The sequence below is a fragment of the Schistocerca gregaria genome, chromosome 6 (genome assembly GCF_023897955.1).
Source record: "Schistocerca gregaria isolate iqSchGreg1 chromosome 6, iqSchGreg1.2, whole genome shotgun sequence".
NCBI classification, from domain to species: Eukaryota; Metazoa; Arthropoda; class Insecta; order Orthoptera; family Acrididae; genus Schistocerca; species Schistocerca gregaria.
In genome coordinates, this window is record NC_064925.1 from 31,185,593 (window position 1) to 31,257,681 (window position 72,089).

A 72,089-nucleotide genomic window follows, 5' to 3' on the forward strand; every position below is an offset into this window, starting at 1 on the left:
GCACCGTTTATTGGTTATGAAGTGTAGATTAAAACTACAGAAATTGCAACAAGGCAGGAAATTAAGCAACCAGGACGGTGAAAATTGAAGGAACCAGAGGTTGTTTAGAGTTTCAGAGGGAGTATGAGGCAGCGATTGACTAGAACTGGGGAAAAATTATACTAGAAGACTAACGGGTAGCTGTGGGAAATGAAATAGTGAAGGCAGCAGAGGATCAAATAGGAAAAAGACAAGGCCTAGTAGAAACACTTGGATAGTTCAGGATACGTATACTGAATTTAACTTATGAAGGGAGAAAATGCAAAAATTTAATAAATGAAGGAGGCGTAAAGAAATACAAACATTTAAAAAATGAGACTGACAGGAAGTACAAAATGGCTAAGCAGGAATCGCTAGAGGACATATGTAAGGATTTAGAAGCATATATCACTAGAGGAAAGATAGAAATCACTATAGAAAAATTACAGAGGCCTTTAGAAAAAGAGAAGCAGCTGTATGAATATCAAGAGATGGGATGAAAAACCAGTCATAAGGAAAGAAGGTAAAGCCAAAAGCTGGGAGGAATAAGTATAGAGGGTCGAACCCTCTGAGAGGCACTTAAATGTGATTTGTAGAGTACCCATGTAGAGGTCTATAGAAGGCAGATGAAGACAATGTTATAGAAGGGTAGAGAAAATAGATGAAGATCAGATGGGAGATACGATAGTGTGAGAAGAACTTGACGCACTCAAAATGTTAAGTCGAAACAAGGCCCTGGGAGTAGATGACGCTCTGTCAGAACTACTAACAGCTTTTGAAGAGCCAGCCATCAAAAAACTCTTGCTATGCAAAGATGTATGACAGAGGCAAAATACCCTCAGACTGCCAGAAGAATGTAATAATACCAATTCCAAAGAAATGAGGTGCAGGCAAGTGTGAATATTATTGAATATCAATTTAATAAGGCATGGCTGCATAATGATAACACAATTTCTTTATAGAATAATGGAAAAACTGGCAGAAGCCGACCTCACAGAAGATCAGTTGGTATTAACGAGAAATATAGGAACTTGCGAGGCAATACTGACTTATTTTAGAAGACAGGTTGTAGTCTTCAAAAAATGCTTTTGATAATGTTGATTGTAACAGTTCTTCTAAAATTCAGAAGGTAGCAGGGATAAAATGCAGGGACAAAAAGGCTATTTATAACTTGTACAGAAACAGGAAGCCAGTTATAAGAGTCGACGAGCAGAAAGGGAAGCAGCGGTTGAGAAGGGAGTGAGACAAGGTAATAGCCTATCCTCGATGTTGTTCAATATGTACATTGAACAAGCAGTAAAGGAAAGCAAAGAAAAATTTGGAGTGGGTATTGAATTCAGGGAGAAGAAATAAAAACTTTTAAGTTTGACAAAGACATTTCAATTCTGTCAGAGACAGGAAAGGACTTGGAAGAGCAGCTGAACGGAATGAACAGTGTCTTTAAAGAGGTTATAAGAAGAGCAAAAGCAAGATAAGTTTAATAGAGTGCATTCGAATTCCATCAGGTGATGTTAGGGGAACTAGATCAGGAAATTAGACACGTAATGTAGCAGATTGGGACAGCAAAATAACTAATTTCTGAAAGTATTTGTATGGAGAGTAGCCATGTATGGAAGTGAAACATGGACGACAAAAATTTTAGACCAGAAGAGAATAGGGGCTTTTAACTTGAGGTCTTACGGAAGAATGCTGAACATTAGATGGGTTGATCGTGTAAATAGTGAGAAGGTACTGAACAGAATTGGGGAGAAAAGAAATTTGTTCCATAACGTGACTAGAAAGGACACATTATGGAACATAAATGGATCACCAATTTAGTACTGGAGGGAATGGTGGGGAGTGAAAAACGTAGAGGAAACCAAGAGCTGAATACAATAAGCAGATTCAGTAGGATGTAGGTTTCAGGAGTTTTTCGAAGATGGAAATGAAATGAACGCTTGGTGTCACTGACCGGGAGGCCCCTTGCGTGGCAGGTCTGGCTGCCTTGGTGCAGGTTTTATTACATTCGACGCCACATTGGGAGACTTGCGCGCCGGTTGGGGATGAAATGATGATGAAGACAACACAACACCCAGTCCCTGAGCGGAGAAAACCTCCGACCCAACCGGGAATCGAACCCGGGCCCGTAGGACGGCAATCCGTCAAGCTGACCACTCAGCTATTGGGGCAGACATTCGAAGATGAAGAGGCTCAAATGGGATGGAGTAGCATAGAGAGCTGCATCAAACCAGTCTTCTCACTGAGTAACACAACAACAACAACAACAAAATAAGACGGAAAATGCGAATGTTTCAAGTCTTTTCATTGTGGCGCTCGTTGTTGGTCTGTTCTGGCAGACTTCATGGGCTTTTCATGGACGCTTCTTATCTCATCTTCATAGCTTCCCCTAATAGCAGATGGTTGGCCCGAGATAGATGAAAGAATGCACGACTTCACTTCCTTTAATCGACCTCTGAGTTGAACGTGTGGCCTTAGATGAACTATCCCATGGCTTTGTTCACTTCTAAATTCTTGTGCGCTTCAGTCGTGGGTTTGCTGAGCTGTAAACATAATGCAGGCTGTGAAATACGGATTTTCAACGGCTCTTGCCTGAACAGATATTGGTCACTGGTCTTGTAGTTTTGGCAAATAGTGCTTCGTGTAAGAATATGTGGCACATTTCTTATGAACCCCGAATAACTGCTACACTTAGTGATTATTGAGTTGAAGGCGATTCTATGAAGTGAGGATAATACAGTATAACCTCGTTAGTGAGAACTCGCATAAGACGAACTCGCGGTTACCGCGAAAAAAAAATATTGGTCCCTCCAGGGAGATCGGTGTAGTATGTTAGTGGCGGTAGTGACGTCATTTTCGGTTCTTTATCGAAATATCCTATGCATGAGGGCTTAATTAAAAAGAAAAGATTAATATTAATGAATAAATGCAATAGTTTTAGTAGCTGTGTGATCGGTTACGAAGTCTCGTAACCGGAAGGCCCTGACTAGTATTAGCACGCAATCTGACTGCACAAAATAAAAATATAGAATGACAAGGAATTTCCATTAACACAATTGATTAATTAAGTCCCCTGCAACTATAAAAGCTACGAAATAACAAAGCACAAGTGTAACTGTTCTGTGTGTGGTAGTATGACTCAACGTACATGTATCTGGGCTCGGTTCTTTCTCAATACGACAAAATATTTTAAACACCATTTACAATGAACTAATTGAAAAACCAGAAATACTATAAACATTATAATTGCACATAGAAACCAGAATTACAAGTCTAATAAATGAACACGATCCAGATGCTTTGCTGACTGTACCTGTGAGCAAGAGGGATTGTCATTAAAGAAAACTGTAATACCTTTTTACCTCATTATATATTGACGAAAATATTCCATTACACCAGCATCATAAATCAAAAGCTCATCTCCTTTCTCAAATATATTCTAACAATTGCAACTTCTTCCATCTATACATTACACCAACCGAACACGTCTACTCTCTCGCCCAACAGAACAACAACTGCCCTCGACATCCGCTGAACTACTACTGCCCAGTTGAGGCGGCGGAATAATAATCTCTGGCGCAATCTCTGGCGCTGTGACTCAGTGCAGCCACATTTCACCTATTCAGTAAGCTTCTGAGACTTGTTGCCGAACGATCCTCCCATCGATTTTACGACAATTCTACCGAGAGGTTCTGGATTTCGGTCTGTCCCTATCGATCGGTGAGCTGTGGTTTATGTACACCTATAATTTTTTATGTTAAACATATTTAGCGGTTTTAGCTTTGGATTTAGTGATTGTGTTACTTAAGCAACACCAGAGGACGCATCTGGTTGGAAAGTGAGTTCGTAATAGATTATTTTCCTTTGTTAGAAATATGGGTAGGTTAGGTTGTTACTGTGAATGGTTACATCCAAAAAAACGTTTTCGGTCAATATTCTCTCAAAATACGTGTTATTTTCATGCAAATAAGAGTTTAAACATCAATAAATATCAAGACATCGGCTCTGCTTACGTATATTACATGAGTGTGAACTGACGTTACTAGTGCCTTTGTATACTTTTACCCACAAATGGTTTAGTCAGGAATTATCGAAACGTGTTTACAACTTTCAAGTAACAATGGAAAGCAATTATGTGAAGCCTGATATTGGAAACCTTCCAAACTATCACGCATTTATGATTCACGCAGTGCCGTTTGGCAATGAAGTCAGCCTACGTTGCTCTCCACTATACTACAAGAATTGAGTAGTCCACATCTGTTGTTTGGCGTGGCCATGTGGTTAGTGCGCGGGAATGCGATATGATAGGTCATGGGTTCGTGCAAGGGTGGATGCAAAAAAAAAATTCTGCAATATTCGTTATTACTTACATGTAAGAGCGCACTACCTCAGTAATGATTTCGTGATTTCTGTGTGTTTAAAATACGAAATTGCTGTGAGTGAAACAACCTTTATATTTTTTCTTGTCAGAAATAATTCACCAATTTTTCCGAATATGTAGCGATTTCCGAGTATGCGGTGAGACAGGAATCTAAGAGCACAACTTAAATTACTGGGAATGTAACTGGTAGCAGTAATCATCATAATCCTGCTTGTCAAAGTATTTATCTGCGATCGAAGTCTCAACCACAAGACAGAGATGAAAAGAAAAGTGTGTGTGAAATCCTATGGTACTTAACTGCTAAGGTCATCAGTCACTAAGCTTACATACTACTTAACCTAAATTATCCTAAGGACAAACACACACGCCCATGCCCAAAGGAGGACTTGAACCTCCGCCGGGACCAGCCGCACAGTCCATGACTGCAGCGCCTTGGACCGCTCGGCTAATCCCTCGCGGCTCACAGATGAAAGATCTCTGCCGTAATATTTTTAGACTGTAACACCGTACACGAAACATTTTCATTCATGAGATGTATGTTATAAACTTCGACGAACTGCGGGAGCTGTCGAAAATGCGTTTTTTTTTTTTTCAATTTTGTTTTTAAGACCCTAATCGTTGACGCATCATATAGGGAAGTGAGCTACTTAATCATTTGGATGTCCAGGAGCGTGTTATAACCACATTCTGTTTATCTTCTTATTCTTTGAAGCTCTCAGAATCAATTTTTTGAGTGTTTTCCTAGATGTATTAGTACAATGTGGTACTACACACTATTCCTAAACCATTTTCCGAAACGTAAAATCCAAAACATGATGTAAATGTGAATGAGAACAAGATGACATAATGCAGCATTTACGACAATCCGCAGAATAGAGTCAAATATGATATCGTTATTATGCATGCATGCAAACATGTGGTCAGAGACACTGTAAAAATTTTTATGCGTTTCAGCTGAGAATGATGGAAACGGATATAATGCGCCTGATACTGTTAAGGAGGAGGCAAGGGCAACAAAGGCGGGCACGTCAGCTCGATGTAATGCGACCCCATGCGTTACGGCAACGTAAACGCAATTATCGGTACTTGGAAAAAATAGCGTGCCTGTGTCGTCTGCTGGCCGCTTTGTGTTGGTGGCGCTGTGCGCGCTGCAGTGCGCATGCGCAGATCCTCGGCCGTTTGCTTTAGATGGACTTGCGTGATACAAACCGACAACAGCGCTTCGGTTCTCTAGACCCGAACGGTATCGCTACCGAAATGCGTACTGAATAACACACGGACACTAGTTCGAGTACTACACCGTTCGGTGCTATTGAGTACCGAAACGATCGGCACAATGGCGGAAAGATACAGAAATGGCGGAAAGATACAGAATAGGCACCCAGGAATAGATTATTTTGCGTGGTATGTTTTATCAGTTAACACGAATTTCGGTTAAGGCGAATTACGAACTCTTCTTCAGTTCTAGCGTAATTAAATTTCACTGTAACACAAACTTCCGACCTCAGAGTATTCTAAAGCGTATTTTTTTTCCGAAATGAATGTAGGAAATGTAGCTACAAAACTAATTATACTTACTGTTGACTCGTTCTTAACGTATTGTAGGTCGGTAGTCGCGACTATCACCTCAACAATCAGCATGTTCTGTACACTGTAAGACATTCAATAATGTATGCAGCAGCAAGCAGCATTTAGGAATGTAATCAGTGCTAGATTTGACAGGTTTGTTAGTCGTAGCCGTATCGAGTTGGAATACTGAATAAAAACTACAGTTACAACCGGTACTGTAGCACGCGAAAATGGCAAAGAGGAAACAGACAGGTCAAAATGTACAGTTAAAGCTTAAGATTCTAGATTAAGTCGACCGCAGTACCAAGAAAACAGCAATTACAGAGCAGTTTGGAATACTTAAATCTACTTTATCTACGATTATTAAGAATCGAGAAAAAATGATTAATGTTGCGGCATCAGGTTCTGGAAACAAAACTAAATGACTTTGTACTGTCAAGTATGAAGACGTCCAGACGTTACTGCTAGAATGGGTCAGTCATATGGGTGCATCTAACATACCTTTATCTGGCCCTGTGATTCAGCCCAAAGAAAATGATATTGCTAAAGTTATGGACATCGAAGACTTCCATTGTCCTGCTGGTTGGTTTTATTGGTTCCAAAAGAAACATTCAAGTTCATCTGTACAAATTTGTGGTGAAGCAAATAAATTTGACGAGTGAGGGGAAAGTATGCCCCATGAGATGTGTTCAACATGGATGAAACTGGATTTTTCTACAATCTTTGTTCAAATCACACCCTGGGGATAAAAAGTGATAAGTGTTACGGTGGAGCACGAAGCAAATAACGTGTGACTGTAATGCTGACGGCAGTGAGAAGTTTCGTCCCTGGGTTATCGGGAATATCCGAGAAACCATATTGTTTTAAAATCATGAATATGGACACTTTGCCTTGTATCAACTCTCATCACGAGACAGCTTGGATCGATGGCACATCATTTCGCAGGGCACATCGTTTCAACAGTCGAATGGTTGCTCAAAATAGAAATGCTCTTCTTACATTGGACAGATGTACTGCCCATAACGTTCATGATCTGAACCTATGCAACGTAAAGTTTCAGTTTTTCCCACCCAACGCCACAAGCCGCCTCCAACCTTTGGACCAAGGCATAATCTCTCTCATAAAGAGAGCTCATCGTAAGCGACTTGTAAGAGCTGCAATTCGTGCTGCTGAAAACAATAGTGCAACCCCAAATTGGAATCTGCTTGACGCAGTAAAAGCCATCGCAGCAGCCTGGAACTCAGTATCGCCACATCATATAGGGAAGCGCTTTAACAGAGCTTGGAGACAAAGCAACACTGAAGATGTCCACGAGTTAGAAGATGCCACTTCACCTGATGCAGGGGCAGTTCTGCAGGACGTTGCGAACCCTGGGATTGGTTTCGAAGAATTCATTAGTGTAGACAGCGGTGTTGCCGTATGTGCTTCTGTGGAATCAGATGTGCCAAAAGCTGTGAACGAGGTGCAAGAAGGTCCATGAGAAGAAAGTGAAGAGAAAGAGAATAGAGATACCATTCCACTTACCAGTCAGAAGATGTTTGCCGTCTTGAACTTTTTAGAACGGTTCGCTTCAACATCCGAAATCACTGCTGGGTTTACGGACACATATCATTACAATTGGTTGTGAAATTACAAAATATTATCGTTCCCTTGAACGTCAGCAGACCATGACCGAATTTTTTCCTAGAAAGTAACGTACATAATTTGTGAGTACTTGGATTTTACAATCATTTTATAGTGTTATAAGTCAACAATAACGTGATTGATAGTGTAGTGTATTACACATTAGTGTACTGCTCTACATGTATACTTAACACAATCTGTGTTTTTCACTTGACACGAATTTTTTTAACATGAACTCCTGATTTTTCGGTCCCTTCGGATTCGTGTTAACCAAGTTTTACTGCACTATCTTTCTCTCTCTCTCTCTCTCTCTCTCTGCTGTGCCACTTGCCCCTCTCCATCCCCCACTTCCACTGTCAGTTCCAGCAAACGCGGGGGGGGGGGGGGGGGGGAGGAGCCTGTGGTTAGCCGCGGCCCCGTTCACAGGGGCAGCCCAGCTGGAGGGGATCGGAGGGGAGAAGCCTCTCCTCCGCCGCTATAAAAACGTCACCCCGCACGGGTGGGACACACCACATCGACTCGACGTGTTGTGCGGGCCGCAGCTCACACCAACACACCCACACACTCGCAATGGTTCGCCGTAGCATGCGAGTAGCCTCAGGTAAGTTAGAACGACTTCACGCGACGAGGTAGTCTGGTCTCCGCAACAAGAGAGGCATTGTGCATTGTAGAAATTTTAACTGTTGAAATTCCGAGAGAGTCCGTTCCACGAATCGTCAAGCACTGTAATCCTTCTACATCCACAAGTACAGGGCAATCGAGCTAAGCAGTTATTCCAGAGCTATTTAAATAAACGTAATTCTGTTTTCACAAGAATGAATTCCGAATTGCCCTCACTAGATATTACGCGAAAATGCATATTAGCGGCAGTAGCATCGTTCTGCAGTGTGATGCCAATTCCCTAAATCTTCACAGTAGTTACGAATTCGCCCGTACCAGGCCTTCGACTCTCAATAAACGCTTCCTTAATGGACGGGGAAATACGTAACGCACGAGCGCAGGTTGTGAGCCAAAGAACTACTCGATATGGTAGTTTGGGTCTGGCCGTGGTTCGTGCACGGAGCGCCGAAGCACTCACGGCAACCGCTCCCGTAAACCGGGAACTCTGGCTCCGACTCCCAGTCCGGCACAACTTTTCTTTGCCGTCATTTTAATCTGTAGCCGAAGGTGGTTCACATTCGCAGCTCGAAATACATTTCCTGTGTTTCTCAGCAATGTTTCGCGAAAAGAACTTGGACGTCCATCCACGGATTCCCTTTTGAGTTCACAAAGCATCTGCGTAACACTCGAGCGTCGTTCCAACACGCTGGCAGCAAAGGCCGCGTTGCTTCCGTGTGTATGTTTTATCTGGCGTGCTGGAGACCCGAAACACTCCAGTAGCACTCAGGGTGAGTTTTATTCGAGGTCTCCTATACATGTGGATCACACATTCCTAGAATTCTGCGAATAAACTCAAGTCTTCCGTACTGTCGAATTTCGTGCTCGTACCATTTCCTACAGAGATACTGGTATCTACTTCGTTTTCTCAAATGGAACTATAGTTATTTATGGTGCCAGTACCGTAGTTACAAAAGAGACTAATTCAACGGCTTTTCACTGTTCAACATACTACTTCTACTTCTGGGGTAATTAAGTAATTAGAACTTAGCGTGTACATGGTTTGAGTATGAAACGAAGTGCTGTCTTATGCAGAAGTTGTTGTTATTGTACGAAAGTGTCGCGTCGGACCGATGCTGTTCTCCAACAGGGACTCAACTCAGTCAAGTGAAAGGGAAAAAATGTGGTTAAATGCAAAGATGATACTGCCCACACTATCTCATGTGGTTGGACCGACACACCAACTGGAAGGCAAAGCGCGTGACATACAAAGGGGGATTCACCAACGAAGTACTCTAACAGTTCAGCCACGAGACTTGAAAGCAAAATGATTGTGGAATATTGAATGGATTACGAAATGTGGACGTCAAACATTAAACGGAATTGTAAAACAGAGTATTGTCATGTAATCAGTGCTAAATAATAACTTCGCGTCACCAGTTTAATGTCAAAATAGGGACTGACACTGCAAAACTATGTCAGCAACAGCAGTACAAATAAAATCACAAAGCAACGTTCTCGTAAACATTTCCTTAAAAGTCCGTTTATGTCTTCTAGTGTTCGAAATTTGTAATTATTCTGAAACTAGTAATCGAATTTTACCGAGTCGAACGCCGCTGAATTCGTCTTTTTAGAAGTACAACACTATCACCACAAATTACGGTAATTTCATCTGAAAAAGAGATGCTGATTGCAATATCTGTGTAATTAAGAATATCTGTAAAAATTTGCTTAGGTTGATTAGTGTGGAGTTCCTCACGATTCGTTTGGGTAAAACAGAGTTACATCGTAAACGCTTTAGGAAAAAACGAATCCGCCAGTGCGGTAGTTGGCGAAGTGTATAGTAAACTTGTGCAAGATGGCGCACTTAAGGTTTAATTGGCGATTTACTGAAGCAAACTTAACAAATTAAAGTAATATTTCAAGATATTTCGTCTGAATTTTGGGTATTGTTTAACAGAGTCCCAAAGGGTTATTTAAAATGTAAACGGTAATGCAGACGTAGTGACAGGAGTGTCGCCAATCCTCAGACTCCAGCGACTGCCGGTGTAGCAGTACTGACAGGGGCACTCTGCAGAACATCTCCACTTGGGGGGAGACTGCTGCTTTCAAACATCTCCGTCCGTAGGCTCCAAAAGTCGGGACACACAAACTAAAGACCCAAGTTTTCCATCATTCGATAACTACCAGTTAACTTCCGCCAACCGCCAATTTTTAAACAACGGTGATTTCTGAGTCTCCTACGCGTCTCACTGTGTCGCACAGGATTATACCTCTTAATGAGTAGATTACTACAGTATTTCAGTTTCATAAATACTGTCGATAACTATGGAAAATGTTGATAAGCGGAATTCTTGTCCCCCCTACACTGCAATTCGTACCGGGCTCCGGGATAGCGTTTTACCGCATATGCTAACAAAGATAGCACCTGTCGTACTAGTGATTTATTAGTTTTTAATTATTTATCCAATGTTTGGCCACATTACCCAGCTGCAACACATGAAACAGCAAGCGTCTGCACGAGAACGAACAGGTCGAGAACGGAACGGGTTTTGTGCACGCCGCGTCAGTCAGGCAGTGACTGTGCGAAGACCTTGGCGCCGCTTCGCCAACGTTGACAGCATTTCGATAGTAGCCTGTGCTCTTGAAATGTACTTGTTCAACGATTCGTAATACTTATTTCTCTTTTGTATTGTCGTCTAAAGCAGTTTGTTGTTGTTGTTGTGGTCTTCAGTCCTGAGACTGGTTTGATGCAGCTCTCCATCCAACTCTATCCTGTGCAAGCTTCTTCATCTCCCAGTACCAACTGCAACCTACATCCTTCTGAATCTACTTAGTGTATACATCTCTTGGTCTCCCTCTACGATTTTTACCCTCCTCGCTGCCCTCCAATACTAAATTGGTGATCCCTCCATGTCTCAGAATATGTCCTACCAACCGATCCCGTCTTCTAGTCAAGTTGTGCCACAAGCTCCTCTTCTCCCCAATTCTGTTCAATACCTCCTCATTAGTTATGTGATCAACCCATCTAATCTTCAGCATTCTTCTGTAGCACCACATTTCGAAAGCTTCTATTCTCTTCTTCTCTAAGTTATTTATCGTCCACGTCTCACTTCCATGCATGGCTACACTCCATACAAATACTTTCAGAAATGACTTCCTGACACTTAAATCAATACTCGATGTTAACAAATTTCTCTTCTTAAGAAACGCTTCCCTTGCCATTGCCAGTCTAGATTTTATATCCTCTCTACTTCGACCATCATCATTTTGCTCCCCAAATAGCAAAACTCCTTTACTACTTTAAGTGTGTCATTTCCTAATCTAATTCCCTCAGGACCACTCGACTAAATTCGACTACATCCCATTATCCTCGTTTGGCTTTTCTGATGTTCATCTTATACCCTCCTTTCAAGACACTGTCCATTCCGTACAACTGCTCATCCATGTCCTTTGCTGTCTCTGACAGAATTACAGTGTCACCGCGAACCTCAAAGTCTTTATTTCTTCTCCATGGATTTTAATACCTACTTCGAACTTTTCTTTTGTTTCCTTTATTGCTTGCTCAATATACAGATTGAATAACATCGGGGATAGGCTGCAACCCTGTCTCACTCCCTTCCCAACCGCTGCTTCCCTTTCATGTCCCTCGGCTCTTATAACTGCCATCTGCTTTCTGTACAAACTGTAAATAGCTTTTTGCTCTCTGTATTTTACCACTGCCACATTCAGAATTTGAAAGAGAGTATTCCAATCAACATTGTCATTTCTCTAAGTCTACAAATGCTAGAAACGTACGTTTGCTTTTCCTTAATCTTTCTTCTACGATAACTCGTAGGGTCAGTATTGCCTCACGTGTTCCAACATTTCTACGGAATCCAAACTGATCTTCCCCGAGGTCGGCTTCTATCAGTTTTTCCATTCGTCTGTAAAGAATTCGCGTTAGTATTTTGTAGCCGTGGCTTATTAAACTGATAGTTCGGTAATTTTCAAATCTGTCAACACCTGCTTTCTTTGGCATTGAAATTATTATATTCTTCTGGAAGTCTGAGGGTATTTCGCCTGTCTCATACATCCTGCTCACCAGATGGTAGAGTTTTGTCAGGACTGGCTCTCCCAAGGCCGTCAGTAGTTCTAATGGAATGCTGTCTACACCCGGGGCCTTGTTTCTACTCAGGTGTTTCAGTGCTCTGTCAAACTCTTCACGCAGTATCGTCCTTGTATAGACCCTCTATATGCTCCTTCCACCTTTCAGCTTTCCCTTCTTTGTTTAGAACTGGGGTTCCATCTGAGCTCTCCAAAGGTCTCTTTAATTTTCCTGTAGGGAGTATCTATCTTGCCCCCTAGTGAGATAAGCCTCTACATCCTTACATTTGTCCTCTGGCCATCCCTGCTTAGCCATTTTGCACTTCCTGTCGATCTCCTTTTTGAGAGTTTGTATTCCTTTTTGCCTGCTTCATTTACTGCGTTTTTATATTTTGTCCTTTCATGGATTAAAATCAATATTTCTTCTGCTACCCAAGGGGTTCTACTAGCCCTCGTCTTTTTACCTATTTGATCCACTACTGCCTTCACTATTTCATCCCTCAAAGCTACCCATTCTTCTTCTACTCTATTTCTTTCCCCCATTCTTGTCAATCGTTCGCTAATACTCTCCTTAAGCTCTCTACAACCTATGGTTCTTTCAGTTTATCCAGATCCTATCTTCTCAAATTCCTATCCTATTTGCAGTTTCTTCAGTTTTAATCTACAGTTCATAACCAATAGATTGTGGTCAGAGTCCACATCTGCCCCTGGAAATGTCTTACAATTTAAAACCTGGTTCCTAAATCTCTGTCTTACCATTATATAATCTATCTGATACCTTTTAGTATCTCCAGGCTTCTTCCATGTATACAACCTTCTTGCATGATTCTTAAACCAGGTATTAGCTATGATTAAGTAATGTTCTGCGCAAAATCCTACCAGGCGGCTTCCTCTTTCATTTCTTAGCCCCAATCAATATTCACCTACTATGTTTCCTTCTCTTCCTTTTCCTACTGACGAATTCCAGTCACCCATGACTATTAAATTTTCATCTCCCTTCACTACCTGAATTATTTCTTTTATTTCGTCATACATTTCATCAATTTCTTTGTCACCTGCCAAGCTAGTTGGCATATAAACTTGTACTACTGTAGTAGGCGTGGGCTTCGTATCTATCTTGGCCACAATAATGCGTTCACTATGCTGTGTGTAGTAGCTTACCCGTACACGTATTTTTTTATTCATTATTAAACCCTTTTTAAATTTTCTAACCTACCTGCCCGACTAAGGGATCTGACATTCAACGCTCCGATCCGTAGAACGCCAGTTTTCTTTCTTCTGATAACAACATCCTCTTGAGTAGTCCCTGCCCGGAGATCCGAATGGGGGACTATTTTACCTCCGGAATATTTTACCCAAGAGGACGCCATCATCATTTAACCATACGGTAAAGCTGCATGCCCTCGGGAAAAATTACGGCTGTAGTTTCCCCTTGCTTTCAGCCGTTCGCAGTACCAGAACGGCAAGGCCATTTTGGTTAGTGTTCCAAGGCCAGATCAGTCAATCATCCAGACTGTTGCCCGCGCAACTACTGAAAAGGCTGCTGCCCCTCTTCAGGAACCACACGTTTGTCGCCTCTCAACAGATACACCTCGGTTGTGGTTGCACCTACGGTACGGCCATCTGTATCGCTGTGGCACGCAAGCCTCCCCACCAACGGCAAGGTCCATGGTTCACGGGGCGGGGGGGGGGGGGGGGGGGTAAAGCAGTTTATGCGAAAGAATAATTTAATTAGCGCAGAGAAAGGAGGCTACCGAAAAGATAAACTTGGCTGCTATTCAGTTGTCTCCCTGGTGCTGTATTGTCGTGGTATCAGATTTTAATTTCGTACAGGTTGTAGTCAGTGCGCGGGTACGTAGACGTGATAGGTCCGAGCCGAACGCTGCAACCCCTCAAGCCCTCCCTCCGCCACGGCACCCGTGGAGAAGGTTTCGGTTGCAGGGGCTGAGTTCGAAGACATCGCCGTGAAAAGGGAGCGTCGCGCCAGTGAGCGTCACACGGGGAGTCGGCGGAGCGGCTGGAAATCGTGAGTCGAGGTGGCCGAGCGTGGGCAGCATGTTCTAGAGTGTTCCAAAATGTTGGAGAATGTTCCATAGTGTTACAGAATCTTTCAGAAGGTTCGTGATGTTATTCAATATAGCAAACTGTTCTAGACCCTTCCACAAAGTTCTTAAATGTTCCATAATGTTCTAGAATTTGTCGAGTATGTTCCGGAACGTCAGTATTATTTTGGAAATCGATTACAGCGGATCAAGGAAGGGAGAAAATGTTCTCGAATATTTTTGAATCATTGAATCTCCTAGAGTGATTTGGAATGTTCCGATTTTATAGACAGAAATCACAATCAATCACAATAGTTTATTTCACAGTAGAGTGCTGTTGAATACGTCAGTGGGCTCGAGAGTATTACGATTTTTTCGAAGTTTGGTTTTTAGATATCAAGCGATCAAGAATGTTCTCAGAAAACAAAGAGCAAGCGAAGTGTGTTTTTTTCAGCTTGTCTCTATGAAAAATAAACACACTGCTTTAAGTAACACTTGTATTATCCTGTTTAAAATGTGTGAAAATCGACTCTCTCTCTCTCCCTCTCTCTCCCTCTCTTCTCCCCTCTCTCCCATTCTATTAGATTTTAAATACAGACATGGAGAGATTGTAGCCTATCCGATTATCTAATCATTCGTCAAAGATAAATGTCGATATTTTCAGGTATCGATACTTTTGTGATTACGGTGGACTAAAGTATAGACAGTTTTCGTTCGACAGCGTGTGCCTAGTCGTGGCAAGTAGCGTACCGTAGCTCGGGGGTTCGGGTCCTGCGTCTGATCACGTTAACCCCCAAGTCAACTCGAAGCGAACATTCTGTGGATATTTAGAAACGGATACAACTCTTCAGAATCTTCCATGATGAACGAAAGTACAACACTTTTCTTATGCTATTAGGTTTTAAGAGATTATTAATGTTGCTACATCGCTGTGCACACGCAGCTACCCGATCGTGCCTTTGCTTTGCTGTGGCGCGTCGCCGGCGCTCTGCGCAGCACACCTCGGTCCTCTTGAGGGAGGACGGCTCGCGACCGCCGCAAACTGAGCTGCTCCGCCGGCCGCTTCCTGCGCGTCGCCGTTTCCAGAAGAGTGTTTGAAGTTGCACTACCGAGAATCACTTGCAGTCCCACGTACATACGTAGAAATTGTGCGTTAAATTTCCTCTGGCACGACAGTGCGGGCTGGATTTCTCCCCCACAAATTTGGCCTCGGACGGACACGGCGGTGAGCCCGCGCCGCCACAGCTTTTTGTGTGATACATCTGTTAGTGGGGAAGGTCTGGTGCACATCAGCTTTGTTGTGTGCAGTTATAACATAAAATCAGGTTCGTCGCCTGTCAGAGGGCTCACATTTGAGTGGCCGTTCACCAGCTGTTGCGTCTTTCACTTGTCAACTGCCGGAGAGCTGTATGGAGAGCTCTACCAAACTGAGAGAAAAAGCGTTACGTACGTTCTGAAATTTAGAATGTCTCCTGCCACGTTTTTTTGGGCTTGCCCAGACAGAAAGAGGGGACAGGAGAATCTGGGGCACTGTTAGTAGACGTGGTAGTCCCCTCAGAAAAAGTTACACACCCCTCATCCAAAATTAGGTCTGGGCACGGATGTGACGGGCGCGGTCAGCGGCGCGCAGAGGATGGCAGCTGTCACCGCCAACATGTCGGCATGAGAACTGCAAAACCGTAGTAAACTGCCCCTCTGGCAAGGGGAGAGAACAGTTTCAAAGGCTTTCACAAAAGATAAACCAGTCTGCAGCATGTATTTGTACTAGAAAAGTCACAAAACCTTTGCAGTTATCACATTTCTATGCAAAAAAAATAACATGTTTGCTGACATATCTACCGGATAAAAATGAAATGAGAAGAAGCGTTTATTCATTGCTGTTCCTCACAATGTCAAACATGTTAAAGTAACTCAGAGAAAAGGATAACTGAAATAACATCTTACCCTCACAGTTGTGCTTTTGCATTTATCTTTAAATTTTTTGTGAATGATCACTTTTACTGCTGCTTTTTTCGTCGTCTAATATGCCAATATATTCAGATAATTCAACTTAATACACATCTCCCTCTTTTTTTTGTAAGTCTTCCTCTTGGAAAGTCACAAACATAACAACATTAATCATTGTTAACAACACCAAGTTTCTTATACATTCGCTAAATATTACACTGAAAAGCCGAAGAAACAGGTACGCCTGCATAATATCGTGTATTCCTCCCCCCCCCCCCCCCCCAAAAAAAAAATCACACACAAGTGCCACAACGTGACGTGGCATGGATGCGACTAATGTCTGAAGTAATTATGGAGGGAATTGGCACTACGAATCCTGCAGGGCTGTCCCTAAATCCGTAAGTGTAGGAGGCCATGGAGATCTCTGATGAACAGCACGTTGCAACGCATCGCAGATACGCTCAATAATAATCATCTCTGTGGAGTTTGGTGGCCAGCGGAAGTGCTTAAACACAGTACAGTGTTTCTGGAGTCATTCTCTGGCAATTATGGACATGTGGGGTGTCGCAGTGTCCTGCTGGAATTTCCCAAGTCCGTCGGAATGCACAATGGACATTAATGGACGCAACTGATCAGACAGTATGCTTATGTACGTGCCACCTGTAAGAATCGTATGTAGGCATATGAAGGGTCCCGTATCACTCCAACTCCACACGCCCCACAGATTACAGAGTCAACACCAGCTTGAACAGTCTCCTCTTGCTGACACGCAGGGTCCATGGATTCATGACTTCGTCTCAATACACCTTTACCTCCAAAAATAATTTGAAACGAGACTCGTCCGCCCAGGCAATACGTTTTCAGTCATCAACAGTCCAATGTCGGTGTTGACGGGCCCAGGCAAGGTGTAAAGTTTTGTGTCGTGCTATCATCAAGATTACACAAGTATGCCTTCGGCTCCCAAAGCCCGTATCGATTATGTTCCGTGGAATGGTTCGCAGGCTGACACCTGTTTATCATCCAGCACTGAAATCTGCAGCTATTTTTGGAAGGGTTGCACTTTTGTCGTCGTTGGTCCCGTTCTTGCGGGATCTTTTTCCAGCCGTAGCGATGTCGGAGATTTGATGTTTTACCGGATTCCTGATATTCACGGTACACTCGTGAAGTGGTCGTAAGGGAAAATCCCCACTTCATCGCCACGTTCAAACTCAAAAGTTGATAACATGCCATTGTAGCAGTAATAATCGATCTAACAACTGCCCCAGACACCGTTTTCTTATACAGGCGTTGCCGACCGCAGACCCTTATTGTGCCTGTTTACATATCTACATTTCAACATGCATGCCTATAGCAGTTTCTTTGGCGCCCCAGTGTATATTCAACTTGTCTAACAACAATCCACGCACGATATCCAGTTTGTTGGGTGACAGTGATTACAGAGAACTACCTGAAATTTGCGGACAAATTCAATGGTGAAGCTAGCATAATCGTGCTGCAAACATGTAATTTCGAATGTGTAAGCTTCGACAGTAGTTTTAATTGTAAAGCATATTAAAGATACAGGGCATTTATAAATGTTGGAGGAATCGATAGTTTTTATAACTTTATTTAATTTTATAGCCCTTCCTGATTATAGGGTTTCAAATGAAATATGACATATATACCAAAGTTTCAAGTTACAGTCATGTATGCCGCCAAGGCCCCTTTATTTCTGTTACAGAAAGCAGTATTATTTCGAAAAGAAATATGACCTTTCTGTTTACAGCGATTATACGTATGATACATTGTATATGTTGGTAACAGTGCAGATTTCTAGTGCCTGTAAATGATTATATTTGCTAGTATTTACTTTTGTTTTTATATAACAGTTTGTTCATGTGTTACTGAAAGTTTGTTGCCCAAGTGCTACATATATTTGTGGAAGTACATATCCTTTAGTGTGCAATAAATGCGAACTATGCCACGCATCAAGAAATTCAATAAAAGGAAATTCCGTGGTAACCAGTTCACAAACAAAGTAAGCCACGCTGTTGAAAGTAACCTATGCATCAGTTCTTCAGGGAAGAAACTCCCGCATGGCTCGCCTCCTGTTGATTGAAATTTTTGCGTTAACAATGATGCTGTTTGTAGTGGATTTATTGTTATTGATGTGAGCATCTTACCTTCTTTGATTAAGGAAGTGACGAAATGTAAACAGTGTGATGGTGGAGGCAGTCTGGAAGTAACTGATCAGCAAAGTAATAGGAAATTAGTTGTTTTGTGTAGATTCTGCAATAAATCTACCTCGAAAATGACTTCGAAATTGTGCATAATTCATATGATGTGAATTTGAAGTTAGTGTATGCAATCTGTGCAGTAGGAAAATGAGAAAAGTCTGCTCAAACGTTTTGTGTTTTGATGGATCTTCTTCCTCCTCCTCCCAGTAGGTTCAGCAAGCACATAAAAATACTTTTAGGTGCCTTGATGGTTGTGTCTAAAGCATCTATGAAACGTACAGCAGAAGAAACTGTAAATATTAGTGGAACCAGGGGCATGGCTGTTGCACTTGATGGGGCATGGCAACGTCGAGGACATCGTTCCCTGAATGGAAAAGTCGTTCATGTTGAGTGCTTATCTAAGCGCTGCCTCACCTGCCATGGTAACACTGAAGGACATATTGAACATTAGTGTTCTAACAATTATGATGGTTACAGTGGAGGTATGGAGTGTGATGGAGAACTAAAAATATTTCAGAGGTCAGTGCCCGTTTATAACGCTAGATATGCGAAGTACCTAGGCGATTGGGACTGTAAGGCTTTCAATAAAATTAATGAGTTCAATATTTATGGTGATATCTTTGTAACAAAACTGAAGTGTTGTTGACATGTGCAAAATAGGATGGACTGAGGAAGCTACGAAGAGAAATGAAAGGAAAGTTGCTGTCTGATGGAAAATCTCTGTCTGGCCGAGGCAGATTGACAGAAACTGAAATGGGCCTTCTTCAGAGTTATTATGGACTGGCCATTAGACGAACTGCACCTCTGAATGATGTTACAGCAATAAGAAGAGCTTTATTGGGCACCTACTTTCATAAATTGTCCACAGATGTCCACCCTGTTCATGGACTTTGCTCTAAAGCAGCAGATGAACTTAGAACTACTTAAACCTAACTAACCTAAGGACATCACACACATCCATGCCCGAGGCAGGATTCGAACCTGCGACCGTAGTAGTCGCGCGGTTCCGGACTGAACCACTAGACCACCACGGCCGGCAGCAGCAGATTCTTGGTGTGGTTACCAAAGAGCAAACGAAAGTGGTCAAATATACCGTCATAAGCATTCTCTTCCTGAGCCTCTTATGAATGAAATAAAACCAATTTTTAGAGACATGAGTGTCCCTGTTTTGCTTAGTAAATGTCTTCATGGGGGCGCTCAGATGAAAGTTTCAACCGTTGCATATGGGAAAGATTATCTAAGAATGTTTTTGTAGGACTAAACACATTAAAAGTTGGTGAACTAGATGCAGTGATATGTTTCAATGATGGATTGATAGGAAGATTGAAAGTCCTGAGAAATTTAGGCATAAAATGTGGCTCTAATATGGAATATCAATTGCTTTCATGTGACAGACAACATTTGCATGAAGCTGAAAAATTCGCTTTTGAAGGTACCAAAGAAGCAAGAAGTGTTAAAGGGAATTCCAAGAGGACGTTTGAAGATGAAGAAATGCTGCAGGGAGAAGATATGCTTTAGTAACGGTCGGAGGCACAGTTTAATTGGACTCATATCTTCATCTGCAATTCCCGCAAGTTGTATTTTTCAGAATTCAGGCGTAAATATTTTCTAATACTTGCAATAGTCCATACTTATGTAGTATACCTAAGCTTTATTGCTGAATCATCTAAATTATAGAAAAAATTACGTTTTTATTAGGAAAAATTATAAAAATTAAAATGTAAGATCTGATATTTTTATCCTTGTAATATACATAATTGGTGGAATGAAACAGGTCTAATACCTGAACCATCATGTCATGCTCATCTGGTAAAAATTTGGTCTCCTTCAAACGTATAACATTGGATTAAATGGTACCTCAATCTGAGTAAGCATTTTGGAAAAAAATTGCATCAATTTCTTTGTAATTTTTTTAATAATCATAAGCAGATTCAAAAATACTTAAACACTTCTAATTTGTTCAGAAAGTGTGCTGCATTACCTGATATCAACAACAAAATCTGTAAAACATATGCATTATAAAGAGTGCCTGAAAGAAATAGGTGTTGAGTTTTACATAATACTAAGCCTGAAAAGTACTCTGTATCCTTAAGAGATAATTTGTGTTCTGGGGCGTGTAATAGGATGGAGAGGTGGGGATGTAGACTAGAAGCATGAGGGAACGCAGGTCGCCAGATTGTGGTCATGCGCTTTCGTCCTTTGTTGGTCTGCAAAATTAGCAAGGGGGAGGGCATATGTTCATTTTCCACAAGTGGATCAACACTACATTGTATATGAGTTACTAATAATACAAACGTTAGAAAAGCACATGGACAGATTCTACATAAATCTCTGCTGTTCTACACTGCTGCAGGGGAAACTGATCCTCATGTCAGTGATCATGTGTGGCAGTTGTGACTTCCTTCTCCTGGGGGCAAGGCGCTGCTCGGTTTTCAGTTTAGAGACACACTATACCTGTCCAGCATTTCCTGTCCAGTTCTCTCATATGATTAGACACAGTAACTCAACTGAACTCATGTTCAACTAGTTCAGTTATTTTTTTTTTATTAAGTGAGTACTTATTTCCAGCTGTTAAGTGAGCTTTCCTCTCCTCGCCGCCTCTCCCCACCGCGTGAACCACGCCCCTTCCCATTGGTGGAGAAGCTTAGGTTAGTGATACAGATAGCCATACTGCAGGCGCAATCATTATGGAAGGGTTTCTGTTGGGAGGCCAGACAAACCTGTGGTTCCTGAAGACGGGCAGCAGCCTTTTCAGTAGTTGCAGGGGCAAGAGTCTGGATGACTGACTGATCTGGTCTTGTGACATCATCCAAAATGGCCTTACTATGCTTGTACTGCAAGCTGCTGAAAGCAAGGGGAAATTATAGTCGTAATATTTCCCGAGGGCATGCAGCTCTACCGAAAGGTTAAATGATGATGGCATCCTCTTGGGTAAAATAGCCCCATATTCGGATCTCCAGACGTGGACAAATCAGGAGGACGTCGTTATCAGGATAAAGAAAACTGGCGTTCTACAGATCGGAGTGTGGAATGTCAGACCCCTTAATCGGGCAGGTAGGTTAGAAAATTTGAAAAGAGAAATGGATAGGTTAAAGTTAGATATAGATATAGTGGGAATTAGTGAAGTTCGGTGGCAGGATAAACAGGACTTCTGGTCATGTGAATGTTGTTGTTGTTGTTGTCTTCAGTCCTGAGACTGGTTTGATGCAGCTCTCCATGCTACTCTATCCTGTGCAAGCTGCTTCATCTCCCAGTACCTACTGCAACCTACATCCTTCTGAATCTGCTTAGTGTACTCATCTCTCGGTCTCCCTCTACGATTTTTACCCTCCACGCTGCCCTCCAATGCTAAATTTGTGATCCCTTGATGCCTCAAAACATGTCCTACCAACCGATCCCTTCTTCTAGTCAAGTTGTGCCACAAACTTCTCTTCTCCCCAATCCTATTCAATACCTCCTCATTAGTTACGTGATCTATCCACCTTATCTTCAGTATTCTTCTGTAGCACCACATTTCGAAAGCTTCTATTCTCTTCTTGTCCAAACTAGTTATCGTCCATGTTTCACTTCCATACATGGCTACACTCCAAACAAATACTTTCAGAAACGACTTCCTGATACATAAATCTATATTCGATGTTAACAAATTTCTCTTCTTCAGAAACACTTTCCTTGCCATTGACAGTCTACATTTTATATCCTCTCTACTTCGACCATCATCAGTTACTTTGCTCCCCAAATAGCAAAACTCCTTTACTACTTTAAGTGTCTCATTTCCTAATCTAATTCCCTCAGCATCACCCGATTTAATTTGACTACATTCCATTATCCTCGTTTTGATTTTGTTAATGTTCATCTTATATCCTCCTTTCAAGACACTGTCCATTCCGTTCAACTGCTCTTCCAAGTCCTTTGCCGTCTCTGACAGAATTACAATGTCATCGGCGAACCTCAAAGTTTTTACTTCGTCTCCATGAATTTTAATACCTACTCCAAATTTTTCTTTTGTTTCCTTTACTGCTTGCTCAATATACAGATTGAATAACATCGGGGAGAGGCTACAACCCTGTCTCACTCCTTTCCCAACCACTGCTTCCCTTTCATGCCCCTCGACTCTTATTACTGCCATCTGGTTTCTGTACAAATTATAAATAGCCTTTCGCTCCCTGTATTTTACCCCTGCCACCTTTAGAATTTGAAAAAGAGTATTCCAATCAACATTGTCAAAAGCTTTCTCTAAGTCTACAAATGCTAGAAACGTAGGTTTGCCTTTTCTTAATCTTTCTTCTAAGATAAGTCGTAAGGTCAGTATTGCCTCACGTGTTCCAACATTTCGACGGAATCCAAACTGATCTTCCCCGAGGTCTGCATCTACCAGTTTTTCCATTCGTCTGTAAAGAATTCGCGTTAGTATTTTGCAGCCGTGGCTTATTAAACTAATAGTTCGGTAATTTTCACATCTGTCAGCACCTGCTTTCTTTGGGATTGGAATTATTATATTCTTCTTGAAGTCTGAGGGTATTTCGCCTGTCTCATACATCTTGCTCACCAGCTGGTAGAGTTTTGTCAGGACTGGCTCTCCCAAGGCCGTCAGTAGTTCTAATGGAATGTTGTCTACTCCGGGGGCCTTGTTTCGACTCAGGTCTTTCAGTGCTCTGTCAAACTCTTCACGCAGTATCGTATCTCCCATTTCGTCTTCATCTACATCCTCTTCTATTTCCATAATATTGTCCTCAAGTACATCGCCGTCATGTGAATACAGGGTTATAAATGCAAAATCAAATAGGGATAATGCAGGAGTATATTTAATAATGAATTAAAAAACAGGAACACAGATAAGATACTACGAACAACATAGTGAACACATTATTGTAGCCAAGATAGACATGAACCCCACACTCAACACAGTAACATAAGTATATATGCAACCAGCTCCGCAGATGATAAAGACATTGAAGAAATGTGCGATGCGATAATAGGAATTATACAGATAGTTAAGGGAGACGAAAATTTAATAGTCACTGGAACCCGATAGCAGAAAAATAAAGAGAATGGAAAGTAATAGGTGAATATGGAATGGTGGGAAAGGAATGAAAGAAGAAGCTGCCAGTTAGAATTTTGCGCAGAGCATAATTTAGTCTTACGTAACACTTGGCTTAAGAATCATGAAAGATGGTTGTATACTTGGAAGAGACACCGGAACATTTCAGATGGATTATGTAGTGGTAAGACAGAGATTTCGGAACTAGGTTTCAAATTGTAAGACACTTCCAGGTGTCAATGTGGACACTGATCACAGTTTATTGGTTATGAACTGTGGGTTAAAACTGAAAAAAATGCTAGAGGGCATAGTATAATGAAATAGGACCTGGATAGACTGAAAGAACCAGAGGGTGTAAGAGAGTTTCAGATGAAGCATTAGGGAACGATTGACAAATACAGGGGAAAGTAATACAGTAGAAGAAGAATGAGTTGCTTTGAGAGATGAAACAGTAAAAGCAGCAGAGGATCAAGTAGGTAAAAAGACGAGAGCTAGTAGAAATCCTTGGGTAAAACAAGAAATACTGATCTTAATAGATGAAAGTAGAAAATGTAAAAATGCAAAACAATAGGTAGGTGAAGGGGAATACAAATGTTTAAAGCATGAGATAGTCAGAAAGTGCAAAATGGCTAAGCAGGAATGGCTAGAGGACAAATATAAGGATGTAAAAGCATATATCACTATGGGTAAGATAGATGCGGCGTACACGAAAATTAAAGAGACATTTGGAGAAAAGAGAACCACCTGTATGTATGAATATCAAGAGCTCAAATGGAAAACCAGTCCTAAACAAAGAAGTTAAAGCAGAAAGTTGGAAGGAGTGTATACGGGATCTATACAGGGGACGTATACTTGAGAGCAGTATTATGAAAATGGAAGAGGACGTAGATGTAGATGAGGCGATATGATACTGGGTGAAGAATTCGACAGAGCACTGAAAGACCTAAATCGAAACATGGATTCAGAAGTAGACAACATTCCATTAGAGCTACTGATAGCCTTGGCAGAGCCAGCTGTGACAATTCTTTCACCTGATGAGTACGATGTATGGCACAGGAGAAATTCCCTTAGAGTTCAAGAAGAATACAACAATATCAAAGAAAGCAGGTGTCGCAGGTGTGAAAATTACTGAACTACCAGTTTAATGAGTCACGGCTGCAAAATAATAACACAAATTCTTTACAGATGAAAGGAAAAAGTGGTAGAAGCCGACCTCGGGGAAGATCAGTTTGGATTCCGTAGAAATGTTGGAACACGTGAGGCAATACTGACCCTACGACTTATCTTAGAAAATAGATTAAGGAAAGGCAAACCTACGTTTATAGCATTCGTAGACTTAGAGAAAGCGCTTCACAATGTTAACTGGAATAGTCTCTTTCAAATCCAGGGTCAAATATAGGGAGCGAAAAGCTGTTTACAATTTGTACTGAAACCAGATGGCAGTTATAAGAGTTGACGGACACGAAAGCCTTCCCCTCATGTTATTCAATCTGTACATTGAGCAAGCAGTAAAGGAAACAAAAGAAAAATTTGGAGTAGGAATTAAGATCCATGGAGAAGAAGTAAAAGCTTTGAGGTTTGTCGATGACTCTGTAATTCTGTAAGAGACAGCAAAGCACCGGGAAGAGCAGTTGAACGGAATGGACATTGTCTTGAAAGGAGGATCTAAATGAACATCAACAAAAGCGAAACGAGGACAATGGAATCTAGTCGAATGAAATCAGGTGATGCTCAGGGAATTAGGAAATGAGACACTTAAAGTAGTACGTGAGTTTTGCTATTTGGGGAGCAAAATAACTGATGATGGTTAAAGTAGAAAGGATATAAAATGTAGTCTGGCAATGGCAAGGAAAGCGTTCCTGAAGAAGAAAAATTAGTTAACATGGAATACAGATTTAAATCTCAGGAAGTCCTTTCTGAAAGTGTTTGTGTGGAGTGTAGCCACGTTAGTGACGTTTGTAGTGCTCGTGTGAGAGGGGTTGGACTACTATCTGTCATTGCCATTGTATTGTAAAGCCATGTAACCATGTTGTGGTCACTTGCTGGTGATGCAATGAATAACCACAAAGTTACTACACTTCTCACAAGATTAATGCTGTATAAATAAATCTCTTCCATTCACGAATTGCTCGTAGAGTAGACTGAACTGATTGGAGCCACTTACTGCACGTCCACAGTATATCTTGCAATGTGGGAGTAATATGTCTGACGGAATGAGACTTAAAACTTTGGTTTCAGATAAAGTACAGTTTAAACAGAGCTAGAAAGACTTTTTGATAGGCTAATCCTTCTACTCTGTAAATGAATATCTTAATAAGGACTGGGTTATGCAAAAAGTCTGTTAGATTTCAGTTTTCACAGCACTTGGTCGTAACAGTCGAGGCAAGTATTTTGTGTACGATAAATTTATTAAAAGTGCGTAACTATGTTTCATTATGACAGTGTATTAAATCTGTAAATATTACCAGTTCCAGTGTCTATTCACATATGTTGACCGTCTATCCAGATATTCTACATTTTTCATGTTACTCATTCTGACATGTTCCACACCCACGAGAATCATCTCATTTTTTTGGATCTGCAGTTCGAACACTGAATCTAATCTAATCTAAACTGATCACGTTCAGGTGTAGAGCAGTAGTCTATTATACACTGAGGTAACAAAAGTCATGGAGCACCGATATGCACACTTATAGATGGCGGCAATATTGCGCACACAAGGTGTAAACGGGCGTGGTAGCAGATGGCCTACGGCAGTGCCTTTGGTAACAGCACCGTATCGCCTGCAGCGCCCCTCCTGGTTTGGTGGCAGTGTCGACACCGTTCTGCAGTCAATGCGGATGCAGAGCTGTACCCCACAACAGTTCTGAAACAGTGACACCGATCTTTCTCCTGTATCTTCCTCGTACATCTTTCTATGAGATGCAGGAAGGGACTGCAGAAACGGACCCTGAAGTGCTGACTCCTGCGCTACAGTACACGTATCTGTCATTCTTCCCCAATATCTTGTAAAATGCGTCCTCACCATGCTGCACAACGGCATATCATTAGAGGTTTACCGTTTGTCTGTGTACAAACAAGACACACGACGGCTCGCAAATTCCCCATCCAGTATTACATGACAGTGCTATTGCAGTAGACTCTAGAAAACACAACCAAGTCGGAAAGTGTCCTTTTCTCATTTTTTGTTATACCAGTCAGTATAAAAAAATAAAAAGCATGAAAGTCACAAAATACAGCCATTAACGTGATGTGTTTTCAAACAAAGAAAGTTTTATAGATGGTATCAGATCTAACAAACTTTTTTTCAAAGTTAACAGCATGTTCCTCCGCTTTGAGGAGTATTACTGCTCGTTGCTTTTGTTGATGATTAACAGGATTTTCTCAATCACCCTCAGTTTTTCTGTTTCAGATCTTTAATTTTCGTTCCATGCCGCATTATGGAGCTACATGTACATTTTTTCATGAGCATGAAATTTTAGATCGTCGAACGAAAAAAGTGGTATACATATTCACATTAATAACATAAAAAGCTCTTTATATATACAACCGATTATGCTTATTGTTGAGATATGAAAGCAATCTGCCTCGAGACACTAATTTGATATCTATCAACCGTTTAAAGTATAATAAATTTTGTGTATGTCAGTTCAAATTTAATTCCTGGCAAACAACGCATTTACTGAATCACCGCATTAGCTAGTTAAAAAAAATGCGTATTTCGGAATGTTGCCCCCTCTCGAAGAATTCCAGCGGACGCCAACGGTCAGAGAAATTGTAACTGTGTCCATGTTGTATCGCGTTACACGTTTTGGTGAGTTCAATTGCAGCTATTTTCTCTCTTAAATCTGCACAAGGTGGAACAATGAATTTTCTAATGCTGCTCGAAACATTTTTTGATCACACCGATGAAAGGCGTTTCTTGCCGTCACACAGTCTTCAACCCACCATTGTTTACACTAAAAGAGTGCGAGAAACTCTCTCACCCGGCCTGGTGTGTCGCCTGCTTGCTTGACCCAACTGCAGGATCTTTGATCTTATAGACACTACTTTCCAAAAGCCCAAGAACCATCAGGACATTTTCTTTTTCTGAGCAGTGAATCCATTTTTTCTCTTAAGTACATAATACTCTTTGCAACACTCCTGTAACAATCAAAATAATAATGGATAAAGAACAATACAACATGTTGTAAAGGAAATAGGTTTACCTACAGGAATTGTTGGCTATAAAGCAACGATGCGATTAAAATGATCTAGCAATATGATACCGTAATACTAGCTTACGAAATCAGTAGGAATCTACGTTTGCCTTTTTTTAATTTTTTTTCCAACGGCCTTGCCGCAGTGGATACAACGGTTCCCGTGCGATCACCAAAGTTAAGCGCTGTTGGGAATGGCCAGCACTTGGATGGGTGACCATCCAGCCACCATGCGCTGTTGCCATTTTTCGTGGTGCACTCAGTCTCGTGATGCCAATTGAGGAGCTATAGGAGCGGCTTCGGTCAAGAATACCATCTTACGACCGAGAGAGCGGTGTGCTGACCCCACGCCTATCCGCATCCTCCTCGGAGGATGACACGGCGGCCGGATGGTCCCGGTAGGCCAATCGTGGCCTGAAGACGGAGTGCTTTTTTATGGTTTTTTACTTCACGAACAGGTTAGATACATGTAAAAAATATCGCAAACAATGCAGATGTAGACGGACAACCATCAATCTAGGCCTACGACACTGAACAGTTCGGTGAAAAACTGAACACCTCTACAGGGTAGACGAGGCTTCCTAAGAACGACAGTGTATCGCAGTACGTGGCAGTATAAGGTTCAACTTCCTGAGCTTATTATTGCCTTACAAAATTTCACACGAAAATAACGCAAGGCCGTTGGTAGGGCACTGCTCAGCAATGACACCGCAGCGCAGATTCGCCCGCAGCACCTGTTCCGTGCCCCGCAGAGTAGCCAACTGCTGGGTTATTGAAACTGACACTGACCATCAGTCCTGCTGGCCACACGGACTCTTACTCTGCCCTGGCCTACTACGTAACGAATTTATTTATTCTCTGTACCATTCGATTCTCGTAATGAACGAGGGAAAAATAACTATTCAATTGCTTGTGCCCTAGTCTCTGTTACATCTTCGACGACGACTAGATCCACACTCTGCAAACGAGCGTGTAGTGCGTGGCAGAGAGTACACTCCACTGCACCAGTTGTTAGGGCTCCCTTTTGTTCCATTCATGTCTGAAGCGCAGTGAAAGACTGTTTAAACGTTTCTGTCCACACTATATTTAGTTCAATCTTGTCATCACGCAGGCCCGGATCTTGCAGTTGTGGCAGGAGGGGGGAGGGGGTAGGCAAACCGTGGTATCTGCCGCGGGCGGCAGTTTCAGTGGGCGCCAAATTCATATTATTCAAGAAAAAAACCTTGTTTTACGTAGGCCTAGCATCCAGCAAACGTTGTCTACCGATTATTCATATGGTTCTGAACAGCATCCCAGTTTGTGTTTGGATATTTTTGAACAAATTCTTAGCTGATTTCTGAAAGAATAATAAATTGAAACTGGACCATAAGTCCATAAGAATCAACTGTGAAACTATTTACTAACATAATGCTTTTTCTTGTAGTAGGCCTAATACACATTTCATATTGGTACTTCATGCATTATATTCTGTCGTGTTATTTATGTAAATGAGGTTCAAATAAATGACCATTTGTGCAAAAACACACTCGCTTATTTGCCATGTGTTACAACTGCTGTAACATTAGAAAGGCCTATTTCATTTTACCTAGCAGACACTGACAAAATAGACATGATCGAATCAAGAAACCGCACCAATGTTCCGTACTAATCGTACTAAAAGCATTTCCAGTATTAGACAACGATATTTTGATATTTCATGTAGCAAAACGTTTGACGAACTTTGATGAGGTAATCGATTCTTTCATAGAAAGGAAAGCAGGCCAGTGGTAGAACAATCTGCGGTTTACCCCACTCTCCATTGTTGCCAAATTTATCCAAGATGGCGGCGAGAGATATGGCAACATCGCAATGACATCATGGTACGGAGTTCAAATTTTGGCGGGAAGATAGGACAACTGAGCTACCTCTACTAACATAATCCCGACCGCTCCGCTCTTCCCACCCATCCCCAAGAAAATAGCAGGAAGCTCAAATACCAGCAGGACAATGCAACTCACCACAGCTACCTCCACTGACGTAAGAAAATGGCTGGATAATAGGTCACTTGGGATACCTCCACTAACCTAAGTCATCCGACCGCCACCTCTTCTTAGGATTTGGCAGGAAAAGGACTCAGCCTGTGCTGAATAGGATGGCCATAAGTCTTTATTTAAGCAGTCTTTATTTAAACAATTTGAGGCAGTACATCCATCCAGTGTGATCACCATGGTGTCCAGAGACCAACTGACCTAATACTAAAAATGACAGAAAAAGGACTCAGCCTGCGATGGGCTACTGGAGAGAGAAAGGAGTGTACTTTATTTATTTTTGGAACAATTTATTTAGTGACGGATTTGACATACTATATTTATTACACTGATACAAAACACTCACACTGACGTGCTTGAGGTCGCAGTAAATAGTCTACAGACAAACAAACTACTGGCAAATAATGAAGTACACTGATGGACAGACAAGTAAACAACTCATAAATTGTCAAAAAATGCGTGTAAAACGCTGAGCAGACACACTTGCTGTCTATAAACTGTCGAAATAATGCACTGCACAAACACTCAGTGCACGTAAAAAAGTCGATGATCAGCGAAGTGTTGCAACGTGCGCACGCACTTTGCAGGGCCAGCCGGACGTAAGCCAACGCCGTCGAGCGAGCCATCGCTGTCACGCCACTGCCAATGGCATCTCTTTTTGGGTACACAGAGTTCTTCGAGTATTCTACTGACGTCACATGCCTATGTAAATAAGTGCCAAGTCACACTTTGGCTATGTCACGCAACTGATGCATCCTGACAGAAGTGCGCAAAAACTGGTCATATGGCCTGCGCCAACATCTCCCTCCCTCTCTAGAATGCATCCTCAGTCTGCCATTAAATCGTACCTCGTCACAGCTCCCTCTCAATCGATCACCCCATCCACTCTCTGTTATCCTTTACCACAAATGCATGTAAGTTTAGAGGTAGGTTGCCTCGACGAGAAAAAGCAACTGTTTCACTGATTCTCTTCGCTTCCATGTCTACGTTTTCCCGGATTCCTCTTGCTGTCGCAAACTTGTTCCCACGTACAAGGACTGTTCTGCGCCAACCAGAAGACCTGTGCTGAGGGGAGCCGCCCCTGAATTTCTGGAACAGTTGATGTCCGCCCGACCTCGCGACAAATATCTAGTGCAGCGAAGGGTATACTTCCTCAATTTCTCCGCGTTTCAGCGTATTTTCCCCCAATTTATACGTATTTTCCATCATTTTTCGCAATTCTATCGATTTTTTATGCCACTTCTACCCGTAAGATCGTCACACAACCTCTCGTTCCGTGTTCTAAAACTGCTTTTAAATGTAGTACAGCTGCCAACACCTTGCGTAAATCACTCCTTTTCTGATCGGTGTTCGTAGTATACGATGTAATCGATTGCATCCACTCGCCTCCACCCGCGTATTCCACATTCGCAGTGCGTTTGCTCTGTTTCCTGTATGCCTGTATATGTGTCGCTGGACTATTATTCCCTCCCATGTAAATTGTGCGATGGACTGTTTCTTCACTTTTCCCGTCTTCATTTGGATGAGAGAACATCGATAGTGGTGTGTGTTGTGTGCATCTAGCAGGTGACAGACGGGTGGGAGACACGTTTGCTGGTTCTCTAGACATGAGAAACACCATAGTTGAGTTTATAAATTGTAAGAATGATTTGGAATCTCATATCACTGACATCAATATTCGCGAGTGAAAATGTTGCTTGCCTCTATTTTTTTCGAGTTTTCACAGAAAGGTCTTCGGAGATGGGATAAGTTTCTAGTTACTCAATGGTTTACAGCATACTCCGCATCGCTAAAGTTTCGGGTTTGTAGAGAAATAATTTCCAGTCTATGCCTTAGAATTATGGTGTGCGAGTGATACTGCTATGCAAGTGATATTGCTATGTGCTTGATATCGAGAAGGATCGTGAAAATGGTACGATATTCTGGCAAACCATGAGGAATTACATATGTTCTTGTACTCCCAGAGTCTGGAGATGGGCGTAGCAAAGCAAGCAAGCAACAAGGTCGGAACCAGAAACGGTAACGCGTTTGTGCCGAGGAGAGACGACGCTGAATTTGTAGAACAGTTCTGAGAGTGACTTCGGTTCACTGAGGGCGCTCTGGTCACGCGTCAGAGGTGGATGACCCTCCGACCTCGCGGAAAATATCTAGTGTAGCGAAGGGTGTACCTACGGTGCATGTGCTTATGCTGTATGTCTTCACAGTGTATGTACGACAGTATGGCGGTCGATAGCTATACGAATGATGTAAAAGGAGCGATTTTGTATGGGTCGGGATGCGAATTGTATGTTCACTACATCGACATGGTACGCGGTGATATATTGCCCAGTTGGAGATCGGTTTCACGCTGTAATATTTAAGCTACCGCCCTCAGTGGCAGAGCAGTGTTATTGAGTAAGAGACTTTTAGTATTTGTCGATCTGTAGGCCACTTTGTAGGGTGTAGTTGTCGGTGCAATATGGTGATCTGTAAAAAATAGATTTTTGCCGCTGAAAGTGCCGTCTGCAGAAAAAAAGAAAAGGCGGACAATGCTTCCACACTGGCAGCATCAGTAATTCGGAGGATAAATTCAATAAGAGCCAGTTATAACGCTCCATTCACTCACGAGACATCCTTTCTGCCAGGACTTAGGAGCCTCTACATAGCGGTTAGATCGTTTGCGTTTCGGAGATGTTTGTTGAAAGCCTGTCTTAACGATTTCCAGGAAGGGTCACACGTGGTGGACAGGGTGCCACCTTAGGACCATCAGGAGCAGTCTGCGGTTCTGTTAGGGCAAGAATTTCCATGCAGACAAGCTGAGACATCACGAAAGCTCCTACAAAAGTGACAGTTAACTACACTCCTGGAAATGGAAAAAAGAACACATTGACACCGGTGTGTCAGACCCACCATACTTGCTCCGGACAGTGCGAGAGGGCTGTACAAGCAATGATCATACACACGGCACAGCGGACACACCAGGAACCGCGGTGTTGGTCGTCGAATGGCGCTAGCTGCGCAGCATTTGTGCACCGCCGCCGTCAGTGTCAGCCAGTTTGCCGTGGCATACGGAGCTCCATCGCAGTCTTTAACACTGGTAGCATGCCGCGACAGCGTGGACGTGAACCGTATGTGCAGTTGACGGACTTTGAGCGAGGGCGTATAGTGGGCATGCGGGAGGCCGGGTGGACGTACCGCCGAATTGCTCAACACGTGGGGCGTGAGGTCTCCACAGTACATCGATGTTGTCGCCAGTGGTCGGCGGAAGGTGCACGTGCCCGTCGACCTGGGACCGGACCGCAGCGACGCACGGATGCACGCCAAGACCGTAGGATCCTACGCAGTGCCGTAGGGGACCGCACCGCCACTTCCCAGCAAATTAGGGACACTGTTGCTCCTGGGGTATCGGCGAGGACCATTCGCAACCGTCTCCATGAAGCTGGGCTACGGTCCCGCACACCGTTAGGCCGTCTTCCGCTCACGCCCCAACATCGTGCAGCCCGCCTCCAGTGGTGTCGCGACAGGCGTGAATGGAGGGACGAATGGAGACGTGTCGTCTTCAGCGATGAGAGTCGCTTCTGCCTTGGTGCCAATGATGGTCGTATGCGTGTTTGGCGCCGTGCAGGTGAGCGCCACAATCAGGACTGCATACGACCGAGGCACACAGGGCCAACACCCGGCATCATGGTGTGCGGAGCGATCTCCTACACTGGCCGTACACCTCTGGTGATCGTCGAGGGGACATTGAATAGTGCACGGTACATCCAAACCGTCATCGAATCCATCGTTCTACCATTCCTAGACCGGCAAGGGAACTTGCTGTTCCAACAGGACAATGCACGTCCGCATGTATCCCGTGCCACCCAACGTGCTCTAGAAGGTGTAAGTCAACTACCCTGACCAGCAAGATCTCCGGATCTGTCCCCCATTGAGCATGTTTGGGACTGGATGAAGCGTCATCTCACGCGGTCTGCACGTCCAGCACGAACGCTGGTCCAACTGAGGCGCCAGGTGGAAATGGCATGGCAAGCCGTTCCACAGGACTACATCCAGCATCTCTACGATCGTCTCCATGGGAGAATAGCAGCCTGCATTGCTGCGAAAGGTGGATATACACTGTACTAGTGCCGACATTGTGCATGCTCTGTTGCCTGTGTCTATGTGCCTGTGGTTCTGTCAGTGTAATCATGTGATGCATCTGACACCAGAAATGTGTGAATAAAGTTTCCCCTTCCTTGGACAATGAATTCACGGTGTTCTTATTTCAATTTCCAGGAGTGTATTACTGGAACACTATACAATTTATGAGAGGTCGATGCCACTCTTATTTTACATGGCCATGTGACATCAGTGTAACACTGAGAACTTTTTAGATGCATTTGCGACGGTGTATAGCTACATGAGCATTTCCCTACAATATGTCAGCCACACTTGGCTGGTAAACGCGTGCACGGCCAGATGCAGCTCGTGTGTCCCGTTAGAATCGCTAGGAACAATGCAACCTGTGCTATTGTCGGAAGCAATGGAACGGATTTCTCCAGCATCTGTGCGAGTGGGTTGCTGGACCACAGGTAGATAAATTGATTGCGCCAGCAGTGGTGAATATGCATGCAGACTAACGTGTTACTTGGCGCTTACTTAGATAGACATGTGACTTCAGTATAACACTCGAAGAAGTCTAACTGTATACCCGACTTTCACCTGCCGTCGGCAGTGGCGCGATAGCAGTGGCTCTCACCCTGGCGCTGGCTTGAGTCCGGCTGGCCCTGAGAAGTGCTCGTGGGTGTTGGAGCAGGTCGCTGATACCTCGTGGGCTGGGAGGCCACGGTTGTCACGCCAGTGTGGAAGCGACGCGTTCAGAAGGGCGACGTTCTGCTCCGTGCTTCATCTCCGCAACCCCACGTGACTAGCGCCGTAGAGGGCAGCGCAGCCAGCCGATACGACTTGGCGCACCGGAGCACCTCGAGTGAGCAAATAGGACTGCTGCAGGAAAACAGATATCCGCAGGGCCACTGCGAGCACCACAGACGTCGGCAAGGTGACAATAGGTCCAGCTTGCGTCGATACACTAGCAGACACAGGAGCATCGCCGGTGGTATGCCTGACGACGACACTGTGCAGTGGAGTAGCAACACATTGTCTTTTCAGAAGAGCTCCTGCCTACAGAATCGTCACGGGTATATCCATCTAGTGAGGGTCCGAGGGGAACGAACATTGCTATATTACGTTCATTACCATCGCATGAGCCCGTCATCTCTCATTACACTATAAGTACCACTGGGGACACGATCCAATCAGCTCTGGTTCACATAATCAGTCATCTGAACAGCAGCCATTCTATTTCCGCCTTTTGTCCTATCTTTAACGTCTCTGTGAAGAAATGTTTCAACAAGATGAAATAAGAACAGAGGTAGCCCATTCTGTCCTTAACTATGTCGATACAGGGGTTGCACTGGCCAGCACGTCCTCCAGCTGTTTCAGGTACTGAAACTGCTGGTCACAGCTTGCCGAGAGACTGCCACACCACTCCTTTCCAGGGAATAAGATTAATGATTTGGGACGGAGTCGGAGCGCCACAGAACTACGTACTCCCATCTGTTTCCCCTGAGATTGACGCAATGCCAAAGCGAGTCGGAGCTGTTGCTGTTGCGAGAGGTGACAATTCTCTGTATTAAGTTTAACACTCCTTATTCTCCCAAATCAACTACAACTTGATGATATATTCTTCCTTCTATACTGTGTGTGCACAACAAGTAGAATTTTATTTGACGTTGTTTCCGATATTGCAATTTTAAGGCTGAAGAACGAGAATCGGCACTGTTCAGACCATTAAGGTAGTTCTTTCGAGTCGATTTGGAACGCCACGGAGAATGTAAATCTGGACAGCTCTCGGAGTTTCCCAGTCGAGGTGTGACCCCCGTACCGGGGCTGATGGCAGGCAGTGTTAGCCCACTTCCACGGTGGAAGCTGGCCCCCCAGGCTCCTGCAGCCCAGTTTCAGAGGCGGCGTCTGCAGGGGCGGGACCGGCGGCGCCGCGCTGGTGGCTGGCCGTGGCCGCAGCCCTTTTGGCGGCGCCGACGCCGGCGCCCGCCGTCGTGCGTCCCGACGCCTCGGAGGCGTCGCAGGCGCCGGAGCGCAGCCCCGCGGACGAGTGCCAGCTGACGCCCGTCATCCACGTGCTGCAGTACCCCGGCTGCGTTCCCAAGCCCATCCCCAGCTTCGCCTGCACCGGCCGCTGTTCCAGCTACTTGCAGGTACGTGCACTACGCAGCCAGTAACTGTGCCCGCAGCTGGAGACAGTACGGGTTACGGCAGGGTGATCCAGGGCAGCGGTGTCCGCACACGCGGGCTGCCCGCCGGCTTGTCGAGCTGCCCTGCCTGCCCTCCTACGCTCGGCTGAGCTGCCCGCCTCTGCCCGTGGGCGCGCCGCCTCGCCTCGTGCAGCTGGCTGCAGCACTCTGGTCTACGAGGAGGCAATCCTACAACATATTGGTTTCCTTCTTCTGGCCCATTGCAGCTACGTTCGGTCCTTCCATCTCTTCCCATGCATCTTTTACCTTGCTGAAGATATTGCCAAAAATCTAGTGGTAGTCTTAAATCTTCCATTTGCAACAGATGAAATATCCATTTTCGCCACTTTTCTTCAGCCTTTTCGTTCACATCAAATATTTTCAATTCCTTCCTAATACTTGTTCTTTTATTACCTAATTTTGTGAATACTGCTGTGTTTTTGAGGAAGTTTCACTGTGTTGGCTCATAAGCTTCCTTTACCTTTTTCTTTCACTAACCAAGATTCATACCCACACAGCAAATGCGGTACTAACATAACTTTATAAAATGTAAGATTAATATGTGTTCTCCATTTTTTAATCTTCCAGTTGTAACGTTTAGGTAACACAAATTCTCAATTGTGTGTTTTTAATTTCCATCTCCTCTGTGTGTTAGCATGATCGCTGAAAACTGAAATCAGTTCGCTCGCTCTGTGATTTCCTTCACTGTTATTACTCTTCCCCTTATTGTGTTCCTCCCTTAGGAAACCGTGAATTTTGTTTTCTATACTGTTGTCGACATGTTATATGTCTAACGTTTTTTGTGTAATTCATAGGCAGCGGTTGTATGTTTGAACCTAATGAGCTGCAGGAAACAACTAACGTCTTCTCCGTCGACCGAACTCGACTTTGTAAGCGTCAGTAATGCAGAACCTAAATTGTGCTTTCTTCACACGATATCCTGAGAGACGTGCATACAGGAAGACAGGTACATGTAATAACTCTTGTCTTCCAGAAAAGCATTAGTCGGTGCCACACCAACACTTATTACCGAAAGCACAATTGAGAAATTTTTGGCTTGTTTGAACATTTGGTAGGCAGAACGCAGCATGTCATCTCGGATGGAGATTCATCAATGGAAGTAGAGGTAACTACGGGCGTTTCCCAGGAAACTGCGTGCTGTTCGTTCTTTTATTAATGACCCGATAGACATTATTAATACCAATCTCAGTCTGCAGATGATGCAGCTATCTAAAATTAAGTTGCATCTGAAAAATGCTACACAAAAATATCCATTCAGATCTCGATAAGATTTCGAAGCAGTGCAAGGATTCGTAACTTGTTTTAAATGCTCATAGATGTACAACTGTGTGCCTCAAATAACGCAAAACCATAGTATCTACAATATAGAGGATCTGCAATTCGCGTCAGGAAGTTCAGTTTGTACGAATATAACTTGGAACGATCATACAGGCTCATTCGTATGTTAGGCAGGTGGCAGGCTTAGGTTCATTGCCAGGCTAGTGGGGAAAAGACAGACGTCTACAAAGTAAATTGCTTACAAATCACTTCTACGTCCCATCTTCGCACCAAATGGTAGTGACAGACGAAGTTGGACGTGTACAAAGAAAGAAAGTGTGAATGGTCACAGATGTGACTTGACTAATGACAGAGCATCATCGAAATCCTGGAAAAACTGAACTGGCAGACTTCGGAAGATAGACTCCATCTAATCCATGAAGGCGCCTATGTACATAATTCAGAAATTAGTATTGTGTGAGGAATGCAGGGATATACTACAACGCCTCATGTATCGTGTAAGCAGAATTAGATTAGTTACAGAGTATACACAGGCACTCGAACACAGTATGCTCACAGCCAGAATGCTCAGTATGGTGCAAATGTGTGAATCTAGCAGGCAACCGAGCCACAAAGACACACTCGCGCTTCCTGCAGCCAACTCAGGGAGTTTGAAGAAAGTCAGATTGTGAGGAGGAGGAGGAGGAGATTAGTGTTTAACGTCCCGTCGACAACGAGGTCATTAGAGACGGAGCACGAGCTCGGATTACGGAAGGATGGAAAGGGAAGTAAGCCATGCCCTTTCAAAGGAACCAGTTGCTTGAAGCGATTTAGGGAAATGACGGAAAGCCTAAATCAGAATGGCCACAAAAGGGTTTGAACTGTCATCCTCACAAATGGCCCAACTGTGGCTTTCTGAGTAGCGGGATGGTCCATACAGAGAATTTCCACACAAGCTGGAAGTGCTGCATCAGTTGTGCAACGGTGGTGGTATCAGTGGTCATGTGACAATTCTCACACCTGTAGACAATGTTCTGGATGTCCAGGAAACACAGACGCCCGACAGGGCCGCGATATTGTAATGGCAGCAGTGGAAGATGGTACAGGTAGCACAGTTCAGATGCGAGGGATTGTGAGTGCACATACGTCAACACGAACTGTTACACAGCAGTTACTAGCTGTGGGACTCCGGACACGCACACCTCGCGCCACAGCATCGACTTGCACAGCTCAGCTGGTGTCATCAAAGGATCACTCGCAATATGGGACAGCGCAGCGTGGTCTTCAGCGATGAAAGCAGATTCATCTTCCACGGAAGTGATGGTCGTTTGTGGCTAAGACGTGCACCTACTGAGTACAGTCACACAGAGAGAGAGACAAACTGGGTTTGTGGTCTGGGGTTCGATAAGCTACGACGCTCATTCATCTTTGGTGCTTCTGGAGTGGAATCTAACTAGCGCTCGATACGTGCAGAATGTTGTTAGAACCGTACTTTGCCATTCTTACAACAGAAGGGCCACGTGTTGTTCCAATAGGGACACAGTATCCGTGAAATCCTACGTGTTCTGCAAGACGTGTACTAACTTCTCTGGCCAGCACGATCTCCACACGTGTGGGATACGATGTGACAAAAAGGGACTCATGCGACTTGTCAACGGGGAACTCTTAGAGAACCTGGTGAGCAGGTCGAGTAGTATCCCAGGATACTACCTGCCATCTTCACCAGCGACTGGACGTGAGAATCAGCATCTGCGTTGTTGCCTGTGGAGGTGACACCGTGTATTAATGTGGTCGATATCTGGTACCTCCGACTTGCTTGTCCTATTGATTTGTAATCACTTCATATACTCCACATACACTGTTGCAGCAATAAATCTCGAGTGGATTGGAAACCTCTAAAAGGGTGTACTAATTTTTTTCTGGCAGTGTATAACGCTGAGCCATAGGTTAGTTTCTACATAGCAACCATTTCAGTAAGTTGTACCTACTTTTCCGCAGACTGAAAACGAGCAAAACCCTTTGTCCCTTTAATGTTTTGGATGGAAAAGCGTGTAACATGACAGAAGCGGAATTCAATGCTCTTTACAGTGATGTTAGTAGGAGGACAAGGGGGGTGCTACCCAACATTCCATTGTTGCCAGATGTATCCAAGATGGCATCGATGAGATCTTCCAAGATGGCGGCGTGTAGACTTAGCAACAGCGAATGGCATCATACAAGATGGCGGCCTTTACGTCATTCAAGATGGCGGATTTTTGTGGGAAGTTTAAATTTTGGTGGAAAGGTCAATTGGGCTACCTCCACTAACCTAACCACCCCTCCCCATCACCAGAAAAATGGCGGGAAGTTCAAATTCCAACAGGATAATGCATCACACAACAGTTATCCCTACTAACCTAAGAAAAGCGAGGGAAAACATGTCACTTGGGCTATCCCCACTAACCTAAGTCATTCGACCACCACCTCTTCCTAGGAACTAATGCGAAGGTTGAATTCTGGTGGGAAGATAAGCCAATTGGGCTACCTCTGCTACCCTGAGAAAATGGAACGAAAGGAAGGGTACTTGGACTACCTCCACTAACCTACGGATTCCTGGGAGAAGGACTCAGCCTGCACTGGGCTGGTGGAGAGAGGAAGGAGAATACTTTATTTATGCTGGAACAATTTAATTAGGGTTGGAGTATATTTATTACACTGGTACAAAACACACACTCTGACATGCTTGCAGTCATGTCACATAGCCCACAGACATTCGAACCACTAAAAGACTCTGCAAACATATTTGCTAATCGACAACTTTTGAAATCCAGCACCAATCTTTATTTACACAATTTGAGCCATAACCACCATACGATGTGTTCAACATGAGGTCCAGAGCCCAACTGACCTAGTGCACAGCACCACCACCAGATCGCTTTATCATCCCTCTCATCTCTTTGACCAACTTCTGTTGCCATTCTAATGGAACACCTCTGATGTGCAGGTACCGACATTACACATTGTGCTGTTCCACTGCTCGTGACGTGTGTGTGTGTGTGTGTGTGTGTGTGTGTGTGTGTGTGTGTGTGTGTGTGTGTGTGTGTGTGTGTGCCGCTCATATGGATGTCACAGATCGTGCTATATAAAAATTGTTCCAACACTCCTAAATAATTCAGTAGACTGATGTGCGAACACGAAATCAACTCAAACTGCCCAGATAACACATAGCACTTTTCTATGTTGGGCAGTACTGTACCTTTTCAATACTATAGAATTATCTAGCTGGAGCAGTGTGAGGGAGTTGCAAATACCGCTTACATACCACATTCCTTAGTTGAATCACTTTCAAAATGCGGTAAGTTTAACACGATGTTGCATCGTGGACAATGTGTTGGTTTGATAATACACTTTCCTACGATCACCGTCACAATATTTGTCCGGAAAAACCACCTCATTCAGAGGTAATTTCGTACCTCGATTCATAAAGCGAATATACCTTTTAACTTGTGTGCACCTTTAGAACCAAACTACCTTGTGTCAGTAACATGCAGTAGTTGTTGCGATCGGTTTTTTTCTTTAAAATCTGGCCGATTCTGTCTCTCCTTCTAAAGGAAGAAAAACCTAAGGGACATGCCCACCCATAATTGATTTTCAGTCAGTATTATTTTGCATCATCTGGTATGATTCATTGGTCAAGTAGTAGTAGTAGTGGGGTGGGGTGATACGTTCGCATTTGAGCATTAGGCTTATAATGTATGTGTGTGTTCCGACATATGTAAAGGAAATGACTAGGTCCAGTTGTAAGGAAGGTACAGGTATTCCCATTTCCAGAGCCACAGTCTCCAGCAGGGTGTATTTCCGATACTTCGCTCATTGTCAAATGCTGTTCAATTGAGACCGCAATCATAACATTTAATTGTAAGTATAATGGTGAAACATATATGTGACCGGTTTTCTAGAATGATTCCTTGTATGCATCGCCTATGATGGTAATGATTCACATTTCCTGTTAACAGCAGCAGCCGTCCAAATTCAGGGGCCTGTTGGAGTATAGAAATGTATCTAACTTTGCAGTCATCTAGACAACCGAATAGAGAACTAATACTCAGTAAAGGTTGAGTGGCTTTCTTGATCATGCGGAATTTTGAGAAGATTGTGAATGGAGGAGCGTTTGAGCCGGAGAGTTATTGCCATCCGTGTAAATTGTTCGGCTGACTGCTTCTGCGCATTACGCGTCTTTATTTAGTTGAGAGAAGATTTAGTGTGGTGTGTGCATCAAGCATGTGGAAGACACGTTTGCCTGTTCTCTAGATATGAGAAAGACCTTATTTGGCTTATAAATTATAGGATTGATTTGGAATCTGCTACATTATCGACATCGGTATTTGAGAATGGAAATATAAGTTTCCTCTATTTGTTTCTAGTTACTCAGTTGTTTACAGCACACTGCCCTCGATAAAGTTTGGGGTTTGTAGAGAAATAATTTCCAGTCTATATCTTGGGAATTATGTTGCACTAGCGATCGCTAGGATGCTGCCTAGTGCTTGATATCGAGAAGTACCGCGAAAATGATATAATATTATGGCAAACCATGCGAAAATACGGTTGCTCTTGTAATCCCCCAGTCTGGAGATGTGCATAGAAAAGCGAGCAAGCAAGGAAGCAGGTTCTGATCAGAAACAGTAACGCATTTGTGCCGAGGGTGACGATCCCGAATTTGTAGAACAGTTTTGTGTGCGACTTCGGTTCGCTGAGGGCGCTGTGATGTAAAAGGGATGGTGCTGCATGGCGCAGGATATGAATTGTACGTTTACTAGATCGGCACAGTACGTGGTGATACGTTGCTGGGATGGAGACCGGTTTCACACTCTAATATTCAAGCTCCTGTCCTCAGTGGGAGAGCAGTGTAATTGACTAAGGGTCTTTTCGTATTTAAGAATTTGTATGGCACTTTGCGAGGTGTAGTTGGCGGTGCAATATGGTGATTAGTGTAAAATAGTTTATTGCCACTGTATGTCAGGTCTGTAGAAAGAAAGGAAAGGCTGACGGTGCTTCCCTAGGGCTGAGACGCATCGTGACATATAGCTGGTGTGAGTGTAGGCATATCATAATTGTTTTGTGTGCTGTACATATATAAAAGATAACTGCATTGTGTGTAAAATGTGTATATACACTCCTGGAAATTGAAATAAGAACACCGTGAATTCATTGTCCCAGGAAGGGGAAACTTTATTGACACATTCCTGGGGTCAGATACATCACATGATCACACTGACAGAACCACAGGCACATAGACACAGGCAACAGAGCATGCACAATGTCGGCACTAGTACAGTGTATATCCACCTTTCGCAGCAATGCAGGCTGCTATTCTCCCATGGAGACGATCGTAGAGATGCTGGATGTAGTCCTGTGGAACGGCTTGCCATGCCATTTCCACCTGGCGCCTCAGTTGGACCATCGTTCGTGCTGGACGTGCAGACCGCGTGAGACGACGCTTCATCCAGTCCCAAACATGCTCAATGGGGGACAGATCCGGAGATCTTGCTGGTCAGGGTAGTTGACTTACACCTTCTAGAGCACGTTGGGTGGCACGGGATACATGCGGACGTCCATTGTCCTGTTGGAACAGCAAGTTCCCTTGCCGGCCTAGGAATGGTACAACGATGGGTTCGATGACGGTTTGGATGTACCGTGCACTATTCAGTGTCCCCTCGACGATCACCAGAGGTGTACGGCCAGTGTAGGAGATCGCTCCCCACACCATGATGCCGGGTGTTGGCCCTGTGTGTCTCGGTCGTATGCAGTCCTGATTGTGGCGCTCACCTGCACGGCGCCAAACACGCATACGACCATCATTGGCACCAAGGCAGAAGCGACTCTCATCGCTGAAGACGACACGTCTCCATTCGTCCCTCCATTCACGCCTGTCGCGACACCACTGGAGGCGGGCTGCACGATGTTGGGGCGTGAGCGGAAGACGGCCTAACGGTGTGCGGGACCGTAGCCCAGCTTCATGGAGACGGTTGCGAATGGTCCTCGCCGATACCCCAGGAGCAACAGTGTCCCTAATTTGCTGGGAAGTGGCAGTGCGGTCCCCTTCGGCACTGCCTAGGATCCTACGGTCTTGGTGTGCATCCGTGCGTCGCTGCGGTCCGGTCCCAAGTCGAAGGGCACGTGCACCTTCCGCCGACCACTGGCGACAACATCGATGTACTGTGGAGACCTCACGCCCCACGTGTTGAGCAATTCGGCGGTACGTCCACCCGGCCTCCCGCATGCCCACTATACGCCCTCGCTCAAAGTCCGTCAACTGCACATACGGCTCACGTCCACGCTGTCGCGGCATGCTACCAGTGTTAAAGACTGCGATGGAGCTCCGTATGCCACGGCAAACTGGCTGAAACTGACGGCGGTGGTGCACAAATGCTGCGCAGCTAGCGCCATTCGACGGCCAACACCGCTGTTCCTGGTGTGTCCGCTGTGCCGTGCGTGTGATCATTGCTTGTACAGCCCTCTCGCAGTGTCCGGAGCAAGTATGGTGGGTCTGACACACCGGTGTCAATGTGTTCTTTTTTCCATTTCCAGGAGTGTATTATATTGTTAAGTTCCTGTGTCTTATGTTGTAGCATAACTAGAGAAGGTGAGTGTGTGTCCTGTAATGAAGGATGTATAGAAATAGATAACCGCGAGGGTGTGAGAGATTTTTTATGTGGAAAATTGTTGTTGTTGTTGTCTTCAGTCCTGAGACTGGTTTGATGCAGCTCTCCATGCTAATCTATCCTGTGCAAGCTCCATTTCCCGGTACCTACTGCAACCTACATCCTTCTGAATCTGCTTAGTGTCTTCTGCGCGATATAGATATGTATATTCATTCCTGAACTACAACCGTCAAGCGCAGAAATTAGGTGTACATCGATTGGTGTCAGAGTGTTGTGGCAATCGTAATGATATTTAATTGTAGTTAGATTGGTAAATATGTTCAATGCTTTCGATAGTCTTGTGAGTCTAGTATGTATATATTTGATGATCAGCAAGCGAGTTTTGTGGGTTTAACTGTGAGTGCAATTTAGCGATCTGTGAAAAATAATTTTAGTGCTGAAAGTCTCCTCTGAAGGAAACAATGATGAACAGTGACCCACTGGAACCGTACTGCAGGTACAGTGTGATTGCAACAGCAACGTTAAAAACACACGAGCACTCCGTCCGAACTGGGTATGAGCGTGCTCCGAAAAATAGGTGTTCACTCTCGTCTTGTCCTGTCAGCAACTGTGTCCGGGTGAACAAGTATTTTGAGTGGAATTTCTGAGGTCCGGAGCACGAATGGGATGTGTGTCGCTGCTTCATGATTGCGGGCAGCTGTGCGTGACTTTGCAGCTGACAGTCGCGTCCCTTCACTGCTAGCCTCCAGTGTGGTGCAGTGGAGAGAGGGCTGCCGGTGGGGCTTGCACGTGTCTGTTGGATTATTTTGCGATCAGGTCTGTAGGCTGCGCTATGTGCTATCTGGACAGTCTAAGAGTTGATTTCGTGTTGTTCGCAGCCACTCCCGGGACTCCGTGTTTTTCCTTATTACGAGCTCGCGTCAAAGACCGTGCGCTCGTGCGTCCACTGCCATATAATTTGAAAGATTTGCAACGAGGGACAGTTAATGTGTTCGCTTATATCGAGCTGACGCGTCGGAACAGGTACCGCAAGATTCTGATTTCCGTATTGACATTTGCCGAGTCACAAACTATGCCAGTAATGTCCACGTGTAATTTGAGTTAAAAATTTGTAGAGGTGGTCTGTGCACTGATACGTGTCGTTTCTCTGTTTACGTTGGTGTTTTCGATAGTCTATTTATTAAACCCTGGAGGTACTTGTGAATAATCCTGTACATTACATGTGATTAGCCTTAGTGTTTTCAGTGAGTTACCTTAGACTTACATACAAACTTTGCTAAGCCTGTGCAATGAGAGGAGGTGTGTTTGTTTAGTCTTTTTGTATTTCAAAACTGCATCACCGTGAACACTAAATTTCTTCGATTGTCTTCATTTTCCTGACCGACACCTAAGAAATAAATAAATGTCGTGTGGCTAGGGCCTCCCGTCGGGTAGACCGTTCGCCGGGTGCAAGTCTTTCGATTTGACGACACTTGGGCGACTTGCGGGTCGATGGGGATGAAATAATGATGATTAGGACAACTCAACCACCAGTTCAAATGGTTCAAATGGCTATAGGCACTAAGGGGCTTAACATCTTAGGTCATCAGTCCCCTAGAACTTAAACTACACTCCTGGAAATTGAAATAAGAACACCGTGAATTCATTGTCCCAGGAAGGGCAAACTTTATTGACACATTCCTGGGGTCAGATACATCACATGATCACACTGACAGAACCACAGGCACACAGACACAGGCAACAGAGCATGTACAATGTCGGCACTAGTACAGTCTATATCCACCTTTCGCAGCAATGCAGGCTGCTATTCTCCCATGGAGACGATCGTAGAGATGCTGGATGTAGACCTGTGGAACGGCTTGCCATGCCATTACCACCTGGCGCCTCAGTTGGACCAGCGTTCGTGCTGGACGTGCAGACCGCGTGAGACGACGCTTCATCCAGTCCCAAACATGCTCAATGGGGGACAGATCCGGAGATCTTGCTGGCCAGGGTAGTTGACTTACACCTTCTAGAGCACGTTGGGTGGCACGGGATACATGCGAAAGTGCATTGTCCTGTTGGAACAGCAAGTTCCCTTGCCGGTCTAGGAATGGTAGAACGATGGGTTCGATGACGGTTTGGATGTACCTTGCACTATTCAGTGTCCCCTCGACGATCACCAGAGGTGTACGGCCAGTGTAGGAGATCGCTCCCCACACCATGATGCCGAGTGTTGGCCCTGTGTGCCTCGGTCGTATGCAGTCCTGATTGTGGCGCTCACCTGCACGGCGCCAAACACGCATACGACCATCATTGGCATCAAAGCAGAAGCGACTCTAATCGCTGAAGACGACACGTCTCCATTCGTCCCTCCATTCACGCCTGTCGCGACACCACTGGAGGCGGGCTGCACGATGTTGGGGCGTGAGCGGAAGACGGCCTAACGGTGTGCGGGACCGTAGCCCAGCTTCCTGGAGACGGTTGCGAATGGTCCTCGCCGATACCCCAGGAGCAACAGTGTCCCTAATTTGCTGGGAAGTGGCGGTGCGGTCCCCTACGGCACTGCGAAGGATCCTACGGTCTTGGCGTGCATCCGTGCGTCGCTGCGGTCCGGTCCCAGGTCGACGGGCACGTGCACCTTCCGCCGACAACTGACGACAACATCGATGTACTGTGGAGACCTCACGCCCCACGTGTTGAGCAATTCGGCGGTACGTCCACCCGGCCTCCCGCATGCCCACTATACGCCCTCGCTCAAAGTCCGTCAACTGCACATACGGTTCACGTCCACGCTGTCGCGGCATGCTACCAGTGTTAAAGACTACGATGGAGCTCCGTATGCCACGGCAAACTGGCTGACACTGACGGCGGCGGTGCACAAATGCTGCGCAGCTAGCGCCATTCGACGGCCAACACCGCGGTTCCTGGTGTGTCCGCTGTGCTGTGCGTGTGATCATTGCGTGTACAGCCCTCTCGCAGTGTCCGGAGCAAGTATGGTGGGTCTGACACACCGGTGTCAATGTGTTTTTTTTTCCATTTCCAGGAGTGTACTTAAACCTAACTAATCTAAGGACAACACACACATCCGTGCCCGAGACAGGATTCGAACCTGCGACCGTAGCAACAGCGCGGTTCCAGACTGAAGCGCCTAGAACCGCTCGGCCACATCGGCCGGCGCACAACACCTAGTCCCTGAGAGGAGAAAATCTCCGACCCAGCCGAGAATCGAACTCGGGCTCTTAGAATTGACATTACGTCGCGCTGACTACTCAGCTACCGTTGGTGGTCACCGAAACCTAATAGAGGATACGGACGAAGCTAGTTACCATGATTTAAGCACATATATAATTCGACAAACACTTCCTGGTATGAAAGACTAAAAAGAAAACAGATTCCGGTTTATACTTTAGACATAGATTCCTTTATTCTTCGACACTATTTTTCTTCGAACTATAAATGTCAGCATCTAAAAAATGTTTTCTTATCGTTGTTTTTGTTTTTTCGCGGAAAAGTAATGCTAAGTGGGCTGTAGCCGTGTGGGACACACCCTGCGGGGACGCCGTCAGGGGACAGTCGTACCAGGCGGAGCACTGCCGCACAAGGGGTGAGGAGGTGAGGGTCGCAGCACGGACCCCGGTGCATCACGCCTCCCTCCCTCCCTCCCTCTCTGACACACACACAAACAGTATAAATGACACTCTTTCATACAATTAGCGTCCGTAATTACAGTAACACGATACGACACGTATGACGTCTCCTTCGAAATAACCACTAGAGAGTCAATCGTTTAAATTCCTATATTCTCATTTCACAATAAAAAAGGTTTTTTTTATTATTTTTAAAGTGTCGGACGATTATTACTATATAAAAATTAAGTAACTAATTATTACAGATTTTAAATTATTTCTTTTCATTAATCACATTTGCAACGCATGATAGTTCATGCTTAAGAAACAATACTCCTTTGGCAAGTAGGTGATACCTCCAGTTTTTTATGCTTTATATCTCCCTAATATGCTGCCCATTGTTGGTCTTTGGCGGGTTACTCTAGTCAAAGAATACAAATCACATGCGACAAATGCCAAAGAAAGGTAAACTTTCTTTCAGTTAATACTCTAGGCTAGGACGATAGTTTCTTAGCACAGACAAACAAACCATCCAGATCTGTTGAGTCTATCGTTACATCTACGTACACCCATACTGAGCAAACAACTGTGAAGTGCATGGCAAATGTACCTCCCACTGTACCAGATAGTAGGTCCCTTCCGAAACCCTTCACGTGCGGAGGGACGGAAGAATTATTGTGTAAAGGTCTCCGTGTATACTGCAGTCTGTCTGGTCACTCTGGGAGCCGTATGCAGGGGGTTGTACTGTATTTCTACATTCCTCATGTAATAGCAGTTCGACGGCCTCAGTGGCCGAGCGGTTCTAGGCGCTTCAGTCTGGAACCACGCGACCGCTACCGTCAGAGGTTCGAATGCTGCCTCGGGCATGGATGTGTGTGATGTCCTTACGTTAGTTAGGTTTAAGTAGTAAGTTCTAGGGGACTGATCACCTCAGCAGTTAAAGTCCCATAGTGCTCAGAGCCATTTGAGCCATTTAATAGCAGTTCCTTGCACTACAATGGTGTGCAGAACATAAGGACGAGAGTCACTTTTGCATAATGTGTCTCCGCTAAGTAACGCAGCTCCGCGAAACTTGGATCGTACATAGAAAGCACTCCTACGGTGTAGTACAGTGAGGTCAAGGCGAGTTGTGATGATTGGCTGAACGTTGAGCAAGGTGGGACTCGGTTCTCACCAGAGAGCGTCACCACCGCGGGAGGCGCTGCACGCCCTGCGGCGGGCTGACCGCGAAGCCGGCGAGGAGCCGCTGCGGCGCGGCGCTCCACTGCTGCAGGCTCAAACACGTGCTCGATGAGAGCGAGCTCATTCTGAGTCGAATACCTCTTCGTTCTGACAACTCTTACTCCTGGGCTGTTCAGTGAGATCTCGCACTGTTATCTGTAAAAATGAAGTCAGAGCAGAATGCATCCCTGAAAAAAGCCACACGGGGAAGGTACAGAGTCTCGGAAAGACAGTGACCAGCGAGTCTACCGTGTTCAGAGTCTCGCAGGTCAGCACGGCCGTGCAACATTACGCTCCTCACACCGTAACACCTCGACCACCGAAACGATTACGTTTGACAGTGCTCCCCGGTGCATCACGTAGCCTCATATGGCGAGAGGTGCGAACACACAATGCACTCAGGTACATTCACAGAGCTACGCTAGTCGGCAGTAACACATTAACACATTAACTTGTACACGCCAGGTTTTGAGGCATATTTGGTGTCTGTCTTCGAGCAGTTGCCAGTTTGTGTCCTTCAGCATTTGAATGGCTCTCTCTCGTTGATCAAAAAAAAAATCTGTAAACAGTATTAGCTGTTATTTGTATTTAGTACGGGCAACGAACAATATTCGAGGACGATATGACTGCTTTGCAAGCGTTCTTATTTGTAGAGTGATTGTTTTTCCCCAGTATCCTGCCACCTGCCGTACCTAAGGCTGAGCCTACGTAATCGTGTGGGGTTGCCACCTCATTCCATAACTCCATCTGACAAAAAGTCGTGTGTCCTCTCACTACGAAATTCTCATTCCAATCGAGAATTTCGCTCGATTAAGTCGAGCCACTGTCAATAAGCTTCGGTGTAGTTCCGATGGAAATGGAGAAATATTGCATAAAAGCGCGACGATTCTTATAAGCTGCGTTGACTGAGTGTGGTGCTGACGGCCGGCGCGTGTGCCCGCAGGTGTCGGGGTCCAAGATCTGGCAGATGGAGCGGTCGTGCATGTGCTGCCAGGAGAGCGGCGAGCGCGAGGCCAGCGTCTCGCTCTTCTGCCCCAAGGCCAAGCCCGGCGAGCGCAAGTTCCGCAAGGTACGTAGCCCGGCTGCCCGCCGACCCGACACAGCACCGGCCGGACGCGGTGGGCAGCCGGTAGGGCAGCCACGTTCGTAACAGGCGGCAGCAGATTTCTCAAGTCCTGCAAGGTTCGAGAGCCACCACCAACGTCTCCTCTGACACTGAAGCTGATTGTGCAACGCTGGCCCAGTCCGAAATGTCTGGGATCTCCAGGGAGAAAGCGAAGCTATGATAATGGTGATGACGACAATGATAGTGATGATCATGATGATGATGATGGTGGTGGTGGTGGTGGTGGTGGTGCTGACGACGAGGTGGAATAGGAGGAGGACATTATTTTCAAAGTTGTGCAAGGCAGATACCACTTGTCTCATCCCTCGTGCTGGGGTCAATTGCGAGCACACGACACGAACACGATCCCAGTGTGGTGGAAGGCCATCTTGGACATCCAGTAGAACTGTAATCCTCCTGGGTAAAGAGAAGGGGAACACTTTACGTGTTTTGCAGGTGGTACATTAAAAGTTTTGGCTGGTTTCGTTGTGTAGGGGCTGGGATACACAGTTTACGCTTACGTGCCAAATACTGCTAAGTCTACAGTATACAGTATGAATACACACATAAATCGAATAGTCAACAATTGCGAATTTTGAATGTAACATAGAAATTTATAAATGAAAGATTGCGACTAAATAAAATGTACGGATACAATTTTAACGCCTGTAAATGAAGTGTACGATAGCAGAAGTACCTTTAAGAATTCCGTTTGTTACTATAAAGCACTTATTGGCGTCGATGGTCCAGCAATTAAATAAAATATAAATTGAATAACAAGAAAACAATAGATTCCTACTTGACGTAATCAGTTATGAGCAAGAACGTAGCTCGCGAGATATTCACTGCAGAAGCCACGGAAATGCCAGAAGCGCACAAGTCGTCGCTACGAAGTATTCCTGCGCCCCGCGATCACGCGCAGCCTGCTCCACTCTCCTGCGACCAGCCGTCACGCCTTCCTGTCCACCACTCTCTCGTGCCCTGCGACACCCGATGCTCCTCCCCCACTTCCACACAGTCTCTCCGTTGACTTCGGTAGTCGCCTGCCGTAGTAACGAGCGCTGTGAGTGGCTAGAGCGCTTCCGCCACGTCTCCAAGTCAACGCACACTCACAAACATATTGAAACACAAACGAAATACTGGATTTACATTTAAATAACTTGAAATTAAATAACGGCTGCACAATAAACACGCTCTAACACACATTATTAAATACATAAACAAATCAAATAAACGTATATCAAAGGAACAGAAACAAAAGTAGGCCAGTAGCCTAATGTCTCTGTGCTTCCTAAAACACAGTAAAAATTTGACCAATTTCTTCATGAATAGTATACATCGGATATAAACATAGCATCCTGCTACCGCTTCTTCGTGTCCTATCGCGATCGATAGTAATCGGCCACTTTGACCTCCAATAACTCATGTACTATTTAAGTTACATAGGCATGTAATTCCCACCAATTTAGGTTTACACTAATAGCTATCTAAAGACATGACGATCGACAAAATCGGATAAACCGTTTAGGTTTTGTAAATTCGTTGCTGGGTGTTACTTGTATAATTTACAGTCAGATACTAAACTTTAAACTAATAAAGATATTGAAAATCTGATTACACCATCAGAATCGTCGTGCACATGATGGTAACGTACATGTTTGTTCTTAAGGCATCATGATTCCTCTGGCTATTATTAATTTCTACATGTACTGTGAAATACCTGCCATGATGGTTTCACGGAGTCCGCCGTCTTTGGCACTCCCGGCACGGAGTCGCGGCCCGGACCAGACGCCGGGGCCGCCCCTCCCTCCAGCTCACAGCCCGGCTCACCAGCGGCGGCCTGTGCGGCCAGCCGACTCCGAACTCAGAGTGTTCTCAGGGCGCCACTACTCGCCCGTCACGGCACAACCTGTTCCCATGCACCCATTGTGAAAACTCGTGACACTTCTCTTTGGAAATCAGAGGTGGAAACATCAGACACCGCGGAAAACCTGAGTAGGACTTGCAACTATGCTCGGATACCTTATTGGTTAAGGTGGCTGTCTGCAATAAGCAGAGAATCTTGGTTCTGTTTAACACTGATTTTGTACAGTTTTTCAGTTTCACTACATAGCGAGTCTTCATTTTAGTATGTCTCCGGGAATATTTGTCCTTTAATGTTTTGCGGTATTTCATTTCAAATTCAAATTGGTATGAGCAAGAAACACCAATTTCTGTCTTTTGCCTTATATTTTAATTAATCCTGTTTTGTCGAGCAAAAAATACACACATAGTAATCAATACCTTGCTAAACTATAGGTACTGATACTTTTATTCTCATATTATCGAAATATGTTTTTGGTGCTGGCACTAATACCCAATATTGTATTTGTATCCATTACTTTTTCCGAATATTATTTCACATTTTGGTATTCATTGAATATGTATACTTTTCTTCCAGTGTTATCCACACACGATACGTAAGACAGCAGTGATAGCTTTTATTAATATCAAAAAGATTCGTCAGTTTAAGGGGTTTGACACCAAATACTATATTAGCGCTAATCTTTTTCTTATATGAGTGAGACACCAGTGTGTTGCTATCAATCAGAATAATTGTGTCCGCAGATAGTGGTTTTGCGGTAGCGTTCTCGCTTCCCGCGCATGGGGTCCCGGGTTCGATTCCCGGCGGGGTTAGGGATTTTCTCGGCCTCGTGATGACTGGATGTTGTGTGTTCTTCATCATCATTGACTCGCAAGTCCCCGCATGGGGCCTCCCGGCCAACAACGTCATACGATCATTTCAGAATTACTGTATTATTTTTTTCCGATATTACTTAGGTGTCGTACAAGTTGACACGACGAAGTCAATATCAAATAGTCTACCGTATCGGTATCAACACCTTTGTTCCATTATTACCAAGGTTACTGATACAATTTTTGGTCTCAGTACTCGTATGGCAATTGTGTCAGTATCGTAATCTTTTTTCACACTCTCTAGATGTTGTCCGACTCTAGCTCTAGATGTCGATATCAAGTAACAATATGAGTCCCACTACCATCACGGTATCGACATCTTGATAATACCTTTCTTCTGTGCCCCTGGGACAGAAATATTTAATCTTCCAATCTGTCAGTTCTTAGCCGTACAGCCAACTAGAAGGCGACTCGGTGACAAGAGGGTCAGCACAGCAGCACGACTCGCGTCTGAGAATAAATGGAAGTAAATACCGATCCAGTATATTCACCTGTTGAACGAGATAAGACAGAGTATGGACGTGAAACGAGTAACGTCCCGGCTGGCCGCGTCCTCTGCCATTCACCCTCCCGCGGCCTCCTTGACCGCTCCGTCGGCCCCTGCACGCCTGCTGAGCTGTCCGATGCTCCGTCCTCTGACAGCACAGTTTGTTGCGCTGTGGAATAAAGTTCACCCACCTGGCGGTGGATTCTTGACTCTATGTGTCAGCTGAAAGAAAAAATAGTTGCACTATACGTGCCGACAGGGAGCAAAAATGATTTCAAGTTTCACGTCTGACTAACTACCAAAAGAGTAAGTGATTAAACGAGAAGACTGATGCATTACTACCTCGATGTACAAACATACGCCGTCGAGCCCCGCCTACATACAGTTCGCCGTACGACTTCCACGCGTCCAACACTTACAGTGTCTAGCAATCAGTTTAAGGTTTTCACCCTAACTTGACACTGAACAGACACTCGGATTTCTATAGTTAGAACGCTCGTACAATGTCTGGCAATGTTCATTTATAACTATGAGTTCTCGTTTAAAATTGCACTGTACGCCACACGGAATTTTAATTATTCGAAATAATTTCACATCTCGAATTTGACGAATCGACATTTGTGGTTTTAGTCTCCAAAAATCTTACAATTACTCATAATTAGTACATTTTTGCACAGTTGAGGGAAACATGTCCGATCACAAGAGCTCGGCACTTATCCTTCCGACTCCAGATCTCTGACCCAATCACAAGCCTAGTGTGCGCAAAGATCGTTCACTCCCGATTGGCTGAATCCCAAGGTTTAATCAACACCGTTCCACGATCTCTCTCTCGAACCGATCACGTTCCCAAAACACTGCAGACACAGTTATTAAATAATATGTTTCAGATAAACAAATGAAAGTAAATTAGTTCCATGTTTAAATGCCTGAACAACTGAAGTACATTTCATAATTTAAAACTACCGTAAATTCACTTCTTATAATTCACCATTTCCCCGATGCAACACGCATCCACATTCTCGAGCTCTTGTGAGCTGAGTTACTTACTCGTGCAGTCAGAAAGACTGACAGGCAACACACATTACACATTTAGTCCTTCCCTCAGTCAGACAATAAAAAAAATGAAACTGTCATTATTTAATATTAATCATAATTTCTGTAAATCTCAAAATTATTACGTAAAATAAATGGATCTACAGAAAACAATTCGAATGCCTGGAGACATCGTAAAACTTCCTCCTTGTCGTTTTACCGAATACAATGAGGGAAAAATGAACGCAGCACTGAGAAGCAGTCGTGTAGCATAGCCGAAAATTGTTGTGCACGTTGCTTCATACGCGAGATGACGTCAGCTCAAATTTCGCGCCGGTGGCACGAGAGTGGCGCCTGTAGGTCACTGCGAGGATGCAAGTCAGGTTTGTTTGAAATGCGCGCCGTAGCGGTCGTCGAGGTTGATATTAGTCGAGTCACCCTCAAATGTAACAAAGAGGTCATTATCAGCAGCTCGCTGAGTTTGAACGAGGCCGTGTAATAGGGCTACAGGGAGCCGGGTGTTCCTTGCGCCACAGTGCAGAGTGAGTTGGCAGGAGTGCAGGCAGTGTACACGACCGCCGGCAGCGGTGCCCACGGGGACGCAGGCTGCTGTCGTGAGGAGGCGGCGCCCTGGACGGCCACTCGTCGCTACCCAGGAGGAAGACCACCGTGTGCGGCGTGCACTGCATCTGCAGCAGCAGCCGGCACCACACCGACACGAACTGTTACAAATCGGTTAATTCGAGGACAGCTCAGAGACACGCCCTGTAGGGTGCACTCCACTGACGCCAAACCGCCTCGAGGGCTGGATCTGCCTTTATTTGCTGATAAGAGCAGCCGGCTCCGTCCGGTGCCGCTGGAGTCGCCCGTCGGTCAGCAGGGGGCAGGTGGAGGGCCCGCAGCCAGCCAGCCTGTGTGGAGTCACGGCCTGGTGTGGCGGCAGGGGCGCTCTCCTTGTTAACCACGGTTGCAATTCCGTTCTGCAGCCGTTGGTGAACCGCATTCCGCGGGCTGTTATCCAACCGGATAACGTCGCCCATATAACGCTGTTGTACTCGACATGCTTTACAGCGTGTCAACATGTTTCCACGGCCTGTTCCGTCGAAAGAAATGTCTCCAATTGAGCACAATGGGACATCATCGGACGACAACTGCAACATAATCCACAACAAGCATTAACCATTCCTGCACTGACAGACCGAGTGCAACAGACATACAATTCCCATCTCACAAACTGAGATACGGCACAATGCATACGAGTCTGCATGCTTGCATTCAACATTCTGGCGCTTACTCGGGTCGGTAATATGGCAGCATACACATTTGCAATGACTTATCTCAAACTTCCACTATCCTGTGATTTTGCATCCTTAATAACAAATATTACCTAGACAAAAGTACTCCAAAAATTGCATTACACCAATTATTTTTTGGTTTCGGGATTTTTTCTCATCAGTGTACATTCGAACTCTGAATTCTGTGTAAAATGCTGTCCGTATGAGGCTGAAATTAACACCACAAACAACCCTATAAAGTTTTATTCTTCTGGTGTATGGCAAAAGTATAATTTAATTTACAACAGCGTACGTAATACTCGGTCACTGGCAAGGCGGCGACATCGCTCTTGTGAGAACGCGCGACACCTGCCACGGCGGAGCTCTCGACTTGTTGCACGTGTGTCGGCCGCCAGCCGCCAGCCGCGGTCCGGGTGTGTGTGGGCGCAGCCCACCGCCTTGCCGAGTGCTTGTACTGTGCGTGTCCTCTGCCTCTCATAAACACCTGGCGTATCACCTTTCACAGACCCCAGAACAACTGTCGTCTCGGTTGCTGAGAGGAAGATCACATCCACTCTGTGCCTCCTCATTATTCTGCCAATTTATGCAGAAACATTTCTCACATACAGGAGAAAGGCCATAAACTTTACATCCACACTGCACGGGCTGCGCGATCTAAACATTTCCGTACACTTGCACTCTGCGAAGCACAGTGGTAGGTCCACACCTGCAAGTGTAAATTGTTGCGTATCTGATTGTGGTTCACGCAATGCTTTTTAAATCCACCCACCTTATGTCAAAGTAATACGTCCAAAACCAGTAGGCAATCATTCATTTCCTACTCCGTGATATTTTGGAGAGAAGAACTAAGTTGTTCATCAATAATTTATCCGTACTGTGCGACCAAAATATGAATTGTCATCGATTTAACTTCGGACCACTGTCGGTTTGAAAATTGCAGCATTGAGGGCATCATCTTTTATACTGCTGCCACAGATGCATCTCCAAATGATGCTGGAAAACAGTATTCAGCGGGAAAACTTGAAGTATTACCATTCTATCGGTTGTTTTCTACACGTAGTATTGTATCAGTTCACTAATGTTTATTTCCATTAGTATCGAGGTAACAGTACTATTTTAGACTTTAATGTTAATATCAAATATTGTATCTATTGAAATTTTTGTGAGACTGTTGACGTTTTGTATAATTTCGGGTGTTGGTATCGGCATCAATATCTTTTTGCGTTTCATCAATGTGCCCTACAATTTTAGATAGTATTGATGTGTTTTCCGACGACATCAAGGAATCATTCGATTGAACATGTTTCTGTCAGTACAAAATATTGTATTGCATTGAAAGCCTTGTTTCAGTTTAATAAGGCATTAAGACGATATTGGTATCAATGTCTAACATAAATATCAGTATTTTCATGACATTACTGATTTTACAATTTATGATCTTGATATTCACCCCAAAGGTTGCACTGGCATCACTATTATTTTACTGATATTATCGAGACCTTTAGACGTCGATATCAGATAACGCATCATTACCGACACCTCTGTTGAAATATTATTGAGGTATTTACACTACTGTGAGAGGTGATACGAATAACTTATCAGAACCTACATTTTTGCCGTTACTAAGGTATCGACACAATTTCAGATATTGATCCGATACCAAATATTATGTACCCATATCTTTGTTCCTATATCCGAGTTGTGGGTACAATTGGTATTGGTAGCAAGACCCGTATCAGCCCTGGTGTCGGTGGCAGCACTCCCGTGTCGTACAGCCCCAGAGCCCCCCGCCCCTCACGATGTGAGCCGTGACGACGGCGCCTGACGCCCGCCCTTTCTTGGCCCGCAGGTGTCGACGAAGGCGCCGCTGGAGTGCATGTGCCGGCCGTGCACCGGCGTCGAGGAGTCGGCCGTCATCCCGCAGGAGGTGGCCGGGTACCCGGACGACGGGCCGCTCGCCGCGCACTTCCGCAAGTCGCAGTAGGGCGGCGCGCCGCACTCCGCCCTCTCTGTACCGCCGATTTTCCTAATAAACTCACTTGCACTCTCAACACCGACCGCTGCTCATTTACCCACTCCTGTCCGTGCGTCAGCAGTGCAGGTGGAGCACCACAGTAGCGAGTTCCCAGACTCCCAGCTGTTGCCGCCTGCGCTGACTCGGTGCCAGGTCGAGCACAGCCTCCAGTACACATCCGCGGCGCATCGGTCCCTTTTCACAGTTCACAGTTCACACCCGCGGCTGATCTAGCAGCAGTCTCATCCTAGACACCGAGGTGAGCACAGCGTTTCGTACCTCGAGCTGACGCTACCCCCTCGGAGGGCCACCCGCGTTTTATTCTTCTGGGCAGGCAGGCGGTCTCGTATGAAGGCCGCAGGGGCTCCAGTCTGACGCTGGACAGCGGCCGCGGCGCCTCCGAGCGGGCAGGATCAGCTGCTCCAACAACAAAGCTCACTTTTAGTCTACCTGCCTCATTCCCCAAGCATCGCCTGAATTAGGCTACAGTCCGTTATCCTTCGTTCATCTTTGTTCATTTTTATCTTATAACCCCTTTTCGTCTCATTATCTCTTACATAAAGATGATCTTTCAACTCCTTTCCTGCCTCTGACATAACTACAATCTTTTGTCAACCTCAGCAGCTTCATTGATTCTCCTAGAATATTATTTCCTCCTCCAGATGTGTCCTCGGTTACCTTCAGTGTACCGACAAATGGACACGGGGACCACTACCCAGTCAACAATGCTTATCAATGCTGACTGATTTTTGTACAAATTGTTCATAATTCCTTCGCTCTGTGTATTTTACACAGGTCTGAATGTGCAAACACAAATATCCGGGAAAAGTAGTTTATAAAATACTTAAGGTTTTACGTCTGCACCAAGTTATCACTTTCCTACTATTACGAAAAAATCAACTACCCTTAATTATCTGAAAGCAGTCGCAAGCTCGATGAAACAAGTCATCAGAGTATCGGTATAAATATAATTTTCCCACCTCCTCAGAGAACATTTTATCTAAACTGAAATGCTTATATAATCACAGGTAACATTACAGGCAGTGAGCTACGTACATAGTATTGAGGACTAACTGATAAAACAGTTCAGGCGCTGAGACCGTAAGGGCCTAAAACACACCATCAACAATTTTGAAACTATATTATATATGCATACTCCTGGGACTTGTCGACTTTATGGTGAACCAGCTGTAACTTTATCTGTAGGCTCATATTGTATATATGAATATTCGTGAAAGCTATCTCATCTACTACTCTGACATTCATTTTCATATTGGCACAAAGCATAATTATGTTCCTCTGCACTGCTAAATTGATATCCAGGATTGCCAACATAATTTAGTTTGTATGTCATGTAAGTGTTAGCAGTTCTTCGTAGTGAGAAGTATAGTATCAGTATTATTTGAACCTCAAGCCACAGATTACGCTGAACGAAAATTTTAACGAGGTTCAAAAATGGCTCTGAGCACAATGGGACTTAACATCTGAGGTCATCAGTCCCCTAGAACTAAGAACTACTAAGGACATCACACGCATCCATGCCAGAGGCAGGCTTCGAACCTGCGACCGTAGTGGGCGCGCGGTTCCAGACTGTAGCGCCTAGAACCACTCGGCCACTTATAACGAGGATCATGAAATGTTGGAATAGCTCATAATTCTGTGTATAATACATTCACATTGAAGCGCAAAGAAACTCCTACGGATATGCATATTCAAATACAGAGATATGAAAACATTCAGAATAAGGCGCAGCGGTCGGCAGCGCCTATATAAGACAACACGTGTGTGGCGCAGTCGATAGATCGGTTACTGTTGCTACAACGGCACGTTATCACGATTTAAACCAGTTTGAACGTGGTGTTATAATCGGCTCACGAGCGATGGCACACAGCATGTCCGAGGTAGCGATGAAGTGGGCATTTTCCCCTACCACCATTTCACGACTATACCAATATCAGGTATCCCGTAAAACATTAAATTTCCGACAACTCTGCGGCCGGAATATTGCAAGAACGGGACCAACGGCGACGGAAGAGAATCGTTCAACATGACAGAAGTGCAACCCTTCCGCAAGTTGCTGCAGATTTCAGAGCTGGGCTATCTAGTGTCAGTGTGCGAACCATTCAACCAAATATCGTTGATATAAGCTTCTGGAGCTGAAGTCCCACTCTTGTATCCTTGAGGATTGTCTGATACAAAGCTTTACACCTCGCCTGGGCCTGTCAAAACCGACATTGGGATGTTGATGATTGGAAACAGGTTGCCTAATCTTATGAGTCTCGTTTCAAATTGTATCGAGTGGATGGGCGTGTACGGATATGGAGACAACCTCATGAGTCATGGACCTTGCATGTCACCAGGGGACTGTTCAAGGTGGTGCAAGCTCTGTAATGGTGTGGGGTGTGTGCAGCTGGGGTGATATGGGACCCCTGATGCGTCGAGATACGACTCTGACAGGTGACACGTACGGATGTGTCCTGTCTGATCACCTGCATCCATTCATGTCCATTATACATTCCGTCGTACTTGGCGAATTCCAACAAGACAACCTCACACATCCATAACTGCTACAGAGTGGCTCCATGAACACGCTTCAGAGTTTAAACACTTCCGCTGGCCGCCAAACTCCCTAGATATGAACATAATTGAGCTTATCTCTGATGCCTTGGAACTTCAGAAGAGATGTCCACCGCCTCGTACTCTTACGGACGTATGGGCAGCACTGCAGGATTCATGGCGTCAGTTGCCCGCAGCACTACTTCAGCTGTTAGTCGAGTCCATGCCATGTCGCGCTGAAGCACTCTTGCGGGCTCACGAGGGCCGTACACGATATTAATCAGGTGCACCAGTTTCTTTGGCTCTTCAGTGAAGTATCTTTTTATTCTGATTCTAGTTTCACATTAATTACAGACTTTACAATTGTCAAAAGACACTGTCGCCGCCCCCCTGTGGGTTCGGGGGTAAGAATAGGCCCACGGTATTCCTGCCTGTCGTAAGAGGCGACTAAAAGGAGTCTCAAACGTTTCGGCCTTATGTGATGGTCCCCTACCGGGTTTGACCTCCATCTTCTAAATTCTTCCGAAGAGCGAGCTGATTGGGGAAGGGCGCCTTACAAGGTGCAATGTGTCCATCGCTCATTACCATCTCTAGCTTGGTTGGTCGTCGTCGCATAGCTGTCCCGCCCACTCACCATCTCTAGGGCGTGGCTTTGTTCTTGGGTGCGGTTTTTGCAGTCTGCTCTGCTGTGTCGCTTTATGCGCCAATGACGATCATGGGCTACATTTCACCTGAAATCCAGCACGGTAGCCAGTCCGTTGTGGTGGGGCCGCCATGTACCCTGTCGGTTGTAGCCCCCTGACAACACAGGGATCGCTCTACTGATGCCTGCGCCGTTAACTCCCCGCGTATGCCAAGGAGTAGATGCCTGTCTCCTTGGGGCATCGGGACTCCCGGCAATGGCCATCCCGCCAGGTGGTCGTTGCTGAGGCTGGGTGGCGCCCGTGGGGAGGGCCCTTGGTCGGAGTAGGTGGCATCAGGGCGGATGACCCGCGATGAAGCGTGGTACATCATCTCTTGCTGGCGGCCAGCCGCCAGCAGTCTCTAAGCGTTCTCGGCCTCAATATAACGCTCAGGCATATGATCCACAATCGTTCCCCTCCCTGGCCACACCATGGGAGGAACGAAAGGCTACGGTTGGCAGCGAACCTTATTCACCTCGCTATTTAGTCTGTACACGAGTCGATGGGGAATCGTTTATGGCGACCAAGCCTCAGTTTTTTGTCGAGCACTTGGAGGACAAGTTTGGGGAGGTGGAGGGCTTGTCCAAAATGCGCTCTGGGGCAGTATTGATCAAAACGGCATCCTCTGCACAGTCACGGCGGTTACTCGCTTGTGACAAGTTGGGGGATGTTTCCGTCACGATCACACCCCATAAGAGTCTCAACATGGTCCAGGGCATTATATTCCATAGGGACCTACTCTTGCAGTCAGACGACGAGCTACGCGCCAATTTAGAACGGCGGGGTGTTCACTTCGTCCGGCGCGTCCATCGGGGTCCGAGGGATAATCAGGTAGCCACCGGTGCCTTCATCTTGGCCTTCGAGGGTGACGTCCTACCCGAAAAGCTCAAGGTGATGGTCTACCGATGTGATGTGAAGCCCTATATCCCTCCCCCGATGAGGTGTTTCAAATGCTGGAAGTTCGGCCACATGTCATCTCGGTGTACTTCCAGCATGACATGCAGAGATTGTGGACGCCCTTCACATCCTAATACTGCATGTGCGCCGCCTCCCATCTGTGTGAACTGCGGCGAACACCATTCCCCTTGCTCGCCAGACTGCAAGGTTCTACTGAAAGAACGAAGGATCATGGAATATAAGACCCTGGACCGCATGACCTATACTGAGGCTAAGCGGAAATATGAGAGGCTACATCCTGTGGCTCTGACCAGCTCCTATGCCACCGCTGCCAAAACAGTAGTTTTGTCATCTGCTGCACCGATTCCACTGAACACTCTGAGCCGGAATACTACACCTGCACCCTTGATGGTGGGGGGCACTTCCCCATCTGTTGCTCCTGCACCACCTACCTCAGGAGCAACGACCCCCCAACCATCGGGGACACGAGTCCCCAACTCTAAGCCGGAGAAGCGTCCGACTTCTTCGGCGACTCTCTCTCGCAAGGGATCCCTCGGGTCCCTCCCTTCCCAGGTTTCCACCTCTGGGAAGGGTGACGTCAGCCAATGGCTGAAAAGCAGGCCAGCGGCTGGTCGCAGGGCTTCCCGCTCCTCCTCCGTCCCGGAGACTGACTCGGTGGAGCCCTCCCAGCCAGTAAAGCCCAAGGAGCAGAGAGAGAAGACGAAGAAGAAGAAGGCCTCTAAGGCCAAGGAACGCGCGGTGGCATCCACCCCACCGCTCCATACAGGCTCTGCGTCTGAGGATGAGGTGGAGATCCTGGCGTCCGCTGAGGACCTGGATCTCGCCATACCCTCAGACGCCAAGGACGCCGATTGTACTGGTCCTCGATCGGTGACAGCAGGTGACCCAGTGACGTGATCTGCCTCCTCGGTCCCTTCACGCCTATTTCGCCCATGGACAAAGTGATTCTCCAGTGGAACTGCAGCGGTTTTTTCCACCACCTTGCTGAGCTCCGCCAACTCGTCAGCAGTCACCCTTTCTTCTGCATTGCCCTCCAGGAAACGTGGTTTCCGGCAATGCGGACCCCTGCCCTACGAGGGTATCGGGGTTATTATAAGAACCGGGCAGCTTATGAGAGGGTGTCTGGTGGAGTCTGCGTCTACGTCCTTAACTCTATCTACAGCGAGTGTGTGCCTCTTCATACACCCTTCGAGGCTGTCGCTGTAAGGATGTGGACGCCTCAGCCTATTACTGTCTGCAGTTTGTACCTTCCGCCGGATGGTGATGTCTCTCGTCATGTGTTGGCTGCATTGATAGGACAACTGCCGCCTCCCTTTGTGTTGCTGGGCGACTTTAACGCCCATAACCCCTTGTGGGGTAGCGCCGCGATTACTGGCCGGGGCAGAGATGTCGAGACTCTTCTGTCACAGCTTGACCTCTGCCTTTTAAACACGGGAGAGGCGACCCACTTTAGTGCGGTCCATGGCTCGTTTTTGGCCATTGACCTTTCTATTTGCAGCCCCGGACTTTCACCATCCATCCACTGGAGGGTCCATGACGACTTATGTGGTAGTGACCATTTCCCCATCTTTCTGTCACTGCCACAGCGTCACTCTTTTGAACGCCCCTCCAGATGGGCTCTGAACAAGGCTGATTGGGACTTATTTACATCTGTCGCAGTGATCGCACCTCCTTCCACTGATCCGATTGATGCGGTGGTTCAGTCGGTCACCACCAGCATCGTTTCTGCGGCGGCATCTGCGATTCCCTGTACATCCGGGTCACCTCGGCGGAGGACTGTGCCGTGGTGGTCGCCCGAGATCGCAGAGGCGATTCGAGATCGCCGGCGGGCTCTTCAGCGCCATAAGCGGCACCCGTCGTTGGAGACCCTCATTGCTTTTAAACAGTTCCGCGCCCGGGCCCGACGCCTTATTCGCCAACGGAAGCAGGAGTGCTGGGAACGTTATGTTTCCACCATTGGCGTCCGTACCTCCGCATCGCAGGTTTGGGCCAAGATTCGGCGACTCCAAGGCTATCGGCCACCTGTCTCTGTCCCTGGGCTTTCGCTGAATGGAGCAGTGTGCACCGACTCCGACCGGTTAGCAGAGCATTTTGCTCAGTGTTCCGCGTCAACGAACTACCCGTTGGCCTTCCGCTCCCGGAAAGAGCGGTTGGAAAGTCGGAGGCTTTCCTTTCACACGCGCCACGCGGAGTCGTACAATGCTCCTTTCAGCGAATGGGAATTCCAGAGCGCACTTTCTGCTTGCCCTGATACGGCTCCTGGACCAGACCGCATTCACAGCCAGATGCTGAAACACCTCTCAGTGCCTTGCCAGCGACGCCTCCTAGATCTTTTCAATCGCGTCTCGGTCGAGGGTGTTTTCCCGTCTCAATGGCGGGAAAGCATAGTCCTCCCCGTATTGAAACCTGGCAAGAACCCGCTGGAGGTGGACAGCTATCGCCCCATAAGCCTCACCAACGTTCCTTGCAAGTTGCTGGAACGTATGGTGAGCCGGAGGTTGAGTTGGCTCCTCGAGTCTCGGGGCCTTCTGGCTCCGTCTCAGGGTGGGTTCCGTAAAGGCCGCTCTGCCGTCGATAATCTAGTCTCCCTGGAGTCTGCCATCCGTACAGCCTTTGCGCGCCGCCAACATCTGGTTGCCGTCTTCTTCGACATGCGGAAGGCATACGATACGACTTGGCGCCATCACATCCTGGCCACACTTCATGGGTGGGGCCTTAGCGGCCCGCTCCCGATTTTTATTCAGAATTTTCTTTCGTATCGTTCCTTCCGCGTGCAAGTAGCTGCGTCGCATAGTTCCTCCCGGGTCCAGGAGAACGGGATCCCACAGGGGTCTGTCCTCAGTGTGTCCCTGTTTTTAATTGCCATCAATGGGCTCGTTGAGGCGGTGGGGTCGTCCGTCGCGGCTTCTTTATATGCGGACGACTTCTGCCTATATTACAGCTCCAGTGGCATCGCCGCTGCTGAACGGCAGCTGCAAGGTGCCATCCGCAAGGCGCAGTCATGGGCTGTAGCGCACGGCTTCCAGTTTTCGGCCGCGAAGACCTGCGTTATGCATTTCTGCCGGCGTCGCACGGTTCACCCTGAGCCGCGCCTTTACCTTGACGGTGAACCTCTTGCTGTGGTCGCGACGCATCGGTTCTTGGGACTGGTGTTCGATACCCGGTTGACTTGGCTGCCCCATATTAGGCAGCTGAAGCAAACATGCTGGCGGCACTTAAACGCTCTCCGTTGCTTAAGCCACACCAGGTGGGGTGCCGACCGGTCCACCCTCCTCCACCTATATCAAGCGCTGATCCAGTCCCGCCTTGATTATGGGTGTGTGGCGTACGGTTCTGCCTCGCCTTCAGCATTGCGATTGCTGGATCCCATACACCACTGCGGGATCCGCCTCGCCACGGGAGCGTTCCGGACAAGCCCCGTCGACAGCATACTTGTGGAGGCTGGTGTCCCTCCATTGCGGTTCCGGCGTGACCGCCTTCTGGCCGCCTATGCCGCGCACGTTTATAGCATGCCAGGGCATCCAAACTACCGTCTCCTCTTCCCGCGCTCGATCGTCCATGTTCCAGACAGGCGGCCCCGGTCAAGGTGTCCCATTGCGGTTCGCCTCCGGGACCTTCTCCGTGGCCTTGACTTTTTTCCTCTGCCGCCTGTTTTCCGGGCCAATCTGCGTCTGCCCCCGTGGAGTGTGCCCCGACCGTGCCTTCGGCTCGACTTGGCACAGGGTCCGAAGGTCTCAGTGCCTCCGGAGGCCCTCCGCCGCCGCTTTCTTTCCATCCTGGCCGAGTTTCCGAACGCGGCGGTGGCCTACACCGACGGTTCGGTGGTCTCTGGTCACACTGGTTACGCTCTCACTCTACGGGATTATTGTGAGCAACGGTCATTGGCAACTGGCTCCAGTGTATACACTGCCGAGTTGGTTGCCATCTATCGTGCCCTAGAGTTTCTCCGCTCCCGCTCAGGTGAGTCCTTTGTCATCTGTAGTGACTCCCTGAGCGGTTTACGAGCTCTTGACCAGTGTTTCCCTCGTTCCCGTCTGGTGATGGCCATCCAGGAGTCCCTCCATACTCTCGTCCGTTGCGGCCGCTCTGTCACCTTTGTTTGGTCCCCGGGTCACGTCGGCATCCCGGGTAACGAGCGGGTTGACGAACTGGCGAAACAGGCGGTCAGTTCCCCGGCCATGGAGATCGGTCTTTTAGAGAGTGACGTCCGATCCGTATTGCGGCAGAAGGTCCTTGCTGCTTGGCGTGATGAGTGGCGCACCCTGCCCTCTCCCAACAAACTTCGGGCAGTCAAGGAGACAACCAGTGTGTGGCGCTCCTCCATGCGGGGGTCTCGCAAGGACGCTGTCGTCCTCTGCCGTCTCCGCATAGGACATACCCGGCTCACGCACGCGTATCTCTTGTGCCGTGACGACCCGCCTCTCTGTCGCTGCGGATTGGCCCTGACCGTGGTACACGTCTTACTAGACTGCCCACTTTTAACTGCCCTCAGGCAGACGTTCGCGCTGCCTGATACACTCCCTGCTCTTTTAACCGATGACTCTACTATGGCTGACTTAGTTCTCCGTTTTATTCGAGCAGGGGGATTTTATCATTCAATATGAGAGTCCCTTTTTATTTTTTTTAGTGTCGACTGTGGCTTTTGGCCTGGGGTTTTAGTTTGTGGTGTTTTAATGTGTCCCTTGGTTGTTGGCCTTTCCAGTTTTATTTTCATGGTCGGCCAATGACCGTCGCACTCTGTGTGTCTTTTAATCTCTTTTCTCTGGTCTTCGTCTATGTCTTTCTTGTACTGTGTCGTCCCTTGTCGTCTCCGTTATGTGTTTATTGCTTGTTGGACTTTTCTTCGTGTATTATTATGGTCGTGGAACAAGGGACCGATGACCTAAGTAGTCTGGTCCCTTTAACCCCCACAAACCAACCAACCAACCGTTCTCCTTGTTCGGCGTCCGTCTTCGTCCCTTCACCGCCTGTGTTCCTGTTTCTATGCGCTTGGGCGCTGATGACCACGCTGTTTAGCGCCCGTAAACCTCAAACACACACACACACACACTGTCGCCGCAAGATTGTAAATAAATAATTTGCGAATCAACATTAACATATTGGTTGTATTTATTGTCATTTAATGTTTCATGAAATGGGCACATTATGTTTTTATGTGCTATGCTTTAAGCCGATATGGTTCTCAGTGCGTCATTTACGAAAATCGTGTGAAAATTGCGTTAGTCAAGAAAAACGTTAGAATATCCACGACTTTTTTCGTAAAAATGAGGGAGTGATCGTTTTTATGCAGAAGGTATCAAAGAATTTAAAAATTTTCGTTAACATAGCAGATACTCTGACACACGTCGTTTCACCAAACATTCATTTCTCTGAAGATATGAGATTTTTGCGTTAATAGTTATTAATTATGAAAAAGATTAACTTAGCATTCTTTGCAAACAGTAACATCAATACAAAACGCTGTAGAGGTTAATTGAAATACTAGATAAACTGTTTATGAAAGAAAACTCTCTTTGGCTTCTCAAGTACATTTATTATTGTAGCTTCCTATGCTTTCAAAAACTTCTAATTTGACAGAAAAACGAAAATTGAAAACTAAAAAAGAGCAGACTGATTTACCAGATGTTAAAAGTATCTTCTTTTTATTCTGATGTTACTGAGACATATTGAAAGTGAAGTTCAGCAGAATATAATAAACCAGAGAAGAGAGATTTGTAAACATAGACACTGTATTTTCCAAACAAAGTTTAGAAAACAAAGTTTATTCATTTAGAAATCCGGCTTTCGCTCTATCACCATATAAAAATAGTCGCACTGCCTTACTGCCATTCCTCATTTGTAAACTCATGTTGTCCTGTATTCCCAAAACAGCTGAGGTAACCAAAGTTATCGTTATGCTCCCACTTGCAGCTTAAACTGGAAGTTACTGCAAGATCTTTAGCAAAGACATGTGATAGCCCACAGCAGTAGTCATTACTTGGAGCCTGCCCAATATTCGTTACGTTGGGCGGTCTGAAAAGACATGAGGTGGTACACAGACGACAAAGGCCATTCAGTTGGAATGCGTGTTTCAAAACCTTCACCACAATGGTACACAGTAGCACACACTGGAGAGGGAGAACATATATGAAGTCTGCCATCTCAGGCTGCTGCATTCTGGGGAGGACACATACATCCATCGCACCTGCGGAATGCCTTTCATCCAATCATCAAGTCTCACGAGGCATACCCAGGTGCGGACTGGCGAGAAGCCATAGAAATGAGGTGTGTTTCAAAGCTTTTGCTGACTGTTGCAGTTGGAGGGTGCATTCACTTGCTTATCATCGAGGGAGACCACACAAATGTCATACACTCCTGGAAACGGAAAAAAGAACACATTGACACCGGTGTGTCAGACCCACCATACTTGCTCCGGACACTGCGAGAGGGCTGTACAAGCAATGATCACACGCACGGCACAGCGGACACACCAGGAACCGCGGTGTTGGCCGTCGAATGGCGCTAGCTGCGCAGCATTTGTGCACCGCCGCCGTCAGTGTCAGCCAGTTTGCCGTGGCATACGGAGCTCCAACGCAGTCTTTAACACTGGTAGCATGCCGCGACAGCGTGGACGTGAACCGTATGTGCAGTTGACGGACTTTGAGCGAGGGCGTATAGTGGGCATGCGGGAGGCCAGGTGGACGTACCGCCGAATTGCTCAACACGTGGGGCGTGAGGTCTCCACATTACATCGATGTTGTCGCCAGTGGTCGGCGGAAGGTGCACGTGCCCGTCGACCTGGGACCGGACCGCAGCGACGCACGGATGCACGCCAAGACCGAAGTATCCTACGCACCGCCACTTCCCAGCAAATTAGGGACACTGTTGCTCCTGGGGTATCGGCGAGGACCATTCGCAACCGTCTCCATGAAGCTGGGCTACGGTCCCGCACACCGTTAGGCCGTCTTCCGCTCACGCCCCAACATCGTGCAGCCCGCCTCCAGAGGTGTCGCGACAGGCGTGAATGGAGGGACGAATGGAGACGTGTCGTCTTCAGCGATGAGAGTCGCTTCTGCCTTGGTGCCAATGATGGTCGTATGCGTATTTGGCGCCGTGCAGGTGAGCGCCACGATCAGGACTGCATACGACCGAGGCACACAGGGCCAACACTCGGCATCATGGTGTGGGGAGCGATCTCCTACACTGGCCGTACACCTCTGGTGATCGTCGAGGGGACACTGAATAGTGCACGGTACATCCAAACCGTCATCGAACCCATCGTTCTACCATTCTTAGACCGGCAAGGGAACTTGCTGTTCCAACAGGACAATGGACGTCCGCATGTATCCCGTGCCACCCAACGTGCTCTAGAAGGTGTAAGTCAACTACCCTGGCCAGCAAGATCTCCGGATCTGTCCCCCATTGAGCATGTTTGGGACTGGATGAAGCGTCGTCTCAGGCGGTCTGCACGTCCAGCACGAACGCTGGTCCAACTGAGGCGCCAGGTGGAAATGGCATGGCAAGCCGTTCCACAGGACTACATCCAGCATCTCTACGATCGTCTCCATGGGAGAATAGCAGCCTGCATTGCTGCGAAAGGTGGATATACACTGTACTAGTGCCGACATTGTGCATGTTCTGTTGCCTGTGTCTATGTGCCTGTGGTTCTGTCAGTGTGATCATGTGATGTATCTGACCCCAGGAATGTGTCAATAAAGTTTGCCCTTCCTGGAACAATGAATTCACGGTGTTCTTATTTCAATTTCCAGGAGTGTATATGTAAGAAACGATTCATGAAACGTTGTCTTTTCAACGTGTTGAAGTACATATACTGTAGAGACAATTGTGGAAGCTTGGGGAAAGCAAGAAGAGCGTGCTAGACTCAGAGGCAAAGCCAGAGCCTTGCCTATTGACCAAAATACTTCACTGGAATTTACTCTCCAGGACCAACTCACAACCTACCCTCAAGGCTTAGATTATTTCACTTCGGCTGCCGATCAGAAAGAACGCAATACTGTACTCAGTTTAGACGCCACACAGAGTCGAGGTTTGTGATAAATCTTTCTGTTGTGCACGTAAAAAGAAAGCACACATTTGTCTATGTATGATGATAAATGTATGACATCGGTGGGTTGCCGCATTTGCTGGCCTACTTGTAGTGTACGACAAGCCATGCTGCCTCAGATCGACATGTCTCTTTCGATGCGCAACTGCGTGCCGGTGCTTAAAATATCTGCCGCAATCGCTACACCTGTATGGTAAGTCTACTCAATGGACTGCTTGCAGCACGTTGTTTCAGATGAATACGGAAAACTAATGACGTGTCATTCTCGTGATTCGCATTTGTGCTTCCCACGTTTGTGACTGTTGACATCTGGGTAAGTCGACATCTTTTGAAATGGATCTTCGGCACCCGTCGCCATCACTTCTTTCCGGCTGCGAAACATACTTTCCTCGAATTCGACAACAGAAAAACAAACAGAAGGAAAAGTAGTAGGTGAATATAGAGTAAGCAATGAAAGAGGAAGCCACCTGGTGGAATTTTACACGAAGCATAACTTAATCATTGCTAACACTTTGTTTAAAAATCATGAAAGATGATTGTGTATGTGGAAGAGATCTGTAGACATCGGGAGTTTTCAGATTGATTATATAATGGTAAGACAGATTTAGGAACAAGGTTTTAAATTTTAAGACATTTCCCAGGGCAGATGTGGATTCTGACCACAAATTATTGGTCATGAAATTTAGGTTAAAACGGAGCAGCCTGAGGAAAGGTAGGAGTTTAAGAAAATGAGACCTAGATAAATTGAAAGAACTAGAGGTTCTAGAGAGTTTCAGGGAGAGCAGTGTGAAACGATTGCCAAGAACAGAGGGAAAAAATACAGTATAAGAAGAATGGGTAGCTTTGAGAGAAGAAATAGTGAAGACAGCAGGGCATCGAGTAGGTAAAAAGACGAGGGCTAGTAGAAACACTTGGGTACCACAACTGAATTTAATTGATGAAAGGAGAAAATATAAAAATTTAGTAAATGAAGCACGCGAAAAGGAATACAAACGTCTCAAGAATGAGATAGACAGGAAGTGCAAAACGGCTAAGCGTTAATGGCTAGAGGATAAAAGTCAGAATGTAGAAGCATATATCGCTAGGGGTAAGACATATGCCGCCTACAGAATAATTAAACAGACCTTTGGAGAAAAGAGAACCACTTGTATGAATATCAAGAGGTCAGATGGTAAACCAGCGCTAAGCAAAGAATGGAAATCCGAAAGGTGGAAGGAGTACATAGAGGATCTATACAAGGGTGACTACTTGAGGGCATTGTTATGGAAATGGAAGAGGAAATAGATGGAGATGAGATGGGAGATATGACACTGCGGTCGAGAACTTAATAGGGCGCTGAAAGATCGAAGAAGAAACAAGGCCCCTGGAGTAGACAACTTCCGTTAGAACTGCTGTTAGCCTTCGGAGAGCCAGCCATGACAAAGCTCTCCCATCTCGTGGGCAAGAAGTATGAGACAGGCGAAATATCCTCAGACTTCAAGAATAATATAAAAATTCCAATTCCAAAGAAAGTAAGTACTAATAGGTGTGAGAGTTACCGAACTATCAGTTTAGTAAGTCAAAGTTGCAAAATACTAACACGAAATCTTTACAGACAGATGGAAAAACTGGGAGAAGCCGACGTTGGGGAATATCAGTTTGGATTCCGTAGAAATGCAGGAACACGCGAGGCAATACTGACCCTACGACTTATCTTAGAAGCTAGTTTAAGGAAAGGAAAATCTACGTTTTTAGCATTTGTAGTCTTAGAGAAAGTCTTTAACAAAGATGACTACAATACTCTCTTTCAAATTCCGAAGGTGGCAGGAACAAAATACAGGGAGCGAAAGGCTACTTACAATTTGTACAGAAACCAGATGGCAGTTATAAGAGTCGAGGGGCATGAAAGGGAAGCAGTGGTTGGGAAGGGAGTGAGACAGGGTTGTAGCCTCTCCCCGATGTTATTCAATCTGTATATTGAGCAAGCAGTAATGGTAAACAAAGAAAAATTTGGAGCAGGAATTGAAATCAATGGAGAAGAAATAAAAACCTTGAGGTCTGACGATGACATTGTAATCCTGTCAGAGACAGCAGAATACTTGGAAGAACAGTTAAACGGAATGTACAGTGTATTGAATGGAGGATATGGAATGAACACCAACAAAAGCAAAACGAGGATAATGGAATGTAGTCGATTTAAATCAGGTGATGCTGAGGGAATTAAATTAGGAAACGAGACACTCAAAGTAGATGAGTTTTGCTATTTGGGGAGCAAAATAACTGATGATGGTCGAAATAACTGATGAGAGGATATAAAATGTGGACTGGCTACGGCAAGGAAAGCGTTTCTGAAGAAGAGAAATGGCCTAACATCGAGTGTAGATTTAAGTGTATGGAAGTCTTTTCGGAAAATATTTGTACGGAGTGTAGCCGTGTATGGAAGTGAAACATGGACAATAAACAGTTTGTACAAGAAGAGA

General features: G+C 45.6%; 1 protein-coding gene across 1 annotated transcript; it reads left to right on the forward strand.

Moving 5' to 3' along the window:
- Window positions 1-8,124: 8,124 nt before the first annotated feature.
- Window positions 8,125-57,454, forward strand: LOC126278425 (bursicon-like). The gene is made up of 4 exons (XM_049978535.1): window positions 8,125-8,189; window positions 35,738-35,976; window positions 49,704-49,829; window positions 57,265-57,454. Exons 1-4 carry the CDS (start codon window positions 8,159-8,161, stop codon window positions 57,397-57,399), a joined length of 531 nt encoding a protein of 176 aa, XP_049834492.1. The 5' UTR covers window positions 8,125-8,158; the 3' UTR covers window positions 57,400-57,454.
- The last annotated feature ends 14,635 nt before the right edge of the window (window positions 57,455-72,089 follow it).

Bases quoted from the DNA above. Each gene is read 5' to 3' on its own strand.
- LOC126278425 (XM_049978535.1), top strand. From the start codon at position 8,159: ATGGTTCGCCGTAGCATGCGAGTAGCCTCAG. The intron at 35,977-49,703 runs GTACGTGCACTA...GTGTGCCCGCAG, and splicing joins GCTGTTCCAGCTACTTGCAG to GTGTCGGGGTCCAAGATCTG. The intron at 49,830-57,264 runs GTACGTAGCCCG...CTTGGCCCGCAG, and splicing joins GCGAGCGCAAGTTCCGCAAG to GTGTCGACGAAGGCGCCGCT.